This window comes from Entelurus aequoreus, linkage group LG09, assembly GCF_033978785.1.
Source record: "Entelurus aequoreus isolate RoL-2023_Sb linkage group LG09, RoL_Eaeq_v1.1, whole genome shotgun sequence".
Classification (NCBI taxonomy): Eukaryota; Metazoa; Chordata; class Actinopteri; order Syngnathiformes; family Syngnathidae; genus Entelurus; species Entelurus aequoreus.
Window position 1 is genome coordinate 55,337,997 of NC_084739.1, and position 72,089 is coordinate 55,410,085.

The window sequence follows — 72,089 nt, forward strand, 5'->3', positions numbered from 1 at the left end:
CACAAACGTGAGTGTAACCCAGGCTTGAAAACACCATATGCCTGGAGTTGAAATAATTAATTTGAGTTAAAATAATTCATTTAGTAACGATACATTAATTTCAGTTAAATAACTAAGTGTTAAAACAGGTACAAACTAATCTGCACTTTACGTTATTCATTTATACTTTTAACCTGCTCTACAAGTTGTTAAAATAGAAAATACACAATATACATAAAAATGTTGACACAAACATGGTGTCTTAACAGAAATTGCAGAGGTAAAAATTACCTGTCTCCATGATTGTCACCTTCAGAGGGCAATCAGTGAGCCTGTGAGCCCTTCCGTGTCGCTCGTTTTATGACGCAACTTCCTGTAGTGTGGAAGAAGAGAAACTCCCCTGGCGGGGGAGAGGGTCGAGAAGGCGGAAGTAAACCAAGAGCGGTGGCTAAACACGTGAGAGTATCCAAATCTTCTTGGCGGTTGTGCATAAACTGTTTTGTGACTGGATCGAGATGGAAGGGGATAGTGACGGGATGTATGAGGAAGGTATGGACGTGGATAGGACTAGAGGGGAGAAAGGAAAGAAGGGGAGCGGAGGGCATGAGGGAAAGTCGAGTGCTAAAAGAGCCCATGAAGAAGATGAAGAAGTAGAAACAAGGAAAAAGACTATGGAAGATAATTATAGGATTATATATACATTTAAATCAAGTCAAGATATGAATGACATAAGTTTAATGACACTGGTTAAGGGGTTAAAGAAGGACATCGGAGAGGTGGAGATAGCGAAGGTGCTTAGGGACGGGCGACTTTTGATTAAATGCAAAAATGGAGAGCAAAAAAGTAAAGCAATGCGGTTGCAAAAACTGTGCAATAAGATAATAAAGGAAAAAATCGAAGTGGGAGAACGAAAGGGGGCAAGAGGAGTAGTGACAGGAATTCCAAGAGGTGAAAATTTAGAAGAATTGAAAAGACAAATAAAAGGGGGAACTGTCAAGATGTTGACAAGAATGATGGCATATAGAAATGGAGAAAAGACGGAGAGCGAATCAGTGCTAGTACAGTTTGTCGAGGAAGTCCTCCCGCAGAGAATCATGATTGGGTTTTTAAGCTTTTATGTTAGAGCTTACGTTCCACCCCCAGTACGCTGCTTCAAGTGCCAACGCTATGGGCACATAGCCAGTGTGTGTCATGCTAAGTTGAGATGTGGAAGGTGTGGAGGGGAGCATGAATATGGACAATGTGGAGATAATGATCTGATCAAATGTTGTAACTGTGGCGGGAATCACACAGCAGCGTATGGGGGATGTGTCATTAGGAAACAGGCAACAAAAGTACAGCAAATCAGAGTAGAAAGAAATATTACATACGCAGAGGCAGTTAAAGTAAGAAATCAAGAAAGTGCAGAACAAGATAGAAGTGAGAATAGTTCAGAACGAGACAGAAGTGGCAATAGTTCAAGTAATAAAAAACAAGAGGCAACAAATACAGGACTTTCTATGGACAAGCTAGTTGTGTTCCTGGCATATGTCATAAACTGTACAGAACAGGCAAGAAATAAAACTGAGAAGATCAAAATAATTGTCAAAGCAGCAGCAAAGTTCTTAAATTTAAAAGAACTATCTTGGGAACAGGTACAAGGTGAACTACAGAGAGTAGACGAGACAGAGTCATGTTACCACAATCCAACGCCATGTTGATTATTCAGTGGAATGCCAGAAGTTTAGTAGCAAACTGACAGGAACTAAAGGGATATATTAATAATATGAAAAATAAACCACATATAATATGTATTCAAGAAACCTGGCTGAAGCCAAAATTGAGCTTTATAATAAAAGGATATGTAACAATACGTAAAGATAGGAATGATGGGCAAGGAGGAGGATGTGCCATATTTATTAAAGAAGACATGCATTATACAATATTAAAAGAAAAACAAGAACTAGAAATAGTAGGGGTAGAAGTATGGAATAATAAAGAAAGATACAAAGTGCTAAACTTCTATAATCCGTGCAAGAAATTACAAACTCATCAACTAGAAAAAATAGTCGAGCACTGGAGTGGCAATATCATTTGGTGTGGTGACTTTAATGCACATAGCACAATGTGGGGTGAAAGGGATGACTGGAATGGGGAAACATTGGAAGCATTTTTGGAGGAAAAAGAACTGGTGTGTGTGAATGATGGGTCGGGAACAAGATTAGATGTAGTTACGGGTAAAGAAACAGCAATAGATTTAACACTGGTGTCACAAGGGTTAGCAGGAAAGGTAGAATGGGAAGTAAATAAAGACAGCACTATAGGAAGTGATCACTACCCAATCTTCATTCACATAAACATAAACCAAAGGACAGAAAGCACTAAAAAAGAAGGAAGATGGAAGTATAATCACGGTGATTGGGGACAATTTAGGGAAAGTACCGACATGACATTAAAGGAAGTGGATATAAATCAAGATATTGAACAAATAAATACAGATATTACAAAGTGCATAATAGAAGCAGCCAAAAAAAGCATACCAAGGAGTAGTATAGGGAAAAGAAGGAAGATAGTGCCGTGGTGGACACAAGCGTGCACAGACGCAATAAAAGAACGGAATAGAGCATTTAGAATATTGAGAAGAACACATAATTTCCAAGATATGATCCAATATAAAAGGCACCAAGCTAAAGTAAGGTACGTTATTAAAAAGACAAAAAAACACTATTGGAGAACGTTTTATGAATCATTAAATAGAACTACTCCTTTAGGCCAAGTGTGGGGAATGATCAAGAAAATGTCAGGGATCAGAAGTGAACATAACAATCATGTGATGAAAGATGGGACACGGTGTGTGGTAGAAAATAAAGAAAAAGCAGAACTTTTAGCAAAGACATTTGTTAAAGTGCACAGTAATGATAATTTGAGAAATAGCTCGTATGGAGTGAAGCCTGTCACATCATTTCTACAAAATAGCCATGGACAATGCTGCTAAGATAGCACATAAGAACAAAACAAGATTTGACAGGCGTGTAACTGCCTCAGACTTGAAAGTTGGAGACCGAGTATTAATCAGAAATGTCCGCATCCGTGGGAAACATAAGATCTCAGACAAATGGGAGTCAACTATCCATGTAGTTGTGAGCAGAGCAGGTACTCTCCCTGTCTATACGGTCAAACCCGAAAACAAGGATGGTCCTCTCAGGACACTGCATAGAGATTTACTTCTCCCATGTGGATACTTGCCTGCAGGGGAAAACATTGAGCCTGCCCAGCAGTCTGCAAGACGCAGACCAGCAACTCGTGCAAACCCAGCTGTGGATGCTGATCATTCCCTGGAAGAAGAAGAGGAGGATAATAATCTCACTCCAGTCTACTGGTTTAGAGAATCACCAAACCCTAAGGTCCCCACCATCCATGAAAGTCCAGAACCGCCTGATCCATCTATGTCTACTGAGCAATATACAAAGCATGCTAAACCTCCAGGCATATGTCCTGTCGAAAATTCAGTAAATTCCCACGATGTTGATTGCAATCCTGGAAGTGACAACCCATCTGATATGTCTGATGGTACATCAGATAGTCCCCTGGTGCTTAACGAATCTACCAGCCCTCAGGGTGACACTGAGAACTTACCTACTGAAGAAATCATTCCTACTGAACAAGAACTAAACCCAAATGAAAGTGACTTACCTGATACTAAATGTTCTGTCGAAAACAGCAACTTACCTGGAAATGAAGAAGCTGAGGAGAGAGAAATGGACAAGTTGGATGAAACGGAAACAGCAACTGAAGAGACAGAGAAACAAACAGGCATGGATACCTCTGTCAGGAAATCAGAGAGAAGTCGTCAGCCTTCAAAGCGTCTTGACTATGTCGAACTCGGAAATCCCTTGGTCACAGTGGTGAAATCATTCTTCCATGGGCTTACCACAGTTTTGGCCGATGCTCTAAGTGAGGCTGAGAACAATCCCCTTGCCCCATCCCGTCAAATGATAACAGTTTAAGTTATTGCTAATAACTAATTTGTTACCATGTACAGGGACGTACATGAGTTCAGGAGGGGAGGGTGTAACCCAGGCTTGAAAACACCATATGCCTGAAGTTGAAATCATTAATTTGAGTTAAAATAATTCATTTAGTAACGATACATTAATTTCAGTTAAATAACTAAGTGTTAAAACAGGTACAAACTAATCAGCATTTTACGTTATTCATTTATATTTTTAACCTGCTCTACAAGTTGTTAAAATAGAAAATACACAATATACATAAAAATGTTGACACAAACATGGTGTCTTAACAGAAATTGCAGAGGTAAAAATTACCTGTCTCCATGATTGTCACTCGGTAAGGCTTGAAAATAAGCTTGCAATTCGATCCATCCACATTTCTAATGTTGTTATACAACTTTTGATCCGTATATTGTGTTGTTTGAACCTTGTAGAGCAGTGTGACATCCGAGTGTAATATTCACTGACTGATATCCTGTGTGCAGTCATTTCACTTGATCAGCGGTGAGTGAATAACAATGATGTGATGTTTTATTTGAGCCATAAGTGTTGGTGATATTTATTTTGTTTATGTTTACAGCACATGCTGGGAACACTGTGATTATTTTTGTTTTACTGAAGTAATAGATTACTGAGTACTTTTGATTTAGTGATTGAAGGGGTAATTTTTAGTGCATCTCTCACCTGTGCTAGCAAGGGAGATATTTAGCACGTTTTAACCTTATATACCTCCAAGTTGCTACACAAAAGTCCATTTTGAACATTAATGTGAACTTTGTGCAATTAACCTACCTCGTTTAATTGTGAACTTAAGGGTGCATTTAAATAGTATTTGTATTTTTGTATTTGAAGAAACAGTTCATACATTTTTGAATATTTGAACAATTGGAAAAAAATAACTATAATAAGCGCTTAACTTTTATTTTGATATTTCATATTTTGAAAACAAATACATTGTAAACCAAAGCATTTGAGATACATGATTGGTGATTAATGACATGATTGAGCTAATTAATGCTAGTTAAAAGTATTTAAGCTAATTCATGGTTATTTAAGAACACAGTTGAAACCAGTGTGTGTGAATAATACAAGCTATTGGGTCTTGTCTGATCAATTGTTAGGTCAGGTTTTTTGATTGGGTGATTCAAATACCATCTTAATTCCTTGGAGCACCTTGTGTGGAGAGGACGACATCGCCCTTCCAGCCCAGGTGGATGAGAGGCTCCGCAGTCTCTCCAACTCCAACACTGATTTCCCCCCATTCCCGAGATCCATCGATCCGATTCCCAGTGCATACTGGGTGGCGAGCTACCTGAGAATCTGGACACTGTGGTGCAGTGTTGACGTCCCCTCCCCCACGGTCTGTGTGGTAGGACAATAGTTACACAGTGCACTGTTAGCTACAGAGAAACGGGCCCCAACGAACTATTTAAACAAACTTTGGGAACTTTGAAAAAAGGGTTTCTATTCTGCCGGCTTTTCTTATTCTTTTTCATTATTTTTCATATACTGCAGTTGTTGTAAATTTCTATGTGCACTTTTCAATACATGTTTGGCCATTCAACATTCAAGTTCATCGTTGTCTGTGTCATTATTGATATGCAACACTGGCTCTTAAAAACCCTAGGATCCTTCTGATACTAGTCCAGTTCGATATTTACACCATTGACTACTACTCACCTGTTTCCTCTATTACTAGTTCGTAACTAGGGTTACATGAGCTTTGTTGATGTTATTGACTCGTTGGAGTGCTGATCAGGCATATTTGGTCAGTCCTTGATCATGTGCTCAGGAAGGCAATAAATGGGCGAGAGCAGGAACTTGGCTTCACGCTGACACCAAGGAAGTCGAGTCGACAACCGGCAGTGGTCCTGACAGACCTTGACTATGCGGATGACATCAGTCTGCTCTCCAACAACGTGGAACAAGCACAAGAACTCCTACACAGGGTAGAGCTAGAGTGCGCCAAGGTTGGCCTTAGGCTAAATGCCAAGAAAACTGAAGTCATGACCTACAATGTTCCACCAGAACATCAACCTCTGATAACAGCAGGAGGCACTGTGCTGAAAGAAGTTGAGGACTTCAAATACCTGGGCGGATGGGTCAACTCAACTGAGCAGGATTTAAAAGTGAGGAAGGCACTTGCATGGAGGGTCCTGAACGGCATGACCAGTGTATGGAGCTCCAACCTCCCCCGCCAAATCAAACTCAGCTTCTTCTGCGCGGCAGTTGAGTCCGTTCTCCTCTATGGCAGCGAATGCTGGACCCTGAAGCCAACCCTGGAGAGGTCTCTGGATGGTTGCTACACCAGGATGCTGCGTGCAGTGCATAACATCAACAAGAGTGCGCACGTAACCAACAGAATCCTCTACAGGGGAATACCAAGGGTGAGCGAGAAGATTGCTGTAAGGAGAATGAGACTAGCAGGGCACTGCCAAAGGCATCAGGAGCTGCCAGCCAGCAAATTGGTACTGTGGGAACCAACACATGGGCATCGGTCAAGAGGACGTCCCACACTAACATACGTGGATGTACTCAAGAAGGATGCAGGAGCTCAGAGTACCAAGGAACTGGCCAAATGTATGGAGAATCGGGATGACTGGAAGCAACGATGGAAGGCTCGTCTGAGGACGACCTAGAGAGAGATGATCGCAAGCTAATCGATGCTAACATGCTATTTAGGTTAGCTGTATGTACATATTGCATCATTATGCCTCATTTGTAGGTATATTTGAGCTAAATTAATTTCCTTTACTTATCTTTCTGTCAACGAAGATTTGCGTCAGCCTCTGATGGTAGGCTAATATAGCTAATATACACACTTGCATTATGTGTTGCCTTCATTATAACACTTATATAAGGCTTTTAATTTTTTGCGGCTCCAGACAAATTGTTTTTTTTGTATTTTTGGTCCAATACGGCTCTTTCAAAATTTTGGGTTGCCGACCCCTAGCTTAGGTAGTAAAAAAACAAAGGTTATCTTCAAGGAGTCATTTTATGATTTTTGTAAACATTGAAAACACTTCCTATTTTGAAGAAGGCAAGATTGTTTTATAAATATCTCCGCCATGCCTCTGTGATCTAGCCTCCAAATTTCCCAAATACACATAAACCAACAGGTAAGAAAAGTTGGTTTTAGGACCCATTTAACACAAGGTAAATGGAAGTGGAGAAGAATGCCTTCTTTTAAATGATCATTAAAAACTGTGCTTCCAACTGATATGGAAGAATTTGGGACATTGCATCAAAGCATGATGTAATCTACACATTGACAATGACCAGAGATTTACATGGAGCTTTTCTCACACACTGTTATGCATATTTAAGATGAATATTTACTCTCAAGAGCCACCCATAGTATTATTGAGAAAAAAACGTTTTGCTTATTTGGTTGCCAATAATATGACAATCAGAACTTTCCTATCTACCTGACGTCAGCAATTATCAGTGTGCTATGTTTCGTTCTTCTGATTCAGTTGTTTTTTACTTCTTCATTTTAAGCACTCTGCAGCTGACATCAGCATTAATGACATGCCATGTGACGTATGACACTATTAAGCTGGGTTTGAATGAGCCTCCCTGTCTTTTTTCCAAGTGACTTTGATTGATCAGGATTTGTCAAACATAAGGAATTGATTGGATATTAATCGTGTCTGCTGTTCTCAATCAATTAAAAAAACAAACTGATTTCACTACTTGGCTCAAAATACATTTATGTTCAGGGCCAAAATTTAGCCTGGAGCGGCCCAGGTTTACAGCATTGCCTCTTCTGCCCAATTTACTTACAAAACAGTTATGGATTGATACATTCCTACTTTTTACTTGGCCATGAATAACTTCACAATTTTTTGAATATAAGTTTCTTTGTTCTCTCCATTTATTGTTGATGTTCTCTCTTTCACTATCAAAATACTTAGACTTCCTTTTATTGTCATTCGAATTTGAACTTTACAGTACAGATAACAACAACATTTCGTTGCATTAGCTCGTTGTAGTTCTGGATAAAAGAGCAATACGGTGCAGATATAAATAAATAAATTACTGTGCAGATAAATATATTGCACTTTTGCATATGCATTCACGTTTATGGATGTATGTTATATTGTCTTTATATTCCAGCGAGTTAATCCGTTTTGGGGGGGAATTGAGGGGATTATTATGATGTGTTCAAGAGTCGTATGGCCTGAGGGAAGAAGCTGTTACAGAACCTGGAGGCTCTGCTACAGAGGCTGGGGAACCTCTTTCTGGAGACAAGCAGTGAAAACAGTCCTTGGTGGGGGTGAGAGGAGTCTCTACAGATTTTCTGAGCCCTGGTCAGGCAGCGGCTTTTTGCGGTTTCCTGGATAGGAGGAAGAGGAGTCCTGATGATCTTTTCCGCCGTCTTCACCACTCTCTGCAGAGACTTCCAGTCTGAGGCACTGCAGGCTCCAGTCCAGACAGAGATGCAGTTGGTCAGTAGGCTCTCTATAGTGCCTCTGTAGAATGTGGTAAGAATGGGGGGAGGGAGCTGTGCTCTTTTCATCCGACGCAAAAAGTGCATGGGCCGCAGAGCTTTTTTTACAAGAGCTCCGGTGTGTAGGGACCAGGTCATATTGTCAGTTATATGCACCCCCAGGAACTTAGTGCTGCTTACGATCTCCACTGCTGTGCCATTGATGAAGAGTGGAGTGTGGCTGGACTGATGCCTCCTGAAGTCGACGATAAACCTACCATCAAAATAAGGTTGTGTAAAGTTTTATACATTTATAAAATAAAATTGTTATCCACTTTGGACAAACAGGAACTTTATCTGAATGTTACATCTGGGATGAAAACAGTTTATAATGTATTGTGTTGGTACATTGCAGTTGTTATTTATTGTAAAATAATTTGATATCTTTTTTAGCTTCCTGAGTGGGACAAACTACAGCCACAATGATAAGTATCATTATAATCATAACTTAGGATGCTACTTGATACAAAGGGAATCGCTAACATGCTAATAGTTAGGATGCTAGCACTTTGCAAGTATATATGCCGTATATTATGCCATGTAGGGAGATACTATTTCATATCAGGAAAATAGCTAAATGCTAATATGCTAACCGTTGGTATACTATAGCACCTACTAACATAGCACTAAGTACCAAAAAGTGGTCATGCTGTTCTTTATCGTGCCATGAAGGTAGATATTTTTCATATCAGGAAAATAGCTAAAGCTGTTAACAGTTGGTATACTATAGCACTTAGCAAGATTGCACTAAACACTAACTGTGCTATGGCAGATTTATTTGTATCATATATAATGCCATGTGGGTTTATCTCAGGGGTTTCGAAACGTTTTTCAGTCATGACCACATATATAAAAATAAAAGGATGTACAAGTTGTACATTAAAGATGCTAAAATAATTCAGTGTAGATTAATATACTGCTTGGCAAGCTATCAAAACATTTACATGCAAGCGTATTGTTTGGTGACAAAGCAAACTAGTGTAATATCTAATAATATTTATATTATTGAGGACTTTATCTAATTTTAGAATATTGAAATTCTCACAGAAATTAAGTCAGTCCAGTAAATTAAGAGACTGAAATAGATAGATCGTACTTTATTGATTCCTTCAGGAGAGTTCCCTCAGGAAAATTACAATTCCAGCAGCAGTGTACAGAATTGAGAACGAATTAAAGTAAAACGTAAATAATGGGGGTATAAATGGAAATAAAATTGAAAATATAACAATAAGAATAAAAATTCTTAAACAATAAGAATACAAATATAACAGTAAAAATAAGAATATAACAAGAGAAACTAGGCAGTAGTGACCATGTTATGAAAATGTATTGCACTTAAAAAAAATGTTTTTTTTATTATCCCAGAGGAGTTGTACAGTCTGATGGCGTGTGAGACAGTATATACTTAGTAATATTAATAAACAGTAAATTGTAATATTCCCCTAATTGCTTATGAAAGTATTTTCTGTTGACAAGTTATGATGACGTCATTTGTCATAAGACGTGAAAAATGGGCATGCGCAGAGTCATCTTTGCCACGTTTCACTACTGATGTCATCGGTTTCAGCCTGACAGGTTGCAGATGCAGTAACGATTTTCCCCGAGGTCGAGAGGGACCACTTCGCATTTGACGCTTGAACCGTTCGTTGAAGTTTAATGTCATATTTCCGTAGTCGCCTGTAAAGGAGCAACCAAGCTACGAGTTGTGCTATTCCCCACTGTAAACAAGCTGAGTTGGCTACTCTTCCTGGTAGCAGTTGCAGCCATTTTGATTTTTTTCCCCTCAGCGACAAGCAGCCGGTCAGTGCGTATGCTAGCCACCGCTCCCATTTCCACACAGCCGAACTGAAGGAGCCCTTTACCACACCTGAACACACTTCTCAACAAAGGCACAATGAATCCCGAATAGTAAGTACCTTCATTAAAAAGGCAGCGTCACTTTAGATGTGTGTGTATAAAAGCAGGCAAATGGGCATTGACGGTTAAGCTAGGCTAGGCTAGGCTAACGTCAGCTGACAGCTCCGCGTCCACCTGATCTTGCCATGTACGTCTTTCATGAACACAGGATGTTTTGTTCTTTTTAAAATGCTTAGCACGGGATGGCTTATTTAAAATAAATGTTAAAGTGTCGTGTAGTGGATGTGGGAGGCTTGGATTGGGTAAGAAGAGTGGTACATCCTGACAGCATTAATAAATACTAGCGCATCTTAATAAATTAGAATATTTTTGGAAGCGAATTTATTATTCGAATGTCATTTATTCATTTTCAGTAGTTAGGCTAAAACATTGATATTTTATAGATTTACTTCCGAGAATAAAACATGCCAATATATATATTTTTTTGTGTCTTACAATTAAAAAAACATTTTCAGTATCTCATACAATGTGAAATAATGTCCAATTATATTGGTTAGGTTTATTTTTTTCAAACCAACCCCCACTGCTAGCATTTTATTCTAATAGTGGTTTATGAGGACATATTATACTAAAAAATGTCTATCTTTCACTATTACTTAAATTGCTGAAGAATTGTCCTAAATTGTAGTTGTAGCTCGGTAAGACAACTGGTGCTGAAAATGATCAAGGACTATTATTATTGCAGTATTGTTGAATGAACTCAAAAAGTATTTATACACACACTGAAATCTATTTTTTTTTTAAATACCTAAAATAAATACACTTACTGTTGGAAACCCACTATTTTGCATGTGTTGTGTTTCTTATGCTTCACTGATAGTGTTTGTCTTTAGTATTTTATCTGTTTTATTGGCTAAACTTTTATTGTTTTAAATGTTGGTTTGTATTGTAGCACTTAAATATTTATTAAAATGAAAAGTGCGTAATAACAGCTATTATTAGCGGGCATCGTGTCTACGGGTGCACAGTTAAGTGCAGAACGATTAGATTAACCTCTGCTCAGTTGCTCAATTAGTAATGTGTTCATATAAATTTGGACTAGGGCATGTTTCTTCATAGGGGTCTCCTGTCATCATGTTAGCATTTAAGCTAGCGAGCTAGCACCAGTCAGTCTGTAAGTTTATCAAAGTGCAGTTATCAATCTCGGTGTTCGATCGTTTTGATTTAATACGACAATATTACCAGTCAGGAATTTTACAGCGGTAATCATTATTACTGTTTATTGTTACATTCATAATATACATACAGGTCTGTAGTGCATACACTCAAACAAAAGCTGTCCCAGAGAAGTGATAAACAGTTTGCACTCATGCTGTTTTATAAGATAGAATATATATTCAATATATATTCAAAGATAGCTAATGTTAGCAGCTAAAATTTAACCAAATCGCCCTCATTTGCTGATAACAAACATAGAGCTGTGCAATATAGACAAAAATATCCACTGTAGGTAGTTTTATTCATTTTGTTAACAATATAGTCATTTTTATAGATGTTCCGATCCAATAGCCACCATTCGTAATTGACTGATTTTCATGAAAAAGTATGTGATTACCATTGTGATTCATGTCTATCAAAAACGTAGATTCTCTCTGGCTGTCACTGTATATTTTTTAGTCCCCCGACTGACAACCTTGCAGCTTATTTTGTATTTCCGTACGTTGTCGGAGCCACTCCCCTAAGGTAATAATCATCACCTCCAAAGTGGGAAATAAACTGCATTTCATTATGTCTCAAGTATCATTGTCACTGGAGGTCGAGGCTAAACATGTTACACAATGAAATCAAGCCAGGAGCAGGCATGCTAATAGCTAAGCTACCCAATAAGATAGCGTGAAACAACACCAAGAACCAGCCATTCTTTTCTACATTGAATATTAGTCATGCCTACACATATGACTTTAGAGAGAGTCTGTAATTTCTGGGTCTGCGGGGTAGCATGTCATAAACAGTGACTTTAAAGGCCTACTGAAATGAATTTTTTTTATTTAAACGGGGATAGCAGATCTATTCTATGTGTCATACTTGATCATTTCGCGATATTGCCATATTTTTGCTGAAAGGATTTAGTATAGAACAACGACGATAAAGATCGCAACTTTTGGTATCTGATAAAAAAAGGCTTGCCCCTACCGGAAGTAGCGTGACGTAGTCAATTGAACATATACGCAAAGTTCCCTATTGTTTACAATGATGGCCGCATGAAGTGAGAGAGATTCGGACAGAGAAAGCGACAATTTCCCCATTAATTTGAGCGAGGATGAAAGATTTGTGGATGAGTAAAGTGCAAGTGAAGGACTAGTGGGGAGTTGAAGCTATTCAGATAGGGAAGATGCTGTGAGAGCCGGGGGTGACCTGATATTCAGCTGGGAATGACTACAACAGTAAATAAACACAAGACATATATATACTCTATTAGCCACAACACATCCAGGCTTATATTTAATATGCCACAAATTAATCCTGCATAAAAACACCTACGTGTTTGTTATGCTAGCTCCTAGCTCCTCTGCTAGCTCCTAGCTCCATAGAAGGCGCCAATACAATTCAAACACCTGATCAACACACACAATCACTCAGCCCAAAAGACCGTTCACCTAACCCAAGGTTCATAAAGCTTATATATTTTTAAAAAGTTACGTACGTGACGCGCACATACGGTCAAGCTATCAAATGTTTAGCAGCCAAGGCTGCATACTCACGGTACCTGATATTCAGCTGGGAATGACTACAACAGTAAATAAACACAAGACATATATATACCCTATTAGCCACAACACAACCAGGCTTATATTTAATATGACACAAATTAATCCTGCATAAAAACACCTACGTGTTTGTTATGCTAGCTCCTAGCTCCTCTGCTAGCTCCTAGCTCCATAGAACGCGCCAATACAATTCAAACACCTGATCAACACACACAATCACTCAGCCCAAAAGACCGTTCACCTAACCCAAGGTTCATAAAGCTTATATATTTTTAAAAAGTTACGTACGTGACGCGCACATACGGTCAAGCTATCAAATGTTTAGCAGCCAAGGCTGCATACTCACGGTACCTGATATTCAGCTGGGAATGACTACAACAGTAAATAAACACAAGACATATATATACCCTATTAGCCACAACACAACCAGGCTTATATTTAATATGCCACAAATTAATCCTGCATAAAAACACCTACGTGTTTGTTATGCTAGCTCCTAGCTCCTCTGCTAGCTCCTAGCTCCATAGAACACGCCAATACAATTCAAACACCTGATCAACACACACAATCACTCAGCCCAAAAGACCGTTCACCTAACCCAAGGTTCATAAAGCTTATATATTTTTAAAAAGTTACGTACGTGACGCGCACATACGGTCAAGCTATCAAATGTTTAGCAGCCAAGGCTGCATACTCACGGTACCTGATATTCAGCTGGGAATGACTACAACAGTATATAAACACAAGACATATATATACTCTATTAGCCACAACACAACCAGGCTTATATTTAATATGCCACAAATTAATCCTGCATAAAAACACCTACGTGTTTGTTATGCTAGCTCCTAGCTCCTCTGCTAGCTCCTAGCTCCATAGAACACGCCAATACAATTCAAACACCTGATCAACACACACAATCACTCAGCCCAAAAGACCGTTCACCTAACCCAAGGTTCATAAAGCTTATATATTTTAAAAAAGTTACGTACATACGCAAAAAAAAAGTTGCGCACATACGGTCAAGCGATCAAATGTTTAGAAGCCAAAGCTGCATACTCACGGTAGCACGTCTGCGTCTTTGTCATCCAAATCAAAGTAATCCTGGTAAGAGTCTGTGTTGTCCCAGTTCTCTACAGGCGTCTGTGTATCGAAGTCAAAAGTCCTCCTGGTTAGAGTCTCTGTTATCCGAGTTCTTCCATCTTGACTGCATCTTTCGGGAATGTAAACAAAGACGCGCCGGCTGTGTACTGTTGTTGCTGACTTTGTTCGAAAAATACGTCCGTTTCGCACCGACAACTTTCTTCTTTGCTTGCTCAGCTTCTTTCTCCATAATGCAATGAACATAATTGCAACAGATTCACGAACACAGATGTCCAGAATACTGTGGAATTATGAAATGAAAACAGAGCTTTTTTGTATTGTATTCAATGGGGAAGGCATACCTCTGTTCCCCGGGCTACGTCACGCGCATAAGTCATCCTCAGAGGCGTTTCGAACCGGAAGTTTAGCGGCAAATTTAAAATGTCACTTTATAAGTCAACCCGGCCGTATTGGCATGTGTTATAATGTTAAGATTTCATCATTGATATATAAACTATCAGACTGCGTGGTCGGTAGTAGTGGGTTTCAGTAGGCCTTTAAGCAACAACTCTATTTGGCTCCTTTTGTTTTTCTTCAATTTGTGGTTTTGAGGTAATTTTAGTCTCTGTAATGTCACGTCTTCAAGTGATAGAAAAGAATAGACCCGTTCTTGTCGCTAGCAAAGACTTGTTAGCGACATGTTTTACAGATTACCGTTGTTTGGTCGGTGTGACTGTTTTATTCCAAGCCAAAGTTAAACAAATTAGTTTCTCTTCCCTCTTTTTGGCACCAATTCCTCTTCAGGTTTTGTTGGTTTATATTCCATTGTGCTTTCCGTCTCTGCTACGAGCAGATTTGTGCATTGTTGACATCCGTACTCCTGCCGGCTCTCGCCATAAAGTTCTTTCAAGTGACGTAAAAATGCTTCCGCAAAGTAGCAGTGTTGCTGCAGTCACATTAACAGCAGCCCAGACGTTAAAATTACGATACAAACAATAGAGAATTATTTTGTACAATAGATTACAATATGTATCGTTTGATCGCACAGCACTAAACAAACTAGCTAATGCTTGTGTGTGGGTGTTATGTGCTGCGAAATGTACGTGATTAAAGCAAGAGAGGGCAGGATATAACATTCAGAAGTTCTAGAAGGTCGAGGCAGCTGCCTAGTCGTGACATATCACCGTTTAATTTAGCATTCTAAAATCGAATAACTTTTGCATGATATGCTAACTTAGATTTTTAAATACGCTTGCCAGACTAGACTCTCAAGGATCTTGCGACAAATTCAACCAATCCCTGTGCAACTTATTAAAAAAAGCTTCTGCAAAATGATCTATTTTAAGCCACAACAATCACAAAAAAGATTGTCACCGTTGGTTATGGTTTTGTGATTTGTTTCAAACGTACTCAACGAGTTACATTATAGTGCATCTCATGTTTACACTTGCACAATTCCACATGTCAAAAAAGGAGTAGGGTGAGGCAGAGTTTATTTACTGGTAATCCTTTCCCTTCTTCATACTTCAGCTATGACTGACCGTTTGTTCACTTACTGTTTGTGAATGCTACTTTTTTAAATGCAGATTAGCAGACTCATTTAAGTGATTAGAGTGTGAACTAGTAGGTAAATACAATATTTTTGACAAGTTAACAATTTTTTTGGAGATATAATTTTCTAAGCTGTAGGTTATAACCCCAAAAATATTGATAATGATTGATAATGAAATGTTAAAATATTACACTTAGTTTAGTACATCTGTAGAAAGTAAACTTTCACTTTCTGAAATGAAATACTATAATAAATGACCTTTTCTAAGTAATTCAAATTTCATTAGATGCACCTGTAGACATAATAAATATTAGACACTGTAAATGTGACCGTACGGTTCTCAGCCTGCTTGTACTGTTCTTACTCTACATGTACTGTAAACATTTATCTGCATCCCGTTCGGGAGGAAAGCATGACTTCTGTGAGATACTAATGGAAGTTTAGGGCCCAAAACATATACTTGTATTTCCTGTTTAGTCCAACATAGTCCCACTGCAATAGTGAGATTATTTTTATTTTATTTTATTTTTTTCATAAAGAAATACAATCATTTGTGCTTACGGACTGTATCCCTGCAGACTGTATTGATCTATATTGATATATAGTGTATATATTGTGTTTTTTATGTTGATTTAATAAATAAAAAATTTTTTTAAAATTGTTTTTAATTTTTTTTATTTCTTGCGCGGCCCGGTACCAATTGGCCGGGCCGCGGCCCGGTGGTTGGGGACCACTGCTCTAGATCACTAAGATCTTCTGAGACCAATCTGTTAGCGGTTCCCAGAGTAAACTCAAATCAAGGGAGAGCATCATTCAGTCACTACGCAACAAATAGCTGGAATAAACTTCCTGAAGATGTCAGACTTTCCCCAACTCTGACTACTTTTAAAACTAGACTGAAAACTTTTATGTTCACCTTAGCTTTCAGCTAAATCTTTTAATCTTTTAACTTTTAACGTCCGCACTGTTTTTATTTTTATTGTCTGCATTTTAATTTTGCTTTTATTTTCTTTCATTTCACTTTGAGTCTGCCTTGTGTATGAAAAGCGCTATACAAATAAAGTTGCCTTGCCTTTTCTGGCGCATTTAAAAATCAATAAACCCGCATCAGCAATTAAAACATATCTTATGTCGTACCGTCAAAATTAAATTTGCAAAAAACATATTAAACGTGAAAAAATAAAGAAATAACATATCTGACTGTCAAAATTAAATTTGCAAAAAACATTAAACGTGAAAAAATAAAGAAATAACATATCTGAACTCACAATCTGTAGAAACCATTCGAGCTTCCGTGGTTGGCTGACATTGTATCACAAGATGTAGTTTCTCTTTAAATATCCTCCTTTAAATTGGCCTTGCAAATATACGTGTTGTCTTTTCTAATCATAAAAGATGCAGATGTGGCATGTTGGCTTAGTTCTTAAAGTTTACTCCACAAGGTGCTCATCACAAACATCCCGCTGCTGGCTAAACGTGGCTACTGCGCATGCTTTTCACTACTGTGGCATGCTGGGTAATGGAGTGCTTGTGTTACTTAGCTCATAACATCACTATATATCTGCCTTAGGCAATCTAGAAGTGCTTACTGACAACAACTCGTGATCTGATTGGCTATCACAACTGTCTGTCAACTGTATGTCCCAGTGACGCCAGCGTTGCTGAATCTGAAGGCTCTAGGCAGATTTGGTACAGCATGGCAACATAAGCTAGCTGAATTCTGATTGGATAAAAACTCTATAAACTAAAAACAACAGCGCTGGAAGGAGCATAATAAGACATGAAGTGAAGAGAATATGAATACTTTTAGATATTTAGGGAGAGTAAATAAAAAAATACTTTTATCTTTAATTATGATCATGATTTCTGGTTATGTTAGGCCAGCAGAGAAAGCCTTGTGGCCCTGACGGCACACCACTGAGGGTTGAACTACGGTAGGGAGGTTACATTTCATATCACGGTTAATGCAAACAAAATTATCTCGGTTATCATGATTATGAGAGTATTGTTGAATGTGCTTAAATCTTTCAACCAAGATTTATTTTGAAATAAATAAAACAATAAAATAAATATGTATTTTATATTGTTCTGGCTTTTTAAGAGCCATATTAGCGTTATGTTAGTGTTTAATTATGTTTATCTTCTTTTGTTTTAAATTGTAAAGGTTTTAGAGTGTTAAGTTTGAGTTTATTTCGAACATGCATGCATGCATACAACATGATACATCACAATTTACAGTTTTTCTTTTCAACATGTTCGAAAAGGAGTAGGAAGAAGCAGAGCTTATTTAATCCTACCCCTAAGGTGTATTTCATATGGTGAGATAAATAAGATTATCAATCAATTCAGAATGTTTATCATGGTTCTTCTTTGTACTTCGTAAACACATTAAGTTTGAAGAGTTTCTTGAATTAGATCATATTAGTACATGGTTTTATTTTTTTGCTTAATTCATTCCATAATTGAATTCCACATACTGATATACTAAAGGTTTTAAGTGTTCTATCTGCATACAAATGTTTTAAATTACATTTTTCTCTGAACTTTTCCAGGGTGTACCCCGCCTTCCGCCCGATTGTAGCTGACATAGGCTCTAGCACGCCCCGCGACCCCAAAAGGGACAAGCGGTAGAAAATGGATTGATGGATGGTTATATTTTTTTCTCTTTTGTTGAGAGGAATTGTTGTACGTTCTTCTGTAACAGGTTATAGTTTGCTTTGTGCATATTTTAGCTGTTTTCGAATTTACTATGTCGTGGAATTTCAGTATTTTTGATTCAATAAATAAAGTTCTCTATATCAGTGGTCACCAACCACCGGTCCGGGGACCGGTCCGGAGACCGGTCCGTGACGCATTTGCTACCGGGCCACACAGAGACATTACATTTATAACCGACCGCATTTTCTCCTACTTAACTTTCGCCAGTCCCACCAGACACACCAATAAGCTTGTTCATAGATGTATTATAAAACTCCTGATTGGAAGTTGCCATTTGCTATATTTGTTACATCTTTGTTACATGGGACAATGCACATTAATAAACATATAGAATGTAAAGGTGCCAAATCGTAGCCAAACGCTAGGTTCCATCTGCAGTCCGTGGCAGGTTGATGACCTAAGATCAGGGCAGATCAGGAACAAAGTGACCTTAGTAGTTAAAGTGCATAAGGCAGATGGAGAAGTGCTAAATTGTTGCATATAATAATTGTGCTAAAGGAAGAAAATACACATCCCCTTTGGCCTAGTAAGTTAAAGTGCTGGTATCATTGCACACAGTCCTATTACACAAGAAGTTAGCAATAACAGATGTATTTACTCATGGAAAATTGGACCAAAAAAGCTATCATTAGTGTATCTACGGATGAAATATTGCACAACATATGATTACATAACCTTTAGAATGGAAATATAAATCCACATAAATCTATTGGAACTGATGGCAAGTTTGTCTAGCTTTACTATATACCCATGCTCTTGTCCTTGAATGTGATGTATCACTTATAACCCATCAGATACTAATTGAACGTTATAGTGAGTTTATTTTCATGTATTCATTGTTCATGCACTTATTTGCTATATTTATCTGCCACACGTGGAAGGACGGTCTGTGAAAATAATGCCTACATTAAACCGGTCCCTGGTGAAAAAAGATTGGGGATCCTTGCTCTATATCCAACATTATGTATTATTCTAACTGATCTTTTTTGTAACACAGTTAATGAATGAAGTGGACTTTTGTAGTTATTTCCCCATATTTCTGCACAATAACTAAGATATGGTAGCACTAGCGAGCAGTAGAGAATATGGAGTGATTTTTGGCCCGATGCATATTTAGCTTTATTCGTTATTGACGTGTTTCTTGCCACCTTATGTTGTATATTTTTATGAGTTTTTAGTTTATTTGGTCATCAATCAATATACCTAGAAATTTGGTTTCATTTAATCTTTCAATTTCTATTCTGTCTATTTGTATTTGTGTTTAACTTTTCTTTCTACTGTTACCGACTAGTGTTATTTTAGTTTTACTGAGGTTTAAGGATCTGTTTTTGTTAAACCATCTTTTTAATTTGGTAATTTCTTCTGTTATTTGTATTAGCTTATGTGTGTTCTATCCTGAACAAAACGCTGTTGTATTGGTAATGATAAAAGAAAAATGGAAGTTGTACTTCACTCTGGTTAATTTGACGTCACACGGGTTCACTCCCTGTTGCAGACATGTCCCTGTATGGATGTTCATATTTAACACTGACTTAAGAGAGCACAACCTGTTGGTTCATTGAGCACAATTGAATATCTTAGTTGCTCATACAGCAATGTGTTTAAACAAGTTCAAGTTGTGTACAATGTTTGTAATGGGGAAAGGCATTATTGTGTCTTGTATTCATGTTAGCATTTAAGCTAGCCAGCGATTAACGCGCAAGTTGCTTCTCCAAGAAATGAGCACTATCACTGTGAGTTTAAAGTGTGCTATTCAACCATAGTTTTACAATAATTAAGATTTGAAATGATTATGATAATCATTGGGACTTTTACAGTGATTTATCATTCATACCGTTATTCATTACATCCCTACTTATATTTTTACTTGAGGTATTGTAATTGTGTAACATTCACTTCTTTTATCAGTGGGATGAGTCGTGGCGTGGGGGCGGCGTGGCGAAGTTGGTAGAGTGGCCGTGCCAGCAATCGGACGGTTGCTGGTTACTGGGGTTCAATCCCCACCTTCTACCATCCTAGTCACGTCCGTTGTGTCCTTGGGCAAGACACTTCACCCTTGCTCCTGATGGCTTCTGGTTAGCGCCTTGCATGGCAGCTCCCGCCATCAGTGTGTGAATGTGTGTGTGAATGGGTGAATGTGGAAATACTGTCAAAGCGCTTTGAGTACCTTGAAGGTAGAAAAGCGCTATACAAGTATAACCCATTTATCATTTATTTATCATTTATGAGTCCTTTATCAAAACAACTTGATCTCTTTATTAATGGTATCGACAACTTTTTTTGTCTTTGTGTAATCAATTGTTTATAGTCTACTACAAGAACATGGTCATTTAGGTGATAGGTTTGTTTATTTAGATCATGCTGAACAAAGTTACAGTGATGTACGTCAGATGTTAACACTTACACAAACGTATTGAAAAAGGAGTAGGAAGACGCAGAACTCATTCAATCTTACTGTACCTTTTCCTAATGTCTCAGTAATTACTCAAAGTTTCGTCAGTTTTTGTGTTTAACGTGTTCCAAGTTACTAGGGGTGTAACGTAATGTTACAAGTATTTGTATGTATTTTTTAAAAATGTTTTGGTATGTTAATAATTGTGGAACTAAATAGGTGCAGGATATATGTTAACCAATATGTTGATTAAATAATAAAAAAATATCTCTAACATCAACCAATTGATAAATCCATCCATCCATCCATTTTCGGGGTCGCGGGGGGTGCTGGAGCCTATCTCAGCTGCATTCGGGCGGAATTGATAAATACATAGTATATTTTAGATGGAAAAAAAAGAGATTCTAACAACTTGATAACAATATATGCTAGATAATGGGAAATACTAATGTTAGGTTATGAGCCTTGACTGAGTTATAATTTCTTCACATTTTGTGGGGGGTGTAGAAGCTGCCCCTTCAACACTGTCTCAGTCATGAGAAGGTCACATGCCACAATTTCACCGCAGCAGACTTGAGCTTTTTCTGCAAGCCATGCATGTACGGTCAACATTTCAAACATTGTGTGGTGGTGTTGACTGTTTTTGTCCAGCTAAAATGTTTTTTAAGAAAGGAACATGACACACGTTCAAAAGGTATTCTCTAAATCAAATTCCTTGTATTCTGTCATTACAGCGACTATTTATTCAAACTTCTTCTTATTGGCGACTCTAGTGTTGGAAAGTCTTGCCTTCTTCTCCGATTTGCAGTAAGTTTGTCTTATTATTATTTTTCTATTCTTCTTAAAGCCGATGTGAAAGCATGCATTCCTCAAGTCAGCAATCATCCTTGTCTAATTGGATGAGAATGCAGTGAGGGTTTCTGTAAAGCTATGGTGCTAATGTTGACATTCTGTAAAATACAGCTGCATATATTTAGTTACGTGCTACAGTGTGTTTACAACTGATTGTGTTTTTGTGGCAACTTATCCTTATCAGCACTAAAAGTGGTGGTACTATTTGTACTGTATGTGTTCAGTGAAGCAAATCGTGACTCACTCTTTTGCTCTCTCCACAGGATGACACATACACAGAAAGCTACATCAGCACAATTGGGGTGGACTTCAAAATACGAACCATAGAACTAGATGGAAAGACCATTAAACTTCAGATTGTAGGTTGCACACCATTTTTCAAGTGCTTAATATTCAATAGTCCCTGCTATGTATTAGAATAAAAATGTATTATTAACTAAAGAACAACTAAAGTTTTGTTCGTCAAGTTGTATAGTTTTAAATATTTATTCTAAACTGTATTTGAAAAGTGTTAAAGCTGAAGACTCCCACTGGTGCATTGTTTTTTTTCCTTTCACTTGGTTTTTAAGGTGACAACTTGGTTAATTTTCGGTACAGTAAGGAAACAAAATTCAAAACAAAAATGCTTAGCTTTAGTGTAAAACGCTTTGATGATTTTTTAAATTATGCATAAACTCTAAACCATCCATCCATCTTCTTCCGCTTATCTGAGGTTTGGTTGCGGGGGCAGCAGCCTAAGCAGGGAAGCCCAGACTTCCATCTGCCCAGCCACTTCGTCCAGCTCCTTCCGGGGGATCCCGAGGCGTTCCCAGGCCAGCCGGGAGACATAGTCTGGGTCCTGGGTCTTCCCCGTGGCCTCCTACCGGTCGGACGTGCCCGAAACACCTCCCCAGGGAGGAGTTCGGGTGGCATCCTGACCAGATGCCCGAACCACCACATCTGGGTCCTCTCGATGTGGAGGAGCAGCGGCTTTACTTTGAGCTCTTCCCGGATGACAGAGCTTCTAAGGGAGAGCCCCGCCACCCGGTGGAGGAAACTCATTTCGGCCGCTTGTACCCGTGATCTTGTCCTTTTTGTCATAACCCAGAGCTCATAACCATAGGTGAGGATGGGAACGTAGTTCATAAAAACATATTAACCTTTTTGGCTTGTAGTCGCATTCTCCAGCTCTACTGATCAATGGCCACACACTGCTTTTATTTTATTTACATGTCAGTGTCCATTTAAATATTTCGCAGGAAAGGACATGTTACCAAACAGGAGATTTTAATGGCGGAAGAGGGTTTTCAAGCTCTGCCTTGTCTTTGGCACATCGCGAGCCATGACTCCTGATAGTCAAAGGCAGAACTGTATTTGTATGCCGAGAAGACTCCTGAAATTCCCTTTCCCTCACTTAATGTAATGAACTGAATGACCCGTACCGAAAGAACAGATTACTTTAATTTTACACCCCTAATAACTAAAGTTATTTTTCAACCTTTGAAGGGAAATCAAACAACCACTACATTAATATACCACAATAATGTTCAAGTTTTTGACTAGAAGAACCCTGATATCTGTGTGCTTAGCATGTAAACCAGCTGTTAAAATGTGTTTGATGACAAGTGCCTGAAGTAGAAAAGCACAATATTAGCAAATATATATCAGAAGTGAAGTAACCACAAGTTTAAAGGCCTACTGAAATGAGATTTTCTTATTTAAACGGGGATAGCAGATCCATTCTATGTGTCATACTTGATCATTTTGCAATATTGCCATATTTTTGCTGAAAGGATTTAGTAGAGAACATCGACAATAAAGTTTGCAACTTTTGGTCGCTGATAAAAAAGCCTTACCTGTACCGGAAGTAGCGTGATGTCACAGGTTGAAGAGCTCCTCACATCTGCACATTGTTTACACCAGCGGCGAGAGCGATTCGGACTGAGAAAGCGACGATTACCCCATTAATTTGAGCGAGGAAGAAAGATTTGTGGATGAGGAAAGTGACAGTGAAGGATTAGAGTGCAGTGCACGACGCCAGGGTGTATCTTTTTTTGCTCTAACCGTAACTTAGGTACAAGGGCTCATTGGATTCCACACTTTCTCCTTTTTCTATTGTGGATCACGGATTTGTATTTTAAACCACCTCGGATACTATATCCTCTTGAAAATGAGAGTCGAGAACGCGAAATGGACAATCACAGTGACTTATCTCCACGACAATACATTGGTGAAGCACTTTAGCTTCGGAGCTAACGTGATAGCATCGTGCTTAACTGTGGATAGAAACAGAAGAAATAAGCCCCTGACTGGAAGGATAGACAGAATATCAACAATACTATTTTTACTTTTACTATCAGGAGACACCAAACCAAACCCTGGACCTGCAACCACACGGTTAATGCTGTCCAGCCTGGCGAAGCCTAGCAATGCTGTTGCTAACGACGCCATTGAAGCTAACTTAGCTACGGGACCTCGACAGAGCTATGCTAAAAACATTAGCTCTCCACCTACGCCAGCCCTCATCTGCTCATCACCACCCGTGCTCACCTGCGTTCCAGCGATCGACGGCGCGACGAAGGACTTCACCCGATCATCGGTGCGGTCGTCGGCTAGCGTCGATAGCGCGTCTGCTATCCAAGTCAAAGTCCTGGTTGTGTTGCTGTAGCCAGCCGCTAATACACCGATCCCACCTACAGCTTTCTTCTTTGCTGTCTTCATTGTCCATTAAATAAATTGCAAAAGATTCACCAACACAGATGTCCAGAATACTGTGGAATTATGTGATGAAAACAGACGACTTAAGCTGGCCACCGTGCTATTCCAAAATGTCTGCTTCAACCCGTGACGTCACGCGCAAACGTCATCATACCGAGAAGTTTTCAGCCGGATATTTCCCGGGAAATTTAAAATTGCACTTTATAAGTTAACCCGGCCATATTGGCATGTGTTGCAATGTTAAGATTTCATCATTGATATATAAACTATCAGACTGCGTGGTCGGTAGTAGTGGGTTTCATTAGGCCTTTAACGTTACCAGTTGCTCAAAAAAAAATCACAGAACGTTATTACTCTTATTTTGCTGATTGTGTCTTTTTTCCCTTTAACAGTGGGATACAGCAGGTCAAGAAAGGTTTCGTACCATCACCTCCAGCTACTACAGAGGTGCTCATGGGATCATTGTAGTGTATGATGTCACAGATCAGGTTTGTATCACACCGTTTGTTACTTAATACTCTGAACTACAAATAGCTCGCTGGCAATTATACAATAAAAACAATTCTCCAAAAAAACAGTAAGAGAGAAATTATAATTTACACTATTAGTGTAAGGGTAAGACTTTGAAGAGTGTCAATGATTATTTTATTTTTATTTACTTTCTTATTGGTTGAAGTCCAACATTAATAATTTCGACTTTCTCTACTGTTTAATGGCACTGCTTTTATTTTATCCACTTGTCTTTTTGTCCATTTATGTATTTCACAGTATAAGATGAGTGTTCCCCATTTGGTAACACTAGAAACATTCAGATATTGGGTTTTTACAAACTATGTGTATTTATTAGTTGAGTGAACAATACCTCACAAAAAGGAGTACACTCCTTATATTTTAGCAACCATTGTACTATACCTTCTTAAGGGACAATACTAAAGAAATTAAACTTGGATATTTTAAATAGTCAGTGTACAGTGTGCGGTGTTTCTCATACATTAATTGATTTTTGACGGCCTGCCACAAATAAGTTTGGACCGCCACTAACAGATTTGGCACTACCTGTTTGCACTCGAACGTAAAAACATTTTTAATGGAACTGTCTGTGAAAGTAGCTTGTGGTACAATTGATAGCAGTGTAACTCTGCTTCTTCACACCTCATACTATCATGGTCTGCCAGCAAATACCATGTTCACACCATAGGTTTTGATACCCAATTTTGTTAAATCCAATTTTAATATAGATTTTTTTACATTACAACAAAACATCGACATCGAATATAGATCCCTGAAATGATTTGCAAGCACACGAAACACGACATCACACGCACTGCAGTCTGTGGAAATAAACATGGCTCCGATTTGTGGGGTTTCATTCTTGGCGCTTTTGTGGCAATTTCAAGAATTTAGTGCAACTGTAGTCAATGTTTATATCACTTTGCACAACTTCCATATGTTTTCATTGAACTGCATCTAAACACTGACACAAACAGGTCAGGAGATGACTGATAACCTCAATACTTGCTGGATGTCATAAACTCATGCTTCAATGACATGCGTGTTCAATGTTCAAGTAAGACATTTCAACACAACTTAAGTTCAACCAAAAAGACCAGTGACTAACAACTCAAGCGGTGTCATGCCTCTTTATAACTCACATGATGATTGTGCGGGTTCGCACACACGAAATAAATCACATGCGTTGTCACAAGGAAGGAGCTCAAATGCGCGACCAGTCATACCATTTATTCAGAGCAACTTTGCAATTGCAGTGATGCACGCAAGTCCAAGAAAAAAAAGGTAAATAGATTAGATTTTTAGATTTAATAAAATGGTTTAAATCCTAATTCATTTAGCAATTTTACTTAATCAGGAAATGTCCCTGGCGGTGTAATGGTACACGTTGTTGCCTTTTCTACATTGGGCGCAGGTGCAAACGATTGGGAGTTTTTCATCCCGAATATATTGCATGAGGAAGGGCCTCGCTGTGGAGTCCCCAAACGGGAAAAGCCAAAATACAACAACTTTATCAAGAAATTATAAACCAACTAAATATTCAGACTATTTTTTATGTATTTAGTTGTATCCAGATCCGATACTGATATCATATTACTCTGTATTGTTAGCTGCCTCGTGCTAGCAGTTTTTTACTATCTAAAATGAACAGAAAAGGGATACACGTGTTGTTATATCACATAAGTAGGGATGGGATTGGAAAATCGGTTCTTGTATCTTCCTCGCCAGTTCCAGGTCCGAAATGGCTGTGAAAGTGTCCCAACTTGTTGGATTATATATTTAGCCATCTACTGTCCAGGTGAGAGGCATGATTTATGATCTACAATAAACTTACAGGAAGCGAGGAAACAGCAGACCACTCAATGATGTAAACATAGGGCGACACGCTATGAATAATTTGTCTGTGTTAGCTTTTATAATAACAATATCACCAATACTTAAGTAAACATGTGAATTGAGTATTGTTGGCGCTTTTTGGAAATATTATTTATAAGATTTTATGAGCGGAATAGTGAAGCTCCCATTGGCTTTGCTGTAAGCAGGCTTTTATTTACGTTTAATATTTAGAATGCATTAAAAAAGAAAATCCATCGGTTGTCATGTCTTTAATAATGATTGTGAACGATAGGCAAAATTCCCCAAAAAGTGCAGTTGCCCTTTAAATACAGCAGGTTCTAACTCACCGCCTGTTAAATTGAAATTAATGCCTTCTCATTTACATGAGCAAGACAAGAGACAGATTGTGACTGGCTCCGAGGCGGGGGGTAGGTACCAGCTCCGTTTCATGTCTGCTGCCCGGCGCTACAGCATCTCCTTCCACCGCGGCATGGAAGTGTACAAGCAGTGACTAAGTTTGTGGTTTAAAATGTGCACCAATTTGCTACTGATTTTCAAGAGGTGAATTCTAGTAGAAGAAAAGTTGAATGTTTTCCTGCAACCACATTTTTATTCAGTCATTTTCATTATTCAGGTGAAACTCTTAACATTAGAATATAATAATAATAATAATAATAATAATAACTGGGATTTATATAGCGCTTTTCTAAGTACCCAAAGTCGCTTTACATGTTAAAACCCCATCATTCATTCACACCTGGTGGTGGTAAGCTACTTTCGTAGCCACAGCTGCCCTGGGGTAGACTGACGGAAGCGTGGCTGCCAATTTGCGCCTACGGCCCCTCCGACCACCACCTATCATTCATTCAACATTCATTCACCGGTGTGAGCGGCACCGGGGGCAAGGGTGAAGTGTCCTGCCCAAGGACACAACGGCATGGTAAGAGGCGGGGAGCGAACCTGCAACCCTCAGGTTTCTGACACGGGCGCTCTACCCACTACGCCATTCCGCCCCCAAGTATGGTATAAAAGTCCATTTCATGGCAGCAATTTACCTTCAAATGTGAAACTAATATGTGATATTACCTCAAAACATGCAACGTGAGATATGTCAAGCTTGTGTTTATTATAATTTTGCTGATCATGGATTAGTTTTTGAAGACTCCACATTTTCAATTAAAGGTTTTCATAAACTAAGCCATAATCATCAAAATTAAGTCAAAATAAGTCTTGAAATATCTTGTGTTGCATGTTATGTATATTATAGTTTTATCTTGTAAGTCTGAACAAACCATATTTTGAATGTCACCAATATATTTTCTAGGTAGGTGACAAAAGATTATTGAACATTTTAAAAATGTTAACATAAATGTTACATTTTTGAGTAATTGACTCATGTTTTATTTGGTTAAATTCTACAGAAGAATATTAATTTCTTAAATTTATTTTCAAAAGTTTTTTTTTTCTATGCTATGTGCCTCTTAAGACCTCAGTGTTGGCTTTGTAAGGTAATGTTAGCTCGAAACTAAACACAATTGATGCTAATCTACCATTTTGTTCTCTTTTTTTCCCCAAATAAGAATTGATAAGAGAACAGTTAATGAACCGAATCGTTAAGCAGAATCGAAAGTGGAATCGGAACCGGAAAAATCTTATATAGATTCCCATCCCTACGCATAAGGATTGTGATTAGCAAAATAAAAAAAAGTGCAGTTTACCTTTCCTTGAAACTAAACTACAGCAAAGGTTCGCATGTCACCAAGCAGTGTTCTAATGTCAACCAAAGAAGCAGGTTCATTGTGCTTGGTGTTTTTTCCAGACATTGGCTTTAAAAAAACACATCAATGCTGCCAGCATGATTGTGCAGTTAAAGAAGCTGAAGGAGTTGTTCTGCTTGGCCTTCATCCTTGAAGGAAGTCTTATCTGAAACTCTTTCACAAGAAAGCCTGCAAATATTTAGCTTAAGACAAACCGTCCAATAGCATGAATTGCCGGAACCATATCTTATGTTCTGACCAGAGATGTAACAATATGAAAATGTATTACTTATCATGACCAAAATTATCACGGTTAACATTATTATCATAGGATTGTTGAATGTGCTCCAATTTTTGAGCACACACTGAAATATTTTAACCTAGTTTTATTATAAACATGTAATAAAATAAATATACACAATATACTTTCTTGGCAGAAGAAAACAAATATTGTTCTGGCTTCTTACAAGCCATGTTATTTTCATTTTAGTTTTTAAATATGTTTATCTTCTTCTGTTTTACTTTAAGATTTTAGAGTGGTTTTTAATGATAAAGGTATAACCAGTGTTTTTACGTCTGGTTTATGTGACGTAATGCCGGTTAATTTCCTGTTGTAGACACTTCTGTGTCATATTCTTCTCAGTATAGATCTCACACACTGTACTTAAGAAAGCACCGCCTGTTGGTTCAATGTGATCAAGTGAATATAGTTTAGATATAAGTTTAGATTGTGATATGTTGTTTATTAATGGGGAAAGGCGTTTGATTGATTGATTGATTGAGACTTTTATTAGTAGGTTGCACAGTGAAGTACATATTCCGTACAATTGACCACTAAATGGTAACACCCGAATAAGTTTTTCAACTTGTTTAAGTCGAGGTCCACTTAAATTGATTCATGATACAGATATATACTATCATATATACTATCATCATAATACAGTCATCACACAAGATAATGACATTGAATTATTTACATTATTTACAATCGTGTGGGGGGGGGGGGTAGGATATGGACAGCAAGTAGTGGACAGAGAGAGAGAGAGAGGGAGAGGGAGAGAGGGAGGGAGGGAGGGAGAGGGAGAGAGATCAGAAGGCATAAGAAAAACTATCTGCATTTGATTGTTTACATTTGATTATTAACAATCCGGGGAGGGTTGTAGCTGCCTGGAGGTGAACTTTTATTGCGGTTTTGAAGGAGGATAGAGATGCCCTTTCTTTTATACCTTTTGGGAGCGCATTCCACATTGATGTGGCATAGAAAGAGAATGAGTTAAGACCTTTGTTAGTTCAGAATCTGGGTTTAACGTGGTTAGTGGAGCTCCCACTGGTGTTGTGGTTATGGCGGTCATTTACGTTAAGGAAGTAGTTTGACATGTACTTCGGTATCAGGGAGGTGTAGTGGATTTTATAGACTAGGCTCAGTGCAAGTTGTTTAACTCTGTCCTCCACCTTGAGCCAGCCCACTTTAGAGAAGTGGGTAGGAGTGAGGTGGGATCTGGGGTGGAGGTCTAGAAGTAACCTGACTAGCTTGTTCTGAGATGTTTGGAGTTTAGATTTGAGGGTTTTGGAGGTGCTAGGGTACCAGGAGGTGCATGCGTAATCGAAAAAGGGTTGAACGAGAGTTCCCGCCAGAATCCTCAAGGTGCTTTTGTTGACCAGAGAGGAGATTCCGTAGAGAAATCTCGCTCGTTGGTTAACCTTTCTGATTACTTTGGTTGCCATTTTATCACAGGAAAGGTTAGCCTCTAGAATGGAACCTAGGTAGGTGACCTCATCTTTCCTGGTGATAACAATGTCACCCACTTTTATGGTGAAGTCATTGACTTTCTTAAGGTTGATGTGGGACCCAAACAGGATGGATTCTGTTTTACCCAAGTGTATGGATAGCTTGTTGTCAGCGAGCCAGGTGCAAGTTCTACAGAGCTCAGCACTGAGGATTTTCTCCACCTGTGACTTGTCCTTGCCGGATACCAGCAGGGCAGAGTCATCCGCAAACAAAAACAATTCACAGTCGCATGCCGATGACATGTCGTTTATGTATATTAGGAACAGTAAAGGTCCCAATATACTGCCTTGGGGGACTCCACAGCTCACCGAGAGGGGGGGGGGGGGACACAGTGCCGTTCACCTCTACCACCTGCTCCCTCCCCTCCAAGTAAGATTGCATCCAGCTCCATGAGGTTTTGTTAAATCCGATTGCTCTGAGCTTATCCAACAGTATAGCGTGGTTAACGGTGTCAAAGGCCTTCTGAAGGTCCAGCATGACCATGCCGCAGTATTTGCCCGCGTCCACCTCATGTTTGATGTGGTCGGTCAGATAGAGAAGGCATGTGTCAGTGGAGTGGTTAGTTCTGAAGCCGGATTGGAATTTGTACATGAGTTTATTAGTAGCAAGGTAACTATCGACCTGTTCATAAACTATTTTCTCCATTACTTTCGAAATGGAACTGAGAATAGAAACAGGTCGGTAGTTGCCAGGTTCCAATTTGCTTCCTTTTTTAAAGAGGGGAGTTACTCTTGCTATCTTAAAATCTTTTGGTACTTGGCCTTGTGTAATTGATAGGTTTATTATGTGCGTGATGATCGGGGCAATGATGGAGGCAGAGTCCCTGAGGAATCTGGAGGGAATATTATCAAGGCCGGTGGCCTTGTTAGGGTGGAGCGCGCTCAATTTTTTAAACACCTCATCAGCTGTGACCATTTCTAATTTGAAATAAATGATAAATGGGTTATACTTGTATAGCGCTTTTCTACCTTCAAGGTACTCAAAGCGCTTTGACAGTATTTCCACATTCACCCATTCACACACTGATGGCGGGAGCTGCCATGCAAGGCGCTAACCAGCACCCATCAGGTCATCGTTGGATACTCCTAGCTTTCTGTAGAAGGCTTTAATGTGTTCTACACCAAAGCGACCAGAGTGGTGGGACAGCTTGTTGACAAGAGTTGCGGCTATGCTGGTGAAAAAGATGTTAAGTCTGCTAGCTACCTCCATTTTGTCTGTAATGAGGGAGTCACCCTCCTTGATGCTGATGTTGGTGAGTCTTGTTTTAAGTTTCTGGCTGCAACCAGGAAGCTGGTTGTTGAGAATTTTCCGTTAATGACTCTTGTATTCATGTTGACATTTAAGATAGCTAGTCAGCCATTAGCATGCTAGCTTCCTTCTCCAGTAAATGAGCAGTTTCACCTGCCAGTGATTTTATCCAAGTGCATTTATCAATCACGGTTTTACAATCATTAAAACGGTAATGCTAACCAATGGGTTTAACCAAGGTTTTTCATGAATACAGATAATTGTTACATCCCTATGCTCAGTTAGTAAAAGTGTAAAGCGTGTGAAATGAATGCATATGATCTACTATGATGTCTTTAATTTAGCACCAAGTTGACAGTGGGGTTTTCCATTATAGGAGTCCTTCAACAATGTTAAACAGTGGCTACAGGAGATTGACCGCTATGCCAGTGAAAATGTTAACAAGTTACTGGTTGGCAACAAGTGTGACCTGACGACAAAGAAGGTGGTGGACTACACAACAGCAAAGGTAAGGAACTTGACGATATTGGCAAAGACTTATATGATACGTATCACGATACTTGAGTCACAATTCGATATAGTACTGTGATATTGCGATGTTCACATAGTTCAGTGATAAATGTAAAATGCAGCTTAAAATACAAGCTGTAAATGTGGATAGTAGATGACAGTAGTAATTAATTGGACAACCTGATTCGAACAATACAATTCAAATGATCCTTTTTCATTTATTGTAATAGTACAGAAAGGGGATTGAGTTTTTTGACAAGAAAATGTATAAAGATGTATATTTTCTACTTCTTAAGTGTCAACTTGTTATACCACTAACTTGCAGAGTGAAGTGCGCTTCATCTTTGCGGAATTTGTCCTTGAGTTAGTTAACCCAATAATAATGACAACATAAAAAAACTGTTCACGACTTATTAAATTAAGTGATTTAGATGCCTCGAATCATGTAATAATATCAATTTGGTCACCTTTACACTCATTTCACCCAATATAGTAGCCTTAAAGGCCTACTGAAATGATTTTTTTTTATTTAAACGGGGATAGCAGATCTATTCTATGTGTCATACTTGATCATTTCGCGATATTGCCATATTTTTGCTGAAAGGATTTAGTATAGAACAACGACAATAAAGATTGCAACTTTTGGTATCTGATAAAAAAAAGGCTTGCACCTACCGGAAGTAGCGTGACGTAGTTAATTGAACATATACGCAAAGTTCCCTATTGTTTACAATGATGGCCGCATGAAGTGAGAGAGATTCGGACAGAGAAAGCGACAATTTCCCCATTAATTTGAGCGAGGATGAAAGATTTGTGGATGAGTAAAGTGCAAGTGAAGGACTAGTGGGGAGTTGAAGCTATTCAGATAGGGAAGATGCTGTGAGAGCCGGGGGTGACCTGATATTCAGCTGGGAATGACTACAACAGTAAATAAACACAAGACATATATATACTCTATTAGCCACAACACAACCAGGCTTATATTTAATATGCCACAAATTAATCTCCGCATAAAAACACCTACGTGTTTGTTATGCTAGCTCCTAGCTCCTCTGCTAGCTCCTAGCTCCATAGAACACGCCAATACAATTCAAACACCTGATCAACACACACAATCACTCAGCCCAAAAGACCGTTCACCTAACCCAAGGTTCATAAAGCTTATATATTTTTAAAAAGTTACGTACGTGACGCGCACATACGGTCAAGCTATCAAATGTTTAGCAGCCAAGGCTGCATACTCACGGTACCTGATATTCAGCTGGGAATGACTACAACAGTAAATAAACACAAGACATATATATACTCTATTAGCCACAACACAACCAGGCTTATATTTAATATGCCACAAATTAATCCTGCATAAAAACACCTACGTGTTTGTTATGCTAGCTCCTATGCTAGCTCCTAGCTCCATAGAACACGCCAATACAATTCAAACACCTGATCAACACACACAATCACTCAGCCCAAAAGACCGTTCACCTAACCCAAGGTTCATAAAGCTCATATATTTTTAAAAAGTTACGTACGTGACGCGCACGTACGGTCAAGCTATCAAATGTTTAGCAGCCAAGGCTGCATACTCACGGTACCTGGTATTCAGCTGGGAATGACTAAAACAGTAAATAAACACAATACATATATTTACTCTATTAGCCACAGCACAACCAGGCTTATATTTAATATGACACAAATTAATCCTGCATAAAAACACCTACGTCTTTGTTATGCTAACTCCTAGCTCCTATGCTAGCTCCTAGCTCCATAGAACACGCCAATACAATTCAAACACCTGATCAACACACACAATCACTCAGCCCAAAAGACCGTTCACCTAACCCAAGGTTCATAAAGCTTATATATTTTAAAAAAGTTACGTACATACGCAAAAAAAAGTTGCGCACATACGGTCAAGCGATCAAATGTTTAGAAGCCAAAGCTGCATACTCACAGTAGCACGTCTGCGTTTTTGTCATCCAAATCAAAGTAATCCTGGTAAGAGTCTGTGTTGTCCCAGTTCTCTACAGGCGTCTGTGTATCGAAGTCAAAAGTCCTCCTGGTTAGAGTCTCTGTTATCCGAGTTCTTCCATCTTGACTGCATCTTTCGGGAATGTAAACAAAGAAGCGCCGGCTGTGTACTGTTGTTGCTGACTTCGTTCGAAAAATACGTCCATTTCGCACCGACAACTTTCTTCTTTGCTTGCTCAGCTTCTTTCTCCATAATGCAATGAACATGATTGCAACAGATTCACGAACACAGATGTCCAGAATACTGTGGAATTATGAAATGAAAACAGAGCTTTTTCGTATTGGCTTCAATGTGGAAGGCATACCCGTGTTCCCCGGGCTACGTCACGCGCATACGTCATCCTCAGAGGCGTTTCGAACCGGAAGTTTAGCGGCAAATTTAAAATGTCACTTTATAAGTTAACCCGGCCGTATTGGCATGTGTTATAATGTTAAGATTTCATCATTGATATATAAACTATCAGACTGCGTGGTCGGTAGTAGTGGGTTTCAGTAGGCCTTTAAGTGTATGTTCTCTAAAGGATCCTCCAAGTGTCATTGCTATGGCCGTCGTCGGTCACTACTGGAAATACTTGTGGCCAATTCTTCTAAGTTAGAACTGGGCTTCCGTGTGCTGGAACCAAGTTCCAAGTTGTTCTGTAAAAACTTGGTCAATGTGACAGTCGAAGCTACGACCATTAGCTATGTTGTTAGCATTGCGTGTCCTGCATTGTCATTCCACATTGCTCATGGCAAAGGCTCACCAATATCATGAGGACCTGATGATGCTGAAGATTAAGTTCATCAACATCAGCATTTCCCAAACAGCTACTGATGGCAGTATTGTTAGCATTTAGTGGTACTACTTTGTCTCGCGTCCGTGTTGTAATATCGCTCACGTCTAAGTCTCACCAAAGTGGAGATGTTGTTAATGAGGCAGGAGTTGACGATAAAGTGCTCAAAAACGTTGTTCTGCCAAAAGTTGGTCAACTTGATTGTGGCAGTGAGGACCGCACTAAGACTTAGCCGCCGTGTTGTTAGCATTGTTCACCTTCTAACCTGGAAATGGAATTAGATATCTTTATCCATCCCCACAATATAATTAGAAAGAAATAAGACAAATAATTGCACTGTAATACATATAATGCATAAATAAAACATGATTTACCACTTCATTTAGGCCAAAATATGTTTTTATTTTTAAGTGATGTCATGAAGCCGCAATATTTGAAGAGTGATGTGGCGAGGGACGACTGTATATTTAAAAATATAAATGTTAAGAGTAGGCAAACAAATATGGCGATATATCTCAATACTTTCTCTAACAATATAATATCACTTTTATTTGTTTTAATATCGATTTTAAAATAATAGATTACATAACCCCGTGCAGTTTAGTGGGGAATAAGGCATTACAAAATGTAGAGTTGGGAAGTAGACGACACTTTGTTTTTATTTTATTGTCAATAAACGCCATCCATTTTCTGTACATTTACAAAAAATAAAAAGGATGATTTTAAAATGACATAGTTTTTTTTTACTCAGTTTATCATTTAGTGTCCATATATGCAGCATGTATTTTAAACTGAATTTTACATTTATCACTGAACTGTAAAAAAATATCACGATACAATTCTGATCAAAGTTTTGGAAACTGCAAGAATTTAAATTTTGCACTGCTGGGTTTTAGGAAGGTTATAAGTAAACCTTCAAAATGCACAAAGAAGAAATAAGTGAAAGCGAACAAAATTTGAGGAAGCAATTTTCGCAAAGAAGCATTAAACTGAAATAGGCTGTTCAGCAGCTGATCAAAAGTTAACGACCACCGTTAAAAAAATAAATAAAAACTCCCAAAAATTGAAATAAAAATTTAAGATCTTTTGATCCAACAATGCAAAATGTGAAAGATACGTAATGGTGTGGTGAATAGGGATGATACTCGAAACCGGTTTTCCCAGTTGTTCGATAAAAAAGAACCGAGTCCTCGGACTCGAATCCCTTTTTGAGAACCGGTACCCGTTATCGAGACCACTATAGTAAAGAAAAAGAGTTGGTTCTTTTTTCGAATCCCTGGGACCAATCCCGTCCCGACCAGAAATGCCCCGTGAGACATCACAAGAAATGACGTCACGTGGCTCAGTCATTAGGCGCAGGAAAAACAATGTACCGTAAAAAGCGCTCCAAGGTGTAATAAAGTTCAAAACAAAAGGTATAATCCAATGAATAACTTTACTGAGAGATTTGAGCAGGGTACAAACACATGACGAACATTTTTACGACCAACTGGAAACATAGCAACCAGGCTAGCAACGCACCTCCTTTACGGCAGCTGTCGCAACGTTCTTAAAGCAACCGCAGCACATACATACTGTATATATGACATCTCCCTTTTTTAACTTTTGTTTTTCTTTCCTTGTAAACAAAACAAAATCACACTGTATATGTGTTGTCTGTCTAATTATAAATAATGCAGACGAGGCGTGTTGGCTTAGTTCTTGACGTTTACTTTCACAGCGTGCTCATAACCTCATTCTTAGCTGCCGGGTGATGACATGCAACAACACTTTTCGGGGCTACCGCGGATGCTCGTCACTCCCGTTGCATGCTGGGTAGTGTAGTTGTTATATTCCTAGCGCATAACAGCACATCTTTCCCCCTATAAAGAAATAATGTTAACTCAATAAAGTGTATTTCTTTTTTTAGCTTTAACTTTTCATTTTTTAGCATTGTAACCACATTTGCAAACAACTTTTCTCATCATAGAATTTTCTTTCAATAAAGAAATAAAGTGCAAAAATGTCAAAGCATCATAACAAACAGTTATGTCAAATAGCAGCAGAAGTGCACTTTTTGGAGAGCTGTATTATTTTCAGTTTTGTGCCCAAGGGACTGATTTTATTTAACACTATATTATTATTTATACTCATACTTGCCAACCTTGAGACCTCCAATATCGGGAGATGAGGGAGGGGGGGGGGGGGGGCGCCGCCTTGAATTTTAGTGTTCATTTATTTACACATATACACACACACACACACACATCTACTCATTGTTGTACTTGAAAGTACAATGCTTTGTTAAGGGTTGAATTGTCCATCCTCTTTCTATTCTCTGTCACTATTTTTCTAACCATGCTGAACACCCTCTCTGATGATGCATTGCTGTGTGGCACAAAAGTGCTTTCATCAAATGCACGAGAGTGTGGAATCTTCCATCTCTCCCTAGCATGGCCCAAAACCGGTCAATCCTTGCTTCCTGGGGAAGATCTTCCCTGGCAAGCAATTGGTACTCCAGTACTTGTACCCGGAGGCTGGTCAGGTCCAATCGCAGCTGCGGCAGACTTTTTTTTGGGGGGGGGCGTGGCCTCCAGCTCCGGCTGAATGTCAGGAGTTTGTCGGGAGAGGCGCTGAATATCGGGATTCTCCCGCTAAAAACGGGAGGGTTGGCAAGTATGTTTATACTATAGTGATCACAGAGACAGGTTGTTTTTGTGTTACTGTATATATTTGTTTTTCTTAAAAATCCCACTTAATATGCTTTGGGTAACAACAGTCAATATTTATTTTTTTTATTTTATTTTTTTAGGGGGGTAACAGTCAATATTTATTTATCAGATTTTATTTTTTTCTTATATAATAAAAGTAAGCTTTTGTTAAACCAAATATTGTTTTTTTCCATATACAACAACCTATCTGGACTCGATAAGAGAATCGATAAGGAATCGGTTCGATAAGAGGATTCGATAATAGGCTCGAATTCGATAATTTCTTATCAAACATCATCCCTAGTAGTGAACCTTGTCATTACATTAGTTTATAGACAATAATTAAATGTAAAATTATTTCTTAAAATGGGACAAAGTATGAAAATGAGCACACATATACTCGATGATTTTGTTTTGATTTCTTATTCTGTCTCTGTTTAAAAGTAGTTTTTTTGTCACCGTGCTCACATTGAATGTCTTCATGTCCAGGAGTTTGCAGACTCTTTGGGTATTCCATTCTTGGAAACCAGCGCCAAGAACGCCACCAATGTGGAGCAGGCCTTCATGACCATGGCTGCAGAAATCAAGAAGAGGATGGGCCCTGGTGCTGCCGCTGGCGGAGGTGAGAAGCCCAACGTGAAGCTGACACCCGGCACCACTGTCAACTCATCATCAGGAGGCTGCTGCTGAAGGCCAAAGTACTCCTGCTGTGCTGCTTCCTGTTGGACAGTCCTATATGCCTGGCGGCCATCTTCCTCAAAACTCTACCACGATCAGACAGGGTAGGGATGACATGAATCACACGTGACAACAAGTCTTTGTACTATAATGTAGCACACTACTAAAACAATAAAACATCTCCTGGTCATCCTGTCCTGGTGTGAAAACAAAAACATCATTTCATTGACCTTTCTTGTACTTCTCATGACACTCATGTGTTTCATTCATTTCTGGCTTTTGTCACATGAAGGCTTTTTTTTATGTTTCTTAAATTGTTTTCTTTTGATTGATTACACAACTACAGCATCAATGTTAGTGCTGTATGTACACAAATGTGCATATGTGCAGTGGAAACCGATTAGGTTCACGCTTCTTGGACTGGCTCACTCATGTCAACATAAGCGGTTGTCGACAGAATGCGAACTAGCCATTGCTTGCACATTCACAGAGACATAAGGAGTATGTTAAGTATTTTCAAATTGCAGTTTGTTGACATGGTTTTCAGGCTTTTATTTTGAAGTTTACTTTGCACTGAACAACAAATGGCTATGCAGGTTTTAAAGTTGCATAATTCAACTGATTCACACTGCTTAGTGATAATGAAGTTAATGCTGCACCAAAACATGTCAACATAAACACCATTTTTCATTGAACATCAAATATGTTGACATAAGCAGGCACTTTTAGTAATGAGAACATGGTGATCCTGGCTGGACTTGATGTGTAGACTTAAGCGTGTTCCACTGTACGTATTTTTTAAACAAATTTGCTCACCTCTTTGTTGAAAAAGAAAGTGTTTTTTGTTGTTTGTTTTTTTCCAAACCCTGCATCTTCGACCAAAGTCCTGCAAGTACCGGTCCAGTATCTTAGGGGTCGAGACTGAGACCTTGTCAAACTGCTTAGTGGAGGACCTAAGTTAAGACAAAACATGCGTGTGTGTGATATGTAGAGTTTTTATACACACTAAAAGTCAATATGTCAGTTCTGTAGTACTCAACACATTCTTGGGATTGTCCCGACCAAACACTTCAGCTGAAAAATAAATACTGTATAAACAGACTGTATACAACTGAAAATACACTTCTGTGAATCTTGTTGATGTGGGTTAAAAAAAGTCAACACGTTTTGGAATTAATGTTTCAACAATTGGAGAGTTTGTCATTTCCATGGGGTCTGTTTGCGAATGGCTGTGTTGTCATCTCAGTGCACAATTACATTTAAATAAGATGTTCTCTTTTTTTTTCTTAATAAAGGCAACGGAATTCATTTTGAAAGGTGGAATTATGTACTTCATTTTTATGCTAGCTTTATTTGAACAGAATACATGAATTATCAATGTTAATGTTATGGGCTGCTCTAACAAACACCAGGACAGAAACGAGAAATAAACATTTTATTGAATACAATTCTCAGAAAAAAGATATGTTACGTGTAGTCACGTAAGTTTGACACTGAATAAGACATTTTAATACAAACTTGTATTTCCTCAATGATTGACATGTCATCACAAAGTTTGCAGCCAATAGAAAACCAGATCCCGCCTTGACATGAATAAAATGCCGAAAGGGTACGCCCAATATGTTGCGCATGCGCCAAAGTCAACTTCCGTTCCCTCCATGACCTCAATTTTTTTAACACATTTTTTAAAGTCTTTTTGTAAAAAAATATGTGTCAACGAATAACCTCAAATAATTGACAAATAAACTTAAAAATTAAAATGTATCCATTCACATCGTTTATTATTCAGATTTGAATTTAGCTTAGACGCCACGTGAACAGTAGCTTCTGATTCGAATGGTGAGCAATACGTACAATCGATACCAGTCTGATACTTGAAACATTATGAACATTCCAAGTGCTCATGCAAAATAACTATAAAAAACAACAATGTTATTAAGGTATAAATACAAATTGTGTAAATAATCATTGTAACAAGGTTTATGGTTTGTGGAACCTTTAATCTATTTGTGTGAATATACAATAAACCCACACAGCAGAAGACTGCTATACGGATCCGCCTTCAAGTCGCCCAACCCGCGTTACTGTCACATTCGTTTTGGCTCCGCCTAGAGGATACAGCTCCGCCTCTGAAAATTGTACGGTCAGACAGCTGATCTTGAGCGGACTCGTGTCTGATTCGCATACGCGGACGCGACAAACCAAACCGGCGCGCGCCGCCTAGAGTTATAGGCTCCGCCTACGCGCGCTGAGCCGACCAATGTCTGCACCCGCAGACGTGTACGCGCATGAGCCAAATCTCTGGACTTTCTTTGCTGGAACACGAACGTAAGTATAGATTTATTGATTTATTGCTACATTCGCAGTAAAGATCAGCCTTTGTGTTTCCATCATCATTTATGTATGATTGTAATGACGTTGTTTGATATTAGGACTAGAAGTAAAACTTTATATTCTGTAAAAAAAAGGCTATTTTATTTCCAGCGCCGCCTCCCAGAATGCTTTGCATGGTGACGTGCGTCTGACGTCACATATCCAGAAAATTCAAAATGGCTGCACGCGGTAGGTGAGGCCCGAGCGAAGAAAAGTGGAAAAGAGTTTTATTCGTCAAAAAACCCACACAACGACGGTCATTTTTTCGCCGTGCTATTGTAAAATGGTCTTTTATCTGTGTTTTGTGTTCCGGGGGACCCCGACTCCAGAATGTGAAAGTTTCCCGCGTGAAGCCGGTGAGTATGTGTGTAGGTTACATGCTACGATATTCCACATATTTCCAACTGCTTGAAACGAAAGCGTATTACTTTATTGTCAGTGTTGTTTAGGCCCAGGTCGCTAACGGTACTGCGTTAGTCAACAACGTAACGTTAACGGAGTGGAAACAGCCGTTCTTTGCCATTAATATGAGTGTGTATTTCTTTCTTTGTTCTTTAGTGGAGCTCGAGATCCTGTTTACTGTGGACTAGCTGTGTGTGACGCCATGTCGTTTTTGTTTCCATTACAAAAAAAAAGGTATGTCTGTGTTTTTTGACATAGTTAATTGTAGAAAAAAATATAAAATGAGGTGATGTCAGTGGGAAAAATTGCTGCACATATTAAGGATCCTTTTTCTTGATCTATATTTCTGTTATTTGCTGATGTATATATTTTATATGCTGTTTTTTTATTTAATTAATTTATTAGAGACTATTTTATGCTTTATTTACCTTTTTTTATTATTATTATTTTATTTACTAGTATTATTATTGTTTCCACATGTAAGCATAAATAATTGATCATATTAGTACATTGTTTGATTGCTTTGCTTAATGCATTCCATAATTTAATTCCACATACTGATATACTGAAGGTCTTAAGTGTTGTACGTGCGTACAAATGTTTTAAATTACATTTCTCTCTAAGATTATTTTTCTCCTCTTTTTTTGAGAAGAATTGTTGTATATTCTTGGGTAGCAGGTTATAGTTTGCTTTGTTTATAATTTTAGCTGTTTGCAAATTCACTATGTCGTGGAATTTCAGTATCTTTGATTCAATAAATAAAGGATTTGTGTGTTCTCTATATCCAACATTATATATTATTCTAACTGATCTTTTTTGTAACACCGTTAATGAATGAAGTGTACTTTTGTAATTATTTCCCCATATTTCTACACAATAACTCAGATATGTAACACTAGTGAACAGTAGAGAATATGAAGTGATTTTTTGTCTAGAACATGTTTTGCTTTATTCATTATTGACGTGTTTCTTGCTACTTTATGTTGTATATTTTTTACTTGAGATTTCCAGTTCAATTTATCATCAATCATTATACCTAGAAATTTGGTTTCTTTTACTCTTTCAATTTCTATTCCGTCTATTTGTATTTGTGTTTGACTTTCTTTTCTACTGTTACCAAATAGCATTATTTTAGTTTTACTGAGATTCAAAGATAGTCTGTTTTTGTCAAACCATCTTTTTGATTTGTTAATTTCTTCTGTTATTATTTGTATTATCTCCTGTGTGTTCTCTCCTGAACAAAACGCTGTTGTATCATCCGCAAATAATACTAACTTTAAATCTTTTGTAACTTTACAAATGTCATTTATCTAGACATTGAATAATTTAGGTCCTATATTGATCCCTGAGGTACACCACAGGATATATTTAGCGTTGTAGACGAAACCACCACATTAATATTAAAGATATGGTTAACATTCTTAGTGCTAAAGATATCCCCCTCTCCTTGTATCCCTTCTCCCAGCTCCACCGTCTCGCCGAGTGCCAGCAAGAGTCATGAGTACTTGTCAACTCGACTCCTCAACTGGAGATAACTTTCTAGGTAAAGACTGATCTCCAAAATAATATCTCAGCATCCAGTAACCATGGTTAACAGATCACAAGCATTTAATACCAATTTATCTCCCTTAGCACCTCACCATGGGGAAGGATGTATTCATATGCCTTCACCAGCACATGCATTAAACATGCAGAGAGTTACACAAGGTAGGGACTGATCTCTGTATACACTACACCCATAATTTCAAACCCTACTTTACGGTTGAGCTGAAGTTCTGACTATTATGACCTGTACTTTTACCTTTCTTATAGTTCTTACCACCTTGGGGCACCATTCAGGTAAAATCTCAGCTCATCTTACTTGCTTATTTGTATACACTAACACCTGTGCATGCTTTTGTCCACGTTGTTCCTTTGACGATGAATAAATACCCCTTTTCTTTCTTTCTACATTAAGGGTGCCTTTTCATCTGATTAAATTTATAATGAACAGGGACATTGCGGTTGTCCCAAGTGGATGGTATGATGATAGGATGGTTTTCTGGCCCAGCTATAAAAACACCGACAGAATTGAAAGGGCCGCTTTAAATGAGGAGCAGCATGAGCCAAACTGGCCAAGATTTGACGTTTCTGTTCGAACTTGGGGTATGCAAATTCATAATCTTCTTGTTTAAAAATAACGTCATAGTTGCTTCTCTTTATGCTTGGAATAACCTATTTTGTCTATGTTCTGACCAGGTCTCTTGTAAGAGAGAGACCTGATTTATCATCATCAATAATAATAATATTCTGTTCAGCTCTACAGCTAATTTGAAACTCATGTTCATTTTAACATTCAATTAGACAACTACAAAGACGCATTAAAAATAATGCAACAATATGGAAAGGGCTGCAACACCTCAGACCTGCAATCTGAGGCAGAGAACGAGGAGCTGCCAGAAAAAAGGAACAGGAAGCCAGTGTAAGTGTGTTCCGTCTTGTTTTTGTCATGTTTCTACAGTAATAGGAAGGTTATTTCCGGTAGCATTCAAAAATAGACCAGAGATGCTTGTACTATATTTATATTTGGCAATTTTGGTATTGCAATAATCCTAATGATATGGTTACCCAACAGCCATCGTCTCGGGGACTCAGATGATAGCGAAGAAGACCCGGGAAATAGTGACCTCACATCTCTGGGGTTGGCAAGCCAATTGCACAGGCAGAGTAAGGAATAATCTCTTAACATCGAAAACAAAACCACCACATTAATATTAAAGATATGGTTAACATTCTTAGTGCTAAAGATATTCCCCTCTCCTTGTATCCCTTCTCCCAGCTCCACCGTCTCGCCGAGTGCCAGCAAGAGTCATGAGTACTTGTCAACTCGACTCCTCAACTGGAGATAACTTTCTAGGTAAAGACTGATCTCTGAAATAATATCTCAGCATCCAGTAACCATGGTTAACAGATCACAACCATTTAATACCAATTTATCTCCCTTAGCACCTCACCATGGGGAATGACGCATTCATATGCCTTCACCAGCACCTGCATTAAACATGCAGAGAGTTACACAAGGTAGGGACTGATCTCTGAAATATTAGTGTATAGATAGGCCCCTTGGGTATTATCAGTCATGGTTAACTGATGGCTCTCTCACAATGCCCACCTCATTAGGAACGGCAGTCCCTCCTCGACTCCCTCCACCCCCCTCACCAGCAGCCCTCAACATGTGGCAGACAGAGGAGCCTGGATCCAGCCTGGCCTACAGGCCAACATGGCGAGGGGAAAGAATGGCCGACAACATTTCCTGCTCTGGTGAGCAATAACTGACAAATACCAGATGGTCATTCTGTGCCACAAATTTTGGAAAAAATTCAAATTCACAAGCAATCACATATTTTCTTCAAACTTTGTCAATAACTTTTGTCATTAACTAAGGTCAATAGCTAATGTCAGGATTATGAGTAATGAGGATAAACACTGAAACATGTTAATTTTATACTGCTGTTTGTCAACAGCGCCTGAGGTAATCCACATCCTTAGCCTGCTGGAAACTATTAAGCACAACCAAGACCAGCTGATTGCGAAGGTAAATTTCTTAAGCCTTGAATAGGTCAATAATTCATAATGACATTGATTTTGATTCATTATTATTTTTTAAAGAAAGAAACAGCCTACATGGCAGCTTTGTGTGATTAGAGTAAACATTGCTACATTTTCTTGTTACATTTCACCTGTTTGCTCTTTAAATACCACTTTTAATGTTTTTTATTTATTTCGATTGTATTTTTAAAAAATGTGCCCTGGGGCCGTTAAAAAATGACCTGCAGGCCGCAAATGGCCCCCGGGCCGCACTTTGGACACCCCTGGCCTACACGAATACAAACATAGAATGATAGTACAAATATAATAAGAAAACAATGTCAACCTCCCAAAGTTGGGTTATGGATATTTATTTATGCCCCCCACCCCCAACCCCCTGCCGCCGTCATCCAACAGAGCCAAACAAGTACTCTGATCAAGGAACCAAATAACGATATTGTTTAAACATTTTGGATGTCTTGCACACCTATACCCTGATCACAAATTCATAGTTTACGCACCTTATTTTAACCACCTCCAGTAACTTTAAGTCATGTTTTTTTTTTCAAATGTAATCTCCTTAATACCTATCACATATTTTGTATTGTGTAAGCATACTTGGCTTTGGATGCTTCCTACCATAAACATAAACGTATCTGTCTTGTAATCTTGTTTGATTACAGGTGCTGAGTAAAAATGTGTTGACAAGGTCAGCCACGGACGCTGAGGTCACCAAACACGCCATCAGGTGGTTCAACTTGGCGGGGGATCGGGCAACGAGGAGACGAGTCCCGCTTCCACCTCCTCAGGAGGAATAGAGATGTATATGTATAAATAAACAACCTTTTATTGGACTTCTTGTCATTCACCAGTTATTCATTTTCTGATATGTTAGCTGTGCACGGAGCAGCGTTTCCTTGAAGTTGTAGCCTTATAGATTAAATATGTATATTTACTTTTTAAATATATATTATATATATTTACTTTATAGAGTGAATTGACCATTTTCTGTTTCTGCCTATTGACAATATTGTTAGTTTAAAAATACAAGGCAATGCATATGTAAGCTTATATTGCTGTAGTAGGGCTTAGTGAATTTTTTAGTTTCCTATTTTATCCTACAGCAAGAACAGAAGGGATTTTGAAAATAAGATAAAGGGGTCCAAAACGGCCAGATGAGCCAGGGTTTTTATGAGTCCGTTGCTGGTCCGCGGCGGGAGGTTAGGCTTTGATCTTGGGTGCGGAGCGGATGCAGCGCACCCGTCGCGGAAATAAGGCTTTGATCATGGGTGCGGAGCGCATTCAGCACGCCGCCACGGCGGATCCGCTACCTGCCGCCGTGGCGGATACGTTCCTGAGTGCAAATGGACGCCGATGCTGGTCCGTTTCGCGGTTCCGTTTCGCGGTTCCGTTCCGGAAAGCGCGATACCTGTGCGGGGGATCCGCCGCGGAGTGTTTTTGCTGTGTGGGAAGACACAGTAAACCCCTTCTTAAACTAGCATGTCGACCACATTAGTCCAGATTAAAAAACGATTGTTCTTAAATGTTCTTAGATCTGCACTCGGTTATCCCACAGAACCTAAATATTCATAAAAATATTTTTTTTTATTTGTGAAACATTAATTGTATTTGTGAAAATGAAATTAAGTCACATTTAATCCTGTTTTAGGCATGTGGACCACATTAGTCCAGGTCCAGATCAAAAGCTACTCTATAATAGTAAATGGTCTGTATTTATATAGCACAATAGCCAAAGTGCTTTGTAACGTTACATTCACCCAATCACACATTCATGCTTTATTTAAATTTTATAAAATCTGGACTACATAATCCTACAGACCCTGAAGATTCATTAAATAGATACATTTAAAAAAGTTTATAACATAGTTAAAAAAAGTTTTTAAAATCTGGACACTATCATTCCACAGACCCTAAAGATTAATACAAAAAGTTGTATTAAAAAAATTAAAGTTTATAACATCTGGACTCGATTATCCCACAGACCCTGAAGATTTGTAAAAACACTGTTTTATTTAAATATGGACTAATGTGGTCCGCATGCCTAAAAAGAGTTAAATGTGCCTATATTGTATTATCACAAATAGAATAAAGAGTTTACACATCGCAAACTGTGTTCTTATGAATGTTTAGGTTCCATAAATGAATCCAGTTCAGATTTGAGAAATTCAAGTATAGTGGTTCCTAATCTGGACCTGGACTAATGTGATCCACATGACTAGAAAATGGTTAACGTTGCCTTTAATGCATTTCCACCAATAGAATAAAGACTGCACAAATCACACACTGTGTTTTTATGATCCTTCAAGGTATGTGGGATAACCTAGTCCACATTGGAAGTGCCATGGTTTTCATTAGAGACCTGGGGCCGTACTTATCAAACTTCTTAGAGTGCCATTTTACACTTAAGTCCTGAGAATTTGCTAAATTTAGTCCTACTCTCAAACTTAAGAATAAAAGCTTTTTATCAACGTTCTTAAATCTAAGAATCACTCCTACTCTCCACGATATTTAAGAGACCTTCAGAGGTGTCTTAAGTGGTTAGGAGTTGCCAGCAGGGGATGGCACTGAGGCGAGAGACGTGCGCGAACGTTCAGGGAACGGAACAATTATATATATTTTTTTGATGACGAGCAGCTGATCAAACGGTATCGTTTAGACAGAGCGGATATTATTTTTGTCACAGATTTAATACTTTTCGATTCCTTGTTGATTTCTGCATGTGGCTGCAGTGGGCTCGTATATATAGAGCCACCCACACCAGTTTCAAATTAGTTGCCTAATTAATGAATTGGAAAGAAAATGTTATGACAGTAACGTATGTGTGTGGCCGTGAGGTGAGTGACGTCAGTGAGTGTGTGGGCGATAGAAGAGAGGGAGCGGTAGCGTGAGTGCCGGCGGGGACTAGTTTGTTTTGTATTATTTTGTAGTTTATTGTCAAAATATACACTCCCATTGTCCACTTAAATATTTCCAAGATATTTCTTTATTCTTAGACAACGGATTCCCTTCCGTGATTGGTCATTTCTATGGACACAGAAATGACGTCACCTAAAGTTCCGTTTACGGCACATAGTAATGTCGTAATTCAGCTCTGAGTGTGACATTTAAGATTCAGTCCTACACTTCGCTGAAAGTGTGAGTAAGACGCTTGATAACTAACTTTTAAGTGCAGCTTTCAGCGAAGAATTTATTTACTCTTAAGTCAACTCTTAGCAGACTTCTTAGGAGTAATTCTAAGAAGCTTGATAAGTACGGCCCCAGGACCAATGAGGTCTACATGCTTTAAGAGGATTAAATGTGTCTTTATTATCATTGGCCAAGAAAGGACAGCAGCGACTGTACTTCCTCCGCAAGATAAAGAAGACGAGAGGCCATGGTGTGCGCCTACATGGGCACCATCGAGAGCACTTGGCAGGCCAAGTACACATGTTGAAAAAGTGACAATAAAGACGACTTTAATGATATTTTCACAAACCATGCACCTTGTTGATTCTTTACACAACATTTATTTATATTGCAGTTCCATTGTAGTTTTTGACGTTATTGTGCACTTGTGAAAATTAGATTCAATGATCATTGCAAGTAAAAAGTATCAGTATGGTATCGACTATCAGTATCACCCACCTTTCGAATCAAGGCCTGGCAAATCCGAGGCTCACTTCGGCCTGGCTCTGTGTGACATCTTTGTGCTTCCATTGCTGTAACTGAACACATTTGCTTTTCATGCAAATAATTGAAGTGCTCCATTTTTCCCAAAAAATATTTTTGTGATCCAAATACTTTGAATGCACCTAGTTTTTTGTCATTTTCCTTTCACATCAAAGTTGTAAAACTGAAGTAGTGCAGCAGGAAAATGGTAAATTTGCGCATGCGCAGCAGTGACATTTCCATCCTTCATGGGTCTATCATGACGTGCGGTCAGGGGAAGCAAAATTAAAAAATATATATCCAAATGAAATGTGTTATGATTATATTTTCAGTATAATTCCAATATTTATTTGAAATATTTTGTTAGATAAATAAAAAATTGCAGCTGGATTTGCATTTTCCTGACCAAAATACAGGATTAAACTTGGTTAAACGGTGTGTTCCCGTATACACCATGACTTTCTATACAGCCTGTGTAATGTATTTAATGTAAGTGTGACTTCATTATTCTTCATAATCGGACAATAAAATGCAGATGCATGTCATGCGTCGAAGCAAGCAGTACTCTGACTCATGCTGAAGGGGACGGGTGTGAGCTAGCAGGCGTAGAGTTGCGTCTCGAAATTAGGCCCGCCAAAAAGCTTCTCATTTTTCCCACCAAACATCGCCCTAATAGGCTTGATGAAACCATTCCAACTAGGGTTGATCATGTATGCAGTTCTCCCGCCACCCCGCGGGGGGCAACAGCGAGGCAAATCTGTCACAAAGAAGCAGCAGTGGGGTGAGTAGAAGAAGACCACTCATTCAACCCTGAAAAAAATATCTAAACAAATTTCAAAAATGTGACTTTTAACAACGACTGGACAACAAAGTATGAATGTTCTGGCCCGGGCAAGGGCTAGAGTCATTGTTTCCTGTCAGACATTTTAAGCGACGGACACATTGATCCAGACAAGCAGCAACAATGGTAGAAATTCCAGCGTAGTTTATTACGTATACAATTGCTGACTTTGTGATGTCTTTTGTATTTGTGGTCGTGTTGGTATTTGTCTGAGAGTAACGATCAATCCTCGTGAAGCGCTAAATTTGACCAGTATATGGGCCACAACGCTACACCTTGGGTTTCACTGTGATAAGATCGGTAGGTCGTGAGTTCAAACCCCGGCCGAGTTACACCAAAGACTATAAAAATGGGACCCATTACCTCCCTGCTTGGCACTCAGCATCAAGGGGTTGGAATTGGGGATTAAATCACCAAAAATGATTCCCGGGCGCGGCCAACGCTGCTGCTCGCTGCTCCCCTCACCTCCCAGGGGGTGATCAAGGGTGATGGGTCAAAAGCAGAGAATAATTTCGCCACACCTAGTGTGTGTGCGACAATCATGGGTACTTTTAATAAGTTACATCAGTGTGTGCAATATTGTGTGAATGTTGTGTAATTTCTATGTGTGTAAACATTTGTAGTTTATTTTGTGTATATATTAACACCAAACCTTCTATTTTATTTATGTAAAACACAATAGATGTTGTTATACTTTCCATCCCATCCATCCATTTTCTACCGTTTATTCCCTTTGGGGTCGCGGGGGGCGCTGGAGCCTATCTCAGCTACAATCGGGCGGAAGGCGGGGTACACCCTGGACAAGTCGCCACCTCATCGCAGGGCCAACACAGATAGACAGACAACATTCACACACTAGGGCCAATTTAGTGTTGCCAATCAACCTATCCCCAGGTGCATGTCTTTGGAGGTGGGAGGAAGCCGGAGTACCCGGAGGGAACCCACGCAGTCACGGGGAGAACATGCAAACTCCACACAGAAAGATCCAGAGGCCGGGATTGAACTCACGACTACTCATGACCTTCGTATTGTGAGGCAGACGCACTAACCCCTTTTCCACCGTGCTGCCTGTTATACTTTTGTTATGTTTATTTTATGTTTATATTTTCAGTCTTACAAACCTAAATGTTTGTGGGATTTATTGTTTAAATAAATAAAAATAAGGAAGAAAAACAATTCAAAAGAAGGAACATCAATCAACAACGCTTCTGAAGCTTCTGTTTCTTCATGCTTTTAATTAGCTGCACACGCTGGAAACGAGTAACGAGGGCAGAATAATGAATTTATTGACAGTGCAGTGTGAAAGACAACGTGTTTACTTTGCAATCAAGTAAACACAGTCTCAAAGAAACACAAAGAGGCACTTTCTGACGAAACATCCACATTTCGATGTCCGGCCCTTGAGCCCTTGGGCTCTTGAAACCGCGGCCCTCTTCCTCATGTAGTTGAATAGCCCTAGTCTAGAGAGAGTATGGACAACTAAACGAAAGACGTCATGTTTGGTACCAAGAACGTGTGCGGCTCTGGCCGGAAGCATACGATTGAGTCGTTCTGGCGTTAGTCTTCCTGATGAAAAAAACAACTAAATAATAAGTCTAAATATAGTTTCTAAAAATACTCTAGCTCATAAACTTACAATAAACTTTTAATTTCGTCAAAGTACTATATGTAATAATAATTTTGGGCCAATTCTGCAGCCGAATTTGATGCACTCCACCGCTATATTCTTGCAGCGTTTAGTGACCAGAGGCTTTCTAACACGCTCCCGCGGGTACATCAGAAATTGCACTGAGCGACCAAAAATAAACGTATTACCCTGATTTTTCCAAAATCCTCATTAGCTTTGGATCAACAAATACGGAGAAACGATGACTTTTGTGTGAAGTATGTCAACTGTGATGGCTGCTTCCAATGTATTGATTGTAATCACTGTGCTAAATATGCCTGTGCTTTTACTTTGCCGTTTTTGCATATTTTTCATAGGTTTTGTTGTGGCGCTTCCTGATTTCAATATCACCATATTTACTTGAAAACTGACCTAATGCTGCTGCTTTTTACTGCAATATTTATTAGTTTTGTTTGGATTGTTGGTGCCTCATGCAGAAAAGCTGCAGTTTTGAAGCAAAATTTTGTCAGATATGATATAACAAGTTTCCCAGTGTATGCATGCTTGCTTCTTCGCACAAGAAACTGTTGTTATAGGTAGGTTGCAATCACGACCTAGAGGAACATGTGGGCACTTCCGTGTTTCAGACGATGGTCTAGAGCAGTGTTTATCAACCACTGTGCCGTGGGAGATTATCTAATTTCACCTATTTGGGTTAAAATATTTTTTGCAAACCAGTAATTATAGTCTGCATGCTATGTGTTGTTGTTGAGTGTCGGTGCTGTCTAGACCTCGGCAGAGGAACCATGTAATACTCTTCCATATCAGTAGGTGGCAGCCGGTAGCGTGCAGGTAAAATGGTATCTAATGTTTAAACCAAAAACAAACAAAAGGTGAGTGCCCCTAAGAAAAGGCATTGAAGCTTATGGAAGGCTATGCAGAACGAAACTAAAACTGAACTGGCTACAAAGTAAACAAAAACAGAATGCTGGACGCCAGCAAAGACTTACTGTGGAGCAAAGACTGTGTCCACAATGTACATCCGAACATGACATGACAATCAACAACGTCCCCACAGAAGGATAAAAACAACTGAAATATTCTTGATTGCTAAAACAAAGTAGATGCGGGAAATATCGCTCAAAGGAAGACATGAAACTGCTACAGGAAAATACAAACAAAAGACAAAAAAACACCAAAATAGGAGCGAAAGACAAGAACTAAAACACTACACACAGGAAAACAGCAAAAAACTCAAAATAAGTCACGGCGTGATGTGAAAGGTGGTGACAGTACACCTACTTTGAGACAATAGCTATATTGATGCATGGTTGGTTATGGTTTAAATTAATTTCCAACAAACGACTTTTTACTGTCAACTGAGTTTTTTTTTTTTAATGATTTCTGCTGGTGGTGTGCCTCCGGATTTTTTCAACGCAAAAAATGTGCCTTGGCTCAAAAAAGGTTGAAAAACACTGGTCTAGAGCCCAATTAGGCTACTGTTTATTTACCTCAATCGGTGTAGAATTTGTTGTATTTTTGAAAGGTTTAGAGAAAAATACAGAAGCGATCATGGAAAAAATATTTGAAATGGGATGGAGTGGATTTTTACACTCTTAATAAAAACATTTTTTTAAAGATTTCAACCATCTATCATCACTAAGATGTTACTGCTCGCTACAACCTCACTTCATTTGACACTCACAGAGAGAGAAGAAAATATTTGAGGCACATCATGTCTTTACATCTGAGGGGTCCACAAACCAGAGGTGTGGACTCGAGTCACATGACTTGGACTCGAGTCAGACTCGAGTCATGAATTTGATGACTTTAGACTCGACTTGACAAAATGTAAAGAGACTTGCAACTCGACTTAGACTTTAACATCAATGACTTGTGACTTCACTTGGACTTGAGCCTTTTGACTTGACATGACTTGCTACTTTCCCCAAAACCCAAAGCTTAAAAAGTTATTTGGGAGCGCTCCGTATCTTTCATTTTCTACGTCTGTGTCTATAAGCGTGTGTGCTGCTTGTCAGCTGGTGTGCTGTCAGTACAACAGCCAATCAAATTAGATCTACGTTGTTTTCATCACACAGCTCTCATCCAATCAAATTGCAGGACAACCACCGAACATGAGTTGTCAAACAACGCGGCAGTGAGAAACAATTATGCCAAAGTTGGTTTCGTTCGGGTATAAAAACTACGACTTGGTCAACAAAAAACGAATTGCCGTGTGCAAATCACGCAGTTCGAATATTACAGACGGAGACGCAACAACTTCCAACTTCGTTCGACATTTGAAGTTGCACAAAGCAGTGAGTTTACAGCCTCACTGATAACGTTATAACCATAGACATCTTATAAGGGTACGCAGCATTGAGCGCTACTGCCTATTGGCACAGACGAGACGCGGCGCCGCCATCTTGGAGTGGTGATCCGCTCCACTCAGTGCAATTCATTTGGCAGGAGCAATGAACTGTCAGCGAATTTAATTCATCTTACCTCACTGAATACCACTGATTTTCACACGTTTTTTTTTGTCAAACGTGTAGCTATGATAACGGACACATGCTTTGGCGTTTTTATTATTCATAGTTTGCTTAACAGTAATATAATATTCTTATACGCTATAAATGACCAGACGGCCGAGATCAAAACTGGTAATATAATCCCAGAGAAGGGGGAAAAAAACGGTCAGCTATTTTTAAGTTGAAGAAACAATATGATTAGGTTATATATACATGCGTATATCCTACATAAACAATGTATGAATACATTAGATATCTATATATCTTAGGGACCTATAGACTGCAGCAGCAGAGTTTATTCTGTCTTGACACTTTGTATTGATATTTTCTATTACATTCTTCCCTTAAATGATAATGTTTACAGTGATTGTTTTATATGTATTTTTTATGTATGTCGCTTTGGATAAAAGCGTCTGCCAAATACTTAAACATATATAAACATCTGAAAGTCTTTATATCAGCTAAAACCACCAATCTGTTATACTGGATTCAGAATAAAACCAAATGCTGTCTACCCAACAATGTTAGTATTTGAATATTGTTCCTTAGACTTATTCCTGGTTACAATTATACTGTTAAGAAAGTATTGTCTTATATTTTGCCTAAAATGAGAATGCATCATAATCAGTGGCGGCTGGTGAATTTTGTTTTAGGTGGGGCGGAAAGTTTGTAAACCAAACCCCTGTAGGGGGGTCATCTCCCCCGGAAGATTTCTTTGTGATTTTCACATACAAATATTGAAGATCTTTGCTCCTTCTCAACTCTGTGTGTTACTCCCTCCGAGGTCTTAATCAAGGCTCAAGTTGTTCATTTTTCTCAAACAGACATTTATTTTCAGCCACGCCTTCTTCTCGTAACAACGATGCCAAAACGATGCCAAATAATGCCGAAATAATGCCAAAACGCATTGATTTCACATACATATCAGAAAGAAACATACCTCATTGGCCTCACAAACTCTGAGGGAATAAAGTTTCTTTTCAAGCCGAGACTCCATTAACGTCTTTCATCAAATGCTTGCTGTCCATGCTGCTTCTCTTATTCCGTCACATATTAATTGTCCCCCCAACAATGTGACCAAACCGGAAACAAAAAATATGTTCCTCTCCAATTTACATGGGTTTTGTAACAAAAATAAAGTTAACATATACTTGCATGCAATTACCAAAGGAAATACATTTTTAATCACATTTTATGTAAATATGAACTTATATTTATACATTGTATTTATTTATTCTAACCAACTATGAAATTATATAACATATATACAATGTGCTTCTGTCAGCAGCTACACTCCCACCAAATCTAATGTGTTTTCACTTTTCAGACTAGTGTGGGTCTATTCTGCTTCTAACAGTGTAACTGTCTTGTGGATAGGTCTGTCCAAATGTGTCTGCTTGTTGAGTCGTGTGCCATGGTCATCTAATGTAGAGTCACTGATTAGAAGCTGCACTTTGCGCACACATCCATCTTCACTTGGATACACTGCAGTGACTTTAACAAGTTTCCAATCGTTTCTGGGTGCTGTGTCATCTTGTATGAGCACTATATCATTGACTTTGGCATTCCTTCTTGTCTTCTGCCATTTCTGTCTTTGCTGTAGGTTCAACATGTATTCCTTTCTCTATCTGCGCCAGAATTCATTGGCGAGATCTTGCACTCTACGCCATCTCTTGCGTAGTTATAGGTCTTCCCTCACAAATCTGGTGAGCCTTGCAATAGCTTTGACTAATCTCGACCAGCTGAAGAACTTTGAGTGTGCGGTGTACGACAGCTTTGCGTACTTCTGTGTCTCCTGCGTCAAGTTCTCCCACCTTGCACTCTCCACTGGGTAGCTCTTCTTGCCATAGAAGACTTGGCCCACTGGACCAGTTTGAGGCGATGAGATCTTTGGCCTTGAGTCCACGCGACGCATGGTCTGCAGGATTGTCCTCTGATGCAACATACTTCCACTGTGTGGGGTTGGTACTCTCTCTGATACGTTGGATGCGGTTTGCTACAAACACATGAAAGTGTCTTGCTTCATTGTTGACATATCCCAAGACGACTTGTGAATCTGTCCAGAATAATTCTTCAACATTCAGCTCCAACTCTGCATTGATCATGTCACTTGTACACACTGCAACCACTGCTGCAGACAGCTCCAACCTTGGTACTGTAGTGACTTTGGTAGGTGCTACTTTGGACTTCGCAAAAACAATAGAGCAATGCATTGCTTCTGGGCCCTTCCGAAATTTGCACAAGACTCCCACCAGCGTGTTGGTCAACTCTGGTCCGGTCAAAAGGTAATCATTCAACAAGACTACTTCATAGTTCACCGAACAATCGGAGAACACTCTTATTTTTCCGGGCTTTTGGGGGTGGTACACCCCATGATGTGGAATGTACCAGGCAGGACCCCTGTCCAATTCTTCAGGAGGCACCTTTTCTGCTTCTCCGCGCTCTATTGTTTCATTCATGAACTTTGTGTAGTCTTTGTGATACTGTTTGTCTCTTTCAAATCTTTTCTTCAGACACTTGAGTCGATGTTCTGCACATTTCTTGTTGTTCGGTAAGTTTGGTCTGTCTTGTTTGAACGGCAAAGGTAGTTCACAATGACCATCTTCCTGCATTTTTACTCCCCTTTCCATTATTGAAATGAACCGCAAGTCTTCTTGGGAGAAATTAGAGTCTTCCACTTTCTTTTCGTTGAAATCAGACTCAAGCACTTTAATCACATCCAATGGTGTAATTACTTCTTTGACTTGGGTGCGACAAATGTAGTGCACTTCCTTCAACAACTGATCAGATGGTGAATTGGGTGTCACTTCTTTGACAACAATCCTGTGGCTGCATCCAATTGCATCTCCATAGTCAACACATGGATCAAGTCCTCCAACTATGGTCCAGCCAAGATCTGTTTTCTGAGCAAAGGGCTCAGAAAAGTGTCTCTTCCTGACACGACTTCTCTGGGTACCAGAGCTTGTGAACAGTTGTAACCTATTAGCAGACCAACATCACATTCAATTAGAGGGGCGATCTCATCAGCGAGGTGCTCTAAGTGAGGCCATGCTCTTGCTGCGTTCGGAGTGGGAATGTGACTTAGATTGGCAGGGATGAACTCTCTTGTATACGTCATGGGAAGAGGGATTCTCTTTGACGAGTAGAAGCCTCTGACTTGTAGACCTGTCAGCTTTTGACTAGGAATGACTGTGTCTTTGGATGACAGTGTGGAGAGCTTTAACTGCACATCTTTCTTGTCTGTGTCCAGAACATCTGCCTTTTCTTGCAGAACAAACGTTGTGTCACTCTGACTATCTAAAAGACCGTAAATCAGTATTTCTTGTTCTGGATTACTTGTTGTGGACAACCACACTGGAACAATTGTGGATGTGAGGTTACCATTGTCGCTTCGGATAACACGGTTTGAGATAGCCTCAGTTGGTGTTTCTTGACTTGGTTCCTTAGTTCGTTTGGTTTCCTTTGACTCACTTGTCCCTTTTGTTTCCCTTTGGATGTCCTTATTCTTTCTTGACTCTTTGTCTCGTTCTTCATGTAAACATGTTGGGTGTTTCCCCTTGCATGTGTTGCAGATACTTCTCTTTTCCCATTTCTTGGAGATGTGTCCAGAGTTAAGACAACCGAAACACAATCCCTTGTCTTTTACAAATTGCACTTTTGCAGCGTTCTCCTTCTCCATGAACTTTCGACATGTCAGAATGTTGGGATTTGACCTTTCACAGAATTCACACTTCAGTGTATCGGTTTTCTCTTCCGTACTGCTTGTCAATGTCCTTGCTCCAACATTCCGAGTCATTGAAGTTTTCGCTTTCTCTTTCTTTGAATCATTTGCCTTGAGAGCACTTAGAGATGTCACTGGGTTGCACGCGATCCTGGCTTCCTTTTCTACAAAGTTGACAAAATGGTTAAATGTAGGAAATGAACCACACTGATCTTCAATCTCAACTACTTTACGATTCCATCTTGCCGTAAGCCAATAAGGAAGCTTGCTGAGCATTCTCTGGTTCTCATAGCAGTCATTTAGAATTTGAAGACTCTTTATCTGTAGCATTGCCACTTCACAACCTTTGAGAAAGTCTGAGAACTCTCTTAGTTCCACATTATCCTTGGTTCCAATTGTTGGCCAGGCTGAGAGCTTGTCTCTGAAAGCTTTGGCGATTACAAATGGACTACCATATCTTTCTTCCAGAGTGTTCCAAGCTGTACGGTATGCCATTTCTGTTCCGAGCAGAAAGTAGGTTTCAACTGCCTTTCTCGCAGGACCGCCAACATACTTTCGAAGGTAGTAGATCTTTTCAGCCACTGGGATGTTCTTTCTTTCAATCAGTAATTGAAAAGACATTTTCCAGTCCTTGTACTTAATGGGATCTCCATTGAAAACTGCGGGCTCTGGAACCGGTAGACGGCTAATGTTGATGGACTCTGCCAATGCTTTAGCCAGTGCTGTTATGCCATATTCTGGTGTTTCATTGCTATTAGGTTGCCCTCTTGTGGTGTCTTTTGGTATGAATGGTTGTGCATGTGGATTGCAACCTGAATATTCATTTTTCACTTCACACTGTCTTACTGGCTTGGATGGTAGCTTCCTTGGTGTGCTCCTTCCATGCAGAAGATCTGACAATTCCTCATCCGAGTTGCCTTCTTGTTCATACACTTCCAGTCGCGCTTTTGCAGCATTCATTTGCTTTACCGTTTCCAAGCGTTCAAGCTCCCTCTTCTTTCGTTCCATTTCTTTCTCAAGCATTTCGAGTTCACTTTGGCCACGTTCCATTTCTTCTAAGACCAACAGAGTGGCTTCAGCTGCAGCTACTTCTGCTGCTGCGTCTTGCCTTTTTGCAGACAGCTGACTTGAACGTCGACTACTAGAGTTTTTGGATCTTTGCGAGGATGCTAAAATAAACGCTGAGTGAGTTTCACTCCAGTGAAATGACTTCTTGTCTTGATCTTGCTCATCTTCTTCTGCTGCAAGATTCTCTTGTGCTTGTTGGAAAACCTTCTGAGAAACTGCATCACATGTGTCAACTCTGCGGCAAGTGTTTCCATCAGGAGTTTCATGACTACGTAGTTCTTCATACGCTTGCATGACTTCACCAGAAGTTTCTTGTATCCAAGCAATGTGACCGTGCAAGCTTGCTATATCAAATGCGTCAAGTGCTCTTTTTGCTTGTTTGGCAGTAGATTTCCATTTTTCACAACTGGCGTTGAAGCGAGCTTGAAGCTTGCTCACCATTTCCTCATGAAACGCTTGGCCTTTCTCAGTGAGTTTTCTGGGTGTTGTACTTTTTCTTAAGCCCTCTTCTTTCACTGCTTGACTTGTGCTCGGCTCATGGGGATTTGGGGTCGCAACTTCTTCAGGATCTTCTTGCACCACCACAGCATGTCGTGTGTCAGCGTGTTCTTGGTCAGACATGTTGCTAGCCTATTGATTTTGTGTTTTAGCTTAGTTTGGTTTGAATATTAGCCAACTTAAAAGTTTGGATGAAAATGTATTAACTGTAGTTGAATGCAAATTTAAATGTAGGCTAACTGTCAACTTAGATATGTTTAGGTTTGCTTTTTCTTTCAAAAATAAAGTTTGTGTATTATGACACTATTATTAGTTAAAGTTTATCTTATTCCACTTGTTATAAAACCCACATACATTTCAATTTTAAAAAATGTATTATAAATGTGCCTTTTAAATACCTTGATATGCTCTTTTAAATTGTCAAAACAAAACAAGCAATTAATTTAAGATAAGCTTTGCAATGATAATCACCTTGTATCATACAAGCACATTCTTAAAGGCCTACTGAAACCCACTACTACCGACCACGCAGTCTGATAGTTTATGTATCAATGATGAAATCTTAACATTATAACACATGCCAATACGGCCGGGTTAACTTATAAAGTGACATTTTAAATTTGCCGCTAAACTTCCGGTTCGAAACGCCTCTGAGGATGACGTATGCGCGTGACGTAGACCGGCGAACACGGGTATGCCTTCCACATTGAAGCCAATACGAAAAAGCTCTGTTTTCATTTCATAATTCCACAGTATTCTGGACATCTGTGTTCGTGAATCTGTTGCAATCATGTTCATTGCATTATGGAGAAGGAAGCTGAGCAAGCAAAGAAGAAAGTTGTCGGTGCGAAATGGACGTATTTTTCGAACGTAGTCAGCAACAACAGTACACAGCCGGCGCTTCTTTGTTTACATTCCCGGAAGATGCAGTCAAGATGGAAGAACTCGGATAACAGAGACTCTAACCAGGAGGACTTTTGACTTCGATACACAGACGCCTGTAGAGAACTGGGACAACACAGACTCTTACCAGGATTACTTTGATTTGGATGACAAAGACGCAGACGTGCTACTGTGAGTATGCAGCTTTGGCTTCTAAACATTTGATCGCTTGACCGTATGTGCGCAACTTTTTTTTGCGTATGTACGTAACTTTTTAAAAATATATAAGCTTTATGAACCTTGGGTTAGGTGAACGGTCTTTTGGGCTGAGTGATTGTGTGTTGATCAGGTGTTTGAATTGTATTGGCGTGTTCTATGGAGCTAGGAGCTAGCAGAGGAGCTAGGAGCTAGCGTCACAAACACGCAGGTGTTTTTATGCAGGATTAATTTGTGGCATATTAAATATGAGCCTGGTTGTGTTGTGGCTAATAGAGTATATATATGTCTTGTGTTTATTTACTGTTGTAGTCATTCCCAGCTGAATATCAGGTACCGTGAGTATGCAGCCTTGGCTGCTAAACATTTGACAGCTTGACCGTATGTGCGCGTCACGTACGTAACTTTTTAAAAATATGTAAGCTTTATGAACCTTGGGTTAGGTGAACGGTCTTTTGGGCTGAGTGATTGTGTGTGTTGATCAGGTGTTTGAATTGTATTGGCGTGTTCTATGGAGCTAGGAGCTAGCAGAGGAGCTAGGAGCTAGCGTAACAAACACGCAGGTGTTTTTATGCAGGATTAATTTGTGGCATATTAAATATAAGCCTGGTTGTGTTGTGGCTAATAGAGTATATATATGTCTTGTGTTTATTTACTGTTGTAGTCATTCCCAGCTGAATATCAGGTCACCCCCGGCTCTCACAGCATCTTCCCTATCTGAATAGCTTCAACTCCCCACTAGTCCTTCACTTGCACTTTACTCATCCACAAATCTTTCATCCTCGCTCAAATTAATGGGGAAATTGTCGCTTTCTCGGTCCGAATCTCTCTCACTTCATGCGGCCATCATTGTAAACAATAGGGAACTTTGCGTATATGTTCAACTGACTACGTCACGCTACTTCCGGTAGGGGCAAGCCTTTTTTTTATCAGATACCAAAAGTTGCAATCTTTATCGTCGTTGTTCTATACTAAATCCTTTCAGCAAAAATATGGCAATATCGCCAAATGATCAAGTATGACACATAGAATAGATCTGCTATCCCCGTTTAAATAAAAAAAAATTCATTTCAGTAGGCCTTTAACTTAGTTACTTCACACCACAGCAGGATATCCCTTTTTAGCATTTAGAAAGTCCCCTTCAAGTTAGCAGGTTAAACCAACATTCATATTTAACTCGTTTTAAACGTGTTACTTGGTGTTGAGTTAACCACGCTGCACCTTGGACACGGATTGCCTCTGGAATGTCCGTGCATGCGGCTTCTTTCCTTTGAAAATTGAGAGCGATGACGTCACTCATCAAAGAGCTGCTCGTTAACGGCTCCGCTGCTGCGACAGGCTCCCTCTCCGTCTCTCCTTCTCTTCAGCGCGATGTAGGCTGAGTTCTGACTGTTACTCCCTCCGAGGTCTTAATCAAGGCTCAAGTTGTTCATTTTTCTCAAACAGACATTTATTTTCAGCCACGCCTTCTTCTCGTAACAACGATGCCAAATAATGCCGAAATAATGCCAAAACGCATTGATTTCACATACATATCAGAAAGAAACATATCTCATTGGCCTCACAAACTCTGAGGGAATAAAGTTTCTTTTCAAGCCGAGACTCCATTAACGTCTTTCATCAAATGCTTGCTGTCTCATGCTGCTTCTCTTTTTCCGTCACATATTAATTGTCCCCCCAACAATGTGACCAAACCGGAAACAAAAAATATGTTCCTCTCCAATTTACATGGGTTTTGTAACAAAAATAAAGTTAACATATACTTGCATGCAATTACCAAAGGAAATACATTTTTAATCACATTTTATGTAAATATGAACTTATATTTATACATTGTATTTATTTATTCTAACCAACTATGAAATTATATAACATATATACAATGTGCTTCTGTCAGCAGCTACACTGTGGTTATATTATTTTCATAAAATACAACCAATAGTATGTTAATGTTTGTTTTTGCAAATGTGTTTATTCTGTAAAGGAATGAGTTAAATGTTTAAAATTGTTTAAACTATTAAAATGACTGGTTAATAGTGCTATTATGAATTGCAATGTCAGCACTATTTTTTCCCCTGCAATTTCACATGCACTTGTTTTAATAAATAAATACAGCGTTTTAAAAGCATACACAATCTGTGTAAAAATATTAGTCTGTGGTTAAAAGGACTTGAAAGGACTCGAAACTCAAAATGCAGGACTTGGGACTTGACTTGAGACTTTCTAGTCTTGACTTTGGACTTGACTCGGGACTTGCCTGTCTTGACTCGGGACTTGACTCGAGACTTGAGGGCAAAGACTTGAGACTTACTTGTGACTTGCAAAGCAATGACTTGGTCCCACCTCTGCCACAAACTAAGCATTAATCCGTGAAATACAAAGTTGGACTTACTCGTGCATCACTAAGTAACGTATTTGATTGACATAATGAGTGCCATGCTGCTGTGATCGTGGCACTAATAAGAAAAAGGGTACGTTTGTTTGCAGTTGATTTCCTGCTACAAATATTAGTCTCAACTACAATTCAAGTCTGCAGTTGTTTTTATGGTGTGAAGTTCTTATTTTGTGTCATTATTTAGCTATAAATGTCCCTGTTGTTCAGCAATGTTTGCTAGCGATGTTAAGATGAAGTATATGCTGTTGAGCCTACAAGAGATTTAGTCATGTAGTTTATTAATTAATATTTTCTTGATGCTAACAAATATCACCAAAGACGATATAATGTTCTGCACAAAAACAACAACTAAGCTTTTAGTTTCTGTTATGAAAATCGAGAAAGAAAATACGGTGTATTCGACCAACGATAAAATAATTATTACTAGGATTTAACATGATGTTAGTTTATTTGCACAACCAGGTCTTCGTAGTTATATTTGGGCATAGCACCCACAAAAGAACATAAACTAATGCAATCTATTTTCCTTTTCTTTTGTTTAGGTCTGCTCTCAAACACTACTAACTAGTCGAGAATGAACTTGATTGCACCACAGAAAGTTTCTCAAAAAAACCAAATGTGCAAACAAACATTTTACAAAGTGATCCCTGCAGACACAAGCATGGTCAGATTGTATTCCATAAGATGATGAAAGTGATATTTTTAAGAGCCACTTTTGTTTTCCGCCTGACTTTATTACCTCTATGAACCACTTATTTCGGGACTCTATGAAAGCTATTTCCTATATCTCTATTTGAACGACACCCAGAACAGCAATAAGGCATTTTTTGATCAACCTCTATACTCACTTGTTTTAATGCTACGCTCGAGCTGCTTGACCATCGTGTGAATTAAGCCAGCATTAGGCTCTCTAGCCTTCACGGCGAACCTTCACTTCCCATATGTTTCTCCTTTCTGTGTTGCAGGAAACCTATTCAACTGCTTGACACATTTTTTGTTAGTGGCTCATCTGCATGCTGCACAACAGGGCATATTTACATGGAAAACACTCTTCAATTAAAATAAATGTATAATGAGGAAATTCAGTGTCGCTTAGCTGCGGGTTCAAACTGGTATGTAACATGGCGCCCTGCAGTCACATGAGTGCCTTTTGACCAATCAATCAAGGGGATCGCTTGAAACCGGAATGTCCATACTCTCGCTATATGTGACTCTGAGCAGGTGCAGAGTGAAGATGTGGCCATATAAACAACAGGCGCCATGACTTCTCCCAAGGACTTGTGTGTTTCTGACAAAAAAAACCTAAATAATATGTCTATATTTAGTTGGAAACATACTCCAGCTCATAAACTTACAATAAAACTTGCTTTTATTTCTTCAAAGTATAATTTTGCAAACATATTTGATGCACTCTGCTGCTACATCACTGTAGTGTTTTTGGTGACCAGCAGGCTATTAAACACACAGGCCATGGCGCAATTTTTTTTTTAAATACACAGAATGACCATAAAAATAAATTATTGCCCTCATTTTGCCAAAATCTTCATTAGCTTTGGACCAACAATCACGGAGAAATTGTGTGTAAAATATGTCAACCGTGGTTACTGCCTCCAATGTATTTCTAATCACTGTAAGTATCATTCATTATGTATTATTCTAACTGATCTTTCTTTTTTGTAAGATGCTCAGTGATTAAGTGTACTTTTGTAGTTATTTCCCCATATTTCTGCACAATAACTCAGATATGGTTACACTGGCAAGCAGAAGAGAATATGGAGCAATTTTTGGTCCATCGTTATCTGTTTGAAATGACGACTTGAATATAATAATATTGTTAATTATTCACTCATTTTACCTGCAATGTACATTGACTAGGGTGGCTATGTCACTGCCATTTATAAACTACACACATTGGATCAATGTTAATGTGTATATAAATACATTTACATTTGTGGAAAAATCACGGGGAATATAAAAATATATATCAATTAATTAATAAAAAGTCCAATCAACTAAAAATATCACAAACCCCCTACGATACCTCTGCTGACCCCCTGTTAAATTTCTCTGCTTATACAAGTGCCGGAAATCATTGCATTGTCAAAAAAAATCATAATTTTGGGTCAACAATTTTATTTTTTTATTTGTAGGAAATCCTGCCAGTTCGTGCCCTTTTTCTCTGATAATAGGCCTTTTTTTGGTAGAAAACATTTTATTCACCACAGGTCGGTAATGTATGAATACGTGATGATAAGGTATTAAAGGAACAGCATAATAACACAGAATATTTGTACGTTGCAACGTGACATAGTGAAGTGAAGTGAATTACATTTATATAGCGCTTTTTCTCAAGTGACTCAAAGCGCTTTACATTGTGAAACCCAATATCTAAGTTACATTTAAACCAGTGTGGGTGGCACTGGGAGCAGGTGGGTAAAGTGTCTTGCCCAAGGACACAACGGCAGTGACTAGGATGGCAGAAGCGGGGATCGAACCTGCAACCCTCAAGTTGCTGGCACGGCCGCTCTACCAACCGAGCTATACCGTCCCATAGGTGCAAGATGGTGGCGCCTTGAGTGGCTATGTTCAGCTTTGTTAAAATCATCAAAACTTTTAACAAGGTAACAACAAGTTAATGAATTATTGTAAATGTAAGGCAAGCAGTGGGAATTACAGTATGTTAACGCAACATTAAAGATAAGCGAGCAGAACGACCTCGTGGCTTTAGAAAAGATAGTGGCGGAGCCACAACAGATGGAAGCGCGGTTGTATTGCTAGCTTGACGACCAGGCTTAAGGCTAAATATTTAGCTTGTCACCTTCCTTTTTCACAAGTAAACAATAACAACAACAAAAAAAGGAGTATTGGAGTATATAAAGTTTTGAAATTGTAACAAATATTTATATGGATTTACTGTTTATCCGTGACAGTATTTTGTTCATACAAACATTTTTGTGTGCCTCATAATCGACAAATTTCAGGCAACATTACAAAATGAATAAGGATCTTGAAAATGTCAAGTAAAAGTATCAATGCTGGTATCAGCAACACTGGCTCGTTTTACACAAATCAGAGTTCTTGCCCTCGGGTGAGACAGATAAGCTACTCGATAGTGCTTCAAATCTGATATTTTAGCACGAGATTTGCGCACCACATCAGGAGGTAGTCTAAATCCGTTTGGAATCTGATCTTTTCAAATGTGACTGCAAACTTTGCAATCACATTTGAAAAGATAGTTTGCCACTTTTACACCATCTTTGTTCGAGCTACTTAATTTGTGTGTGCAGGAAAAGACACAAAATTATCTTCTTCCTCATTCTACAGTTATTTTCCATCATCTGCCTACTTCCTCTACACAGACTCAGTGCTTCTTTTTTGTTGACTTTGTATGTTTTGAAAAAGTAGGGGGAATCCCTGAAGAGCGCCATGTATCGTTCCGTTGGTCCCGCTAGGCTGTATCGCTGCGTTGAGTCAGATCGTCCTTGTTGGATCGCTTGGAGGGTAAAAAAAGTTCAATTTGGTCCTTCAAGGCTCCAAAATGCTTCTGGATTAACATCAAAGTGTTTCCTAACACTGAAGAACACAAGGTGTGACTCGATGATGAACATGTCACAATGATCAGGAGGAAGAGGCTTACCTGGACAGGTGGCCTCCATGGAGCTGAGGAGCTGCTCACCTGTGTGCAGAACACGAGATATCAGCGGCTGATGAACGCTCACCTCTTGCTGAAATGATAACAAAACCATCACATTAGATATGATAGCTGATCATGTAAATGATAACTGATATTAAACAAGATAACTGATTTTAGACAACTGCTAATGTAAATAACTGATATTGATAATGTATATAATAACTGATCTTGAACATCCATCCATCCATCCATTTTCTACCGCTTGTCTCTTTCGGGGTTACGGGGGGTGCTGGAGCCTATCTTGATATTGATATTAGACATTATAACTGATAGCGTGAATGATAACTAATATTTGACAAGATAACTGATAATGTAAACGATAACTTCAGACATGATAACTGATATTAACCATAATATCTGATAGTTGACATTATAACTGTTATTTGACATGATAACTGATATTCGATATAATGGATATTTGACATAACTGATATTAGAAATGACACTTGATATTAGACATGATAACAGATAAGGGTGTTAAAAAAAATTATTTTCGCATAAATCCCAATTCTTATTTATAACAATTCTTAATTAATTAAAAAACATTTTAAATCGATTTAAAAAAATATATACAGTATATGTATGTGTATATATATATATATATATATATATATATATATATATATATATATATATATATATATATATATATATATATATATATATATATATATATATATATATATATATATATATATATATATATATATATATTTTTTTTTAATCTGTCCTGTCCAGCCTCTTAGGCAAATCCTCGTGTTGATGTAGATGCCTATATCTGATTTACTTTACAAAACGGATTTACGTTCCAAAAGAGAAGTGTTGGATATTTGACTTTATTAAATGTTTGGGTAAAATAATAGTGTAATACAAAATTTATCAGAGCTGTTTATCTATTTTATGAAGGAATGTAGCTAATCATAGAACTGGCACTCAATGTTATTAAAAAGTATGGATTTTGAATCAAATCGTTTTTAATCGAATCATTACCCCCCCAAAATCGAATCGTATCGTGCGGTGCCCAAAGATTCACAGCCCTAATAACTGATTTATGACATGACAACTATAATAATATTTGAGATGATAACTGATATTGGACATGATAACTGATATTAGAAAGTATAACTGATACAGTATTATACATGATAACTGATGTTTGGCATGACATCTATGATAATATTTGAAATAACTGATATTTGACATGATAACTGATATTGGAAATGATAACTGGTATTTGACATGATAACTATAATAATATTGAGCATGATACTGTACCTGGTATTCAGCAAGTAACCTCTTCACGTCGTCAGTGGGTGCAGCCAACACGTCCATCTTATCAGAAAGCATGTAGAGCCAGCAGATATGCTGCTCTAAGAGCGAGGAGAAGATCTAAAAAACACACACGCACCTTACAATACAGCGAGAATATGTTTATGTCGACACCTCAAGGAAAAATTTGTGAAAAATAGTCTCACCTCTTCAGAAGATATACAGTACAGTAATAACAGGGTGGATCAAATGTGAAGGCTGTACTCACTTTTGTGAAATACTGTATGGTCGGAGTAGGCAGAGTGATACCAAGGCTAATGAAAGCATTGGCTTGATACTAGTGCACTGGAAAAAATGCCCCTCTTAAAAAGAGTTTAAAAAAATAATCCAAGGTATTTTTGCTTGTAAAGAGCAAAAAAATCTTCCAATGGAACAAGTCAAAATTGTCCTGGTAGGATTTCTTGAAATGAGACATTTAAAGCTTTAAAAACGTGAAAGTGATCAATATTAGCTATACTAGTTGTACGAAATGTTGTGTCTCAAAACAAACTTGGGATGCTCAAAAGTTGTATTTCTTCCTCAGAAAATCTACTGCCGAAAAATAAGTTCTTATGTCTCACAAAAAATACTATTCAGGGGATTATGACTTTTTTTAAAGTTTGTTTGGACATTTCGTCTAGAAATTAGAAATATATGTGTGTGATATACTTATGGTTATGGTATTCATTTATTTCGAGCATGCATACAATGTGGTACATCACATATTAACAATTTCACTGAAAAGGAGTAGGAAGAAGCAAATATTATTTTTGTTTGCCAGAAATCACTTAACACATTTGTTCACTTCCTGTACTCAATCTGTATCCCAAACAACCGAATACAGTAAGTATATTAAAAAAGTAATAATCATACAAAGCTGATCTACTAAGCCTGTTTGCAGAGGATTACGTATCTTACTGTAAATTAGCAAAATATCAAGTGCAACCCATTTATCCGTTTGTTTTCATGTATATGCAGAATATACAGTTTGGTGATTATCAGAACACAATACTCGGAGGAAGAGATGCAAATATAATAATTTAGCAGTCGCATTTTGATTTATCAAGACTAAAACTGTTTTGCGGCCACTATTTTTAGCACATCTAGAAAGTATATGAAAACCGGCAGTTACGCAACTTAGTTGGTTTAACTTAGTTAAAAGTATATTGTTCCTGTATTCACCAGGCTTTTGATTGATTGATTGATTGAGACTTTTATCAGTAGGTTGCACAGTGAAGTACATATTCCGTACAATTGACCACTAAATGGTAACACCCAAATAAGTTTTTCAACTTGTTTAAGTCGGGGTCCACTTAAATTGATTCATGATACAGATATATACTATCAGATATATACTATCATCATAATACAGTCATCACACAAGATAATCACATTGAACTATTTACATTATTTACAATCAGGGGTGTGGAGGGGGGGGGGGGGTAGGATATGGACAGCAAGTAGTGGACATAGAGAGAGAGAGAGAGAGAGAGAGAGAGAGAGAGAGAGAGAGAGAGAGAGAGAGAGAGAGAGAGAGAGAGAGAGAGAGAGAGAGATCAGAAGGCATAAGAAAAAGTATCTGCATTTGATTGTTTACATTTGATTATTAGCAATCCGGGGAGGGTGTTAGTTTAGGGTTGTAGCTGCCTGGAGGTGAACTTTTATTGCGGTTTTGAAGGAGGATAGAGATGCCCTTTCTTTTATACCTGTTGGGAGCGCATTCCACATTGTTGTGGCATAGAAAGAGAATGAGTTAAGACCTTTGTTTGTTCGGAATCTGGGTTTAACGTGGTTAGTGGAGCTCCCCCTGGTGTTGTGGTTATGGCGGTCATTTACGTTAAGGAAGTAGTTTGACATGTACTTCGGTATCAGGGAGGTGTAGCGGATTTTATAGACTAGGCTCAGTGCAAGTTGAGTTTAGATTTGATGGTTATGGAGGTGCTAGGGTACCAGGAAGTGCATGCGTAATCGAAAAAGGGTTGAACGAGAGTTCCCGCCAGAATCCTCATGGTGCTTTTGTTGACCAGAGAGGAGATTCTGTAGAGAAATCTCGTTCGTTGGTTAACCTTTTTGATTACCTTGGTTGCCATTTTATCACAGGAAAGATTAGCCTCTAGAATGGAACCTAGGTAGGTGACCTCATCTTTCCTGGTGATAACAATGTCACCCACTTTTATAGTGAAGTCATTGACTTTCTTAAGGTTGATGTGGGACCCAAACAGGATGGATTCTGTTTTACCCAAGTGTATGGATAGCTTTAAGGCTGGGGAAAAAAACCTACTTGATACAAACAGTCCCCTGACCCAAACCTCCCAAACGTGTCTATACTTACATAGATCTGTTGTATTAAAGAAGGATTATGGTCCTGTTCCACCAGCATGGTCCTCTGGGTGTCACTCAGAGTGAGACCACACAGTTGCTCTACCAAGTTTTCCACATCCTGGATACTGCCGTGGGTCAGTCCTCCTCCATCAGACTCTATCCACGGCCTGGAACTTCTCACTGCCATACAGTCACTGTTGTTAGCTGACAGCAGTAATGCTAAACTAGGTAGCATAATCAACACTTTTGTTCTGTGAGTACCTGATTCAGTCACACTCCTTTCATCTACGTTCACATTCTTATTGCTTTCTTCTACCTCTTTGACCGAATTCTTCACAGGTAGCGTTAATGTGTTGAAGATGGAAGCTGTGTCTGACTGCAAAGACCCCCAGCTGGCTGTGACAGGAAGACCAAGCCTGGCTGTCAAGTCCTTTACCTTCAAAAGGCAACAGTTACCGTATAAGAATAATTCGAAAATACGGAAATCATAAATATAGAGTGGGGTATACAAGTATTTAATCCCAATACAAAACGTGGTTTAGTTCTTGATGTGGAAAGACTTGTTGGCAGGCGCAGAAGTCAGATGTGTGAAACAAGGTGTGCTTTGTTTTCCTTACACTAAAGGACTAAACCACCAACTGCAGTATGTCTACTGGGCTGCTTGGTTGAGTTTCTTTTTACATTGTACAAAAAACAAAGCGAACCAAAGTGCGTCACACAAAACCGCATGAGAATGCTTTCTTACATAAATGGTCTCAAGCAGGCGGAGTATACAAACAAAAAGATTTGCTCGATGGCTACTGAAGTACTAAAAAGGGGTGTCCTGAGCCGATATTGCTATCAGACCAATATCAGCAAAAAACAAGTATTGGAATATATCTGCATGCATCCAAACGTCCGATATAAGCTCCGATACAAGCAGTCTTGCAGCGTGTCTATTTGTGCAAAGCTGGACGGCCAGGTAACATCGAAATGTCCTCCAATAAACTCACACGGTTGGTCTTTCCTTGTATTTTCGTCAAATCCTTTACAAAAGGTATAAACGGTAGGCTATAGGCTACTAGAAGCTAACAGCTACACAACAGGTAAGCACACAATAACACACGAATTAGACATATACGTGATAAGTGTCCTTAATTGAACAATATTGCAGTCTAAACAGCACATTTGTCAATATAAACAAGTATCAAATAATTATACTGTAGTTACATATTGCTTACACAAATAAAGTCTGCAAATCAGAAGCGTATTAGAAAGCATCCAGAAACAAACGTGTCCGCATCATTCAATTTACTACGTCGTAGGTTTAACTTAAATTACTGTGGCCACTGGTTATTGTAGCAAAAAAACCCAATTACCCCTCCACTTCAACTTAAAGACAGTGTACGTCCATTGCAGATGTTTAATAAGTAATACAGTAATTGACTAACTATAGAGCACACCTAAATCTAAGCTGCACCCACTTAATTTGTTGTGCATTTAAATTTGTACATATTAAGTTAAAGTTAAAGTACCAATGATTGTCACACACACACTAGGTGTGGTGAAATGTGTCCTCTGCATTTGACCCATACCCTTGTTCACCCCCTGGGAGGTGAGGGGAGCAGTGGGCAGCAGCAGTGCCGCGCCCGGGAATCATTTTTGGTGATTTAACCCCCAATTCCAACCCTTAATGATGAGTGCCAAGCAGGGAGGTAATGGGTCCCATTTTTATAGTCTTTGGTGTGACTCGGCCGGGGTTTGAACTCACAACCTACCGATCTCAGGACACTCTAACCACTAGGCCACTGAGTAGGTATAGTGTATAAGCTGTGAATACATCTATACACCACAGGTGTACACATGGAAACACAAAATATTTACGCACGCACTTGTGTTTATTCACAAATTTAACAAAAGACAGTGCCTGTAACACGGCATATGATATAGCATACCAGATAATTCATCTCAGCTCGTGAACCCAGAAAAAAAATCTATAAATTAGCTGCATAATTGTATAACCTGCAGGGTCAAAGTGTGGGAAAACATTGGAGACTTGTAGTCCGGAAATTATGTCAGGTTTTCCATACCTACCACTGTTCTGTTTGAGTGATTTAAATACAGGGAGAAGGCTTAGTGTACTGACTAGTGAGTTACTCTGTACTGCTGGTATGTTATGTCAATCAACTCATCAAGGTCCGCTTATGTAAACGGGAGTCCACCTGTCCGAGGGACGTCAACCAAAACATGTTCCACTGTAGTTGCTTAAAACACAGTAAAAGTCGCTGGAGTTAAGGCACCTAATTCACACACTGCTTAAGAAGCGAAAGAATTGTGCCAAAAGGTAAATCACCTGGTTTGGTGTCTTTCAAAACTTCTGACAACAGAAACAGAAAATTCATATCAAACTGGAGTGCTTGGTGAAACTGAACCTTTACTGACCTGTCTGGAGAGGAACTGCGGCTCCTGTAGCTGATCTGGCAGACACCAGAACTCATTGTCTAAGTCCCCACTAACACATTTGGACTGAGGAAGAACACTTGTTGTACAGATGAAAGCACTGTAGGACGAGGGTTGTGAATATTGAAGCTGGCCTCCATCCTGGTGACAATTCACTACGTCTTTGCCTGTACCAAAGTCCAAACAGTCCCCACCAACACATTTGGACTGAGGAAGAACACTTGTTGTACGCATTAAAGCATTGGTGGATGAGGGTTGTGAATATTGAAGCTGACCTCCATCCTGGTGACAATTCACTAAGTCTTTGCTCGTACCAAAGTCCAAACAGTCCCCACCAACACATTTGGACTGAG

At 38.8% G+C, this 72,089-nt stretch overlaps 3 protein-coding genes across 6 annotated transcripts in view; 2 read left to right on the plus strand and 1 right to left on the minus strand.

Moving 5' to 3' along the window:
- Positions 1-10,007: 10,007 nt before the first annotated feature.
- Positions 10,008-39,520, plus strand: LOC133657514 (ras-related protein ORAB-1-like). Its single transcript, XM_062058948.1, has 6 exons — positions 10,008-10,371; positions 21,568-21,640; positions 21,949-22,044; positions 24,775-24,870; positions 31,899-32,030; positions 38,016-39,520. The coding sequence occupies exons 1-6, from the start codon at positions 10,358-10,360 to the stop codon at positions 38,214-38,216; spliced, it is 612 nt and encodes a 203-aa protein (XP_061914932.1). The 5' UTR covers positions 10,008-10,357; the 3' UTR covers positions 38,217-39,520.
- Positions 39,521-40,738: 1,218 nt separating this feature from the next.
- On the plus strand, positions 40,739-45,400 carry LOC133657521 (uncharacterized). Its single transcript, XM_062058958.1, has 11 exons — positions 40,739-40,766; positions 40,907-40,933; positions 42,445-42,522; positions 42,612-42,686; positions 42,792-42,818; positions 43,323-43,440; positions 43,594-43,685; positions 43,798-43,875; positions 44,139-44,279; positions 44,483-44,553; positions 45,230-45,400. The coding sequence occupies exons 1-11, from the start codon at positions 40,754-40,756 to the stop codon at positions 45,362-45,364; spliced, it is 855 nt and encodes a 284-aa protein (XP_061914942.1). The 5' UTR covers positions 40,739-40,753; the 3' UTR covers positions 45,365-45,400.
- Positions 45,401-63,056: 17,656 nt separating this feature from the next.
- Positions 63,057-72,089, minus strand: part of LOC133656893 (uncharacterized) — a 9,256-nt gene continuing 223 nt past the window's right edge. The window contains exons 1-6 of one of the 4 annotated variants that reach the window (XM_062057749.1): positions 71,719-72,089; positions 69,559-69,733; positions 69,308-69,477; positions 66,943-67,056; positions 65,611-65,698; positions 63,057-65,466 (exon numbers count right to left, since the gene is read on the minus strand). The exon at positions 71,719-72,089 is cut by the window's right edge and continues 223 nt beyond it. In XM_062057749.1, the coding sequence (XP_061913733.1) occupies positions 65,240-65,466; positions 65,611-65,698; positions 66,943-67,056; positions 69,308-69,477; positions 69,559-69,733; positions 71,719-72,089 (1,145 nt within the window). In that variant the 3' untranslated portion in view covers positions 63,057-65,239. Of the gene's footprint in view, positions 65,547-65,610; positions 65,699-66,942; positions 67,057-69,307; positions 69,478-69,558; positions 69,734-71,718 lie in introns of all 4 variants that reach the window. The other 3 variants (XM_062057751.1, XM_062057750.1, XM_062057753.1) reach the window with 3 other exon arrangements.

Coding starts and splice junctions, on each gene's coding strand:
- LOC133657514 (XM_062058948.1), top strand. Junction 22,045..24,774: donor AGACCATTAAACTTCAGATT/GTAGGTTGCACA, acceptor TCCCTTTAACAG/TGGGATACAGCAGGTCAAGA. Junction 24,871..31,898: donor TGTATGATGTCACAGATCAG/GTTTGTATCACA, acceptor TTTCCATTATAG/GAGTCCTTCAACAATGTTAA.
- LOC133657521 (XM_062058958.1), top strand. Junction 42,819..43,322: donor CACCTTGGGGCACCATTCAG/GTAAAATCTCAG, acceptor ACATTCAATTAG/ACAACTACAAAGACGCATTA. Junction 44,280..44,482: donor CGACAACATTTCCTGCTCTG/GTGAGCAATAAC, acceptor GTTTGTCAACAG/CGCCTGAGGTAATCCACATC.